This window comes from Protopterus annectens, chromosome 2.part1, assembly GCF_019279795.1.
Source record: "Protopterus annectens isolate FY-2018-M chromosome 2.part1, PAN1.0, whole genome shotgun sequence".
Classification (NCBI taxonomy): domain Eukaryota; kingdom Metazoa; phylum Chordata; order Ceratodontiformes; family Protopteridae; genus Protopterus; species Protopterus annectens.
This window is the reverse complement of record NC_056729.1, coordinates 1,859,884,345-1,859,956,433: the sequence shown is the minus strand read 5'-3', so window position 1 is coordinate 1,859,956,433 and position 72,089 is coordinate 1,859,884,345.

Here is a 72,089-nt window from a genome sequence, read left to right as displayed (position 1 = left end):
TGATTTTTTAGGCAAGGTTCAAATGCTAAATTCACCACTGTAGCAGGTACAAGCAAGCAAACTCTGAGGGTAATGCTACTCATTGCTAGAAGTCTAAACCTCAAAATGCACTTACTCGAGGCACTCCTTAAAATGGAGAACATCGACATCTGTGCAGCGACAGAGACCCGGTTCAAGGCTCCAGAGAGCACTCCTGCATTACCAGGCTATAATTCATAGCACACTTTTCAGCCAGCTAACCTGGACCGAAACACTAAAGGCGGAGGCATGTGCATATTCATTAAGGATGTCCACACCTCCGAGCTAGTTGTTCAACATAATGCATCAGAAATTATCCAAGTGCAGCTAACACTGGGCAAGACAGCAATCCAGGTTGTAGCTTGTTACAGATCTCCCACCATGCACCAGGAGTCCCACTCTTCATTTCTTAAGATACTGGAAAATATTAAGGTACAACCCAATACCTTAATTATGGGCAATTTCAACTACCCCACCATCAACTGGTAAAACTACTCATGTACCAACTCATTTGCTCAATGTTTTCTGGAATTCATAAATTCCAATGCCTTGAATCAGCTTGTCCACACCCCCACCAGGGGCAGCAATATCCTGGACCTGGTCATTACCAATATGGGTAACCGGTGTTCCACACCAGAGGTCAGATCCTTGCTGGTTACGTCCGACTACAAGCTAATCACCCTAGACATCCATATCCCATCCCCCATTAAGGAAACCACCGTCAAAAACTACTCCAAAGCCAACTTCATGCTTCTTAAGACAGAAGTGGCAAACTTCATGACACCCATGTAGATGGATAATAGTGGTACAACTGCTGAATCTTACACAAATGCAGTGCATAAACACATACACGAGTTCAAGGATCGTGCCATCCCCAACAGAACCACAATGCTATCCTCCAAAAAAGGAAGCCAATATGGTGGTCCCCTGCGATAAACAAACTCTACAACAGAAGGAAGAAGATGTTGCAAAAAAGAGTAAAATCCTAAGACTGGAGGAACTCCTTGGTCAGCCTCAGCAAGAAGCTGAACACCCTCATAAAATCCTCCAAAGCCAGTTATGAAAATAAAATCACCACTGATTCCAAAGACAACCACAAAGTATTCTACAGCTATGTCAAGAGTCCCAATGGCAACACTCAGATCTGCTCTGAGCTACAGCACAATGGCACTAAATATACAGAACTAACTGATATCGCAAACATCCTGGCAGATAGGTTCAGTGCTAACTTTACCCCCCTTCACGCTCCAAAGGGCCCATCTTAATACCGGAAGAATGCAAAACCCCTGTAATCATGGATGCACAAGTAAAGACTGCACACTCCAAAGCCAAAAACACAGCATCCATGGGACCAGACAACATCCCGGGCTGCATCCTGCATGAACCGGCACCACACCTAAGTACCATGTTCAGTTATAACCTCACCTTAGGCTATGTACCTACTGAATGACACACAGCGATGCTTATCCCACTCCACAAAGTGGGTGCCACCATGGACCCCGGAAACTACCACCCCATTAGCCTGATGAGCTAAGTCTGCAAGGCCATGCAACGTATCATCTTGGAGCTTATAAACAAAGACATAGGTAACCTCCAAACCCTGGACTCCACTCAGTTTGGGTTTGTAAAAGGTAGATCATGTCTACTAAACCTGATTGACTTCTTTGAAGCAATCACTAGAACTGTAGATGAGGGCAAAGTAGTGCACACAGCCTATCTTGACCTCGCCAAGGCTTTTGATACCATCTCCCACTCTGGAATTATAGAAAAACTTACTAAACTGGGCATAAATCCCTATGTCACAAGATGGGTGGTCAACTGGCTCAGTGACAGAACCCACACAGTAAAAGTAGCTGACTCCAAGTCTGACTTCAGACCAGTGACGAGTGGAGTGCCACAGGGTTCTTTCCTGGGTCCTCACCTGTTCGGCATCTACTTCTCTGAAGTGCAGGCCAACACAAAAGGTCTTTGGCTAACAAAGTTTGCAGATGACTGCAAACTGGGAGCCATCATACAATCACCTAATGATGTAGACATTCTACAAAAGGGCCTCACAGAGACAGATGCTTGGTGGAAAAGTCATGACCTCAAGCTCAGTGCCAAGAAGTGCATTGTCATCCCCTTTGGGAAAAAGTCGGTACACATGAACTACCACATAGGTGGTAGTTTACTAAACACACTGAAAGTGTGATGAGACCTTGGGACACAGGTGGACAGTAGTCTCTCTTTCTTTTGATAACCACATTGTTACAGTAGTCAGGAAATCCTTCTACGTGGCACACCTCATCAGAAAAGGGTTCTCCTCTAGAAAAAAAGGAGGTCATTGTTCCTCTCTACTCATCCCTCATCAGATCCATTATAGAGTGCAATGCCCCGTTTGGCATGTATCTCACAAGACACCTACAACAATTGGAAAGGCCACAGAAATACCTCACTAAGAGGATTATCGGCCTCAAACAGATGCCATACGCAGACTGTCTCAAAAAACTCCAGCTCTATTCCGTTGCATATCACCTACTCAGTGGTGATCTCTGCCTAACATACAAAACTATGTCAAACCCAGAGCTGTTGGACATGTTACACTTAAAGAAATCCCAATCTCTCCAAATCACACGCTCTAGGGACCTAAACCTTGTCACCACAATAAACAGAACATGCTGGAGGGATAGATTACTGTCCCAGAGACTTCCCATACTCTGGAACAGACTACCCATTCATGTCAAGCAGAGCTCCTCATTGGCCCTCTTTAAGAAGAATCGTGACGACTCGATGGGAAATAGAAAATTCAACCCGGGGATCACTTCTGTGGCACTGCTTGACAGGGGCACAGGAAAATAATTTTCTTGGGAAGCAAAAGCCAGGGAACCTTTTTGCCTAGGCTTATGTAGGCCCCCAGGGCCGATAGCCTAGTACCTACCTATGAACCTATGCCTGTAATGGACACAGACAGCCTGTAAATGGCTCATCTCCCAGGTCCCTGCTTGTAAATGTTCCATCTCCCAAGATCCAGCTTACCCTTATCAAGGGTACCAGAGCTTGTCAAAGATTTGGGGTGCATAACTAGGTTTAAAAGGCCATTGTTATCGTTGGCCTAGTAAACACCTATGAATCTATGAACCTGTGATCTTTTGGGGTGTAGATATGATGCCATGTATGAGGTAACTAGGGGAAATCATGTAGAAATATGAGCTTAAATTAAATTTATCAGCTAATATGTTGGCTATGTCCGTAGGTGCTGAGTGGATGTTTCAGCTTTGTACATTATAGGGTATTGGTCTTAAGGTTTCTGATAGCTGAAGGACTATAGCTGTCATTGCTAAAGGTTGCATTTTTTCAGTTTATACAAACTCAAAACCAATAAAACTCAAGTTCTTTGCTTAATTTCTTATTACAGATTTGGACTATGTGGGTTTCTATTTATTCCCAAGAGTGAAAGGTGTTTTTTGTTATACCGGTTGTTTATACCAGTGTTCAGCCACAGTGCTTTCTTCCTAAACTTGGCACTACTCTGAATGAGACAGATGTCTTAATGCAGACACTGAGGTGAGAGTAGAAACTATCTGCTGGTGCAGTTCTGTAAGGCTAGTGGCTATTCAAGAACAGGGGGATTACTGAGCCACTTCAGGTCATCAGTTCGCTGCAGTAACTTACGACTTAAAGACATCCTTAGAGATAGAAGTGTTTGATTATTTCCCAACAACAAATGGGCTTTATAACAAACAGGCAAACAAGTGACAACACCCTCCTCTTAGATACCCATTGTAAGATTGCTTAATAGTGATAAATGCCCCAGATATGCCCTTACACTAGATGCAACTAAAGCTTTTGATAGAGTAAACTTACACTTTCTCTTTAATATACTGCCAAAGATAAGGGGGGATTAGGGTCACCTGATTTTAAGCTTTACTATAGTATAATTACTGTATACAGACTAATACAAATAATAAACTATGACTCGTATATAAATACTTGGACACCCCAGTGGACCAAAATCTGGTATGAACAGTTGAAATCCCTTGGCTGTAATATCAAATCCTTACCATTCTTGAATTTAAACCAGGCTAGCATATACATGAAGAATTTACACCCACTGATTAAAAACATGATTCTTACAACACAGAAACTATTTAAATCATTGCAATTATCTGACGATTTTGCCCTTATACAACCATTGCACCTAAATCCTAATCTACTAATAAATAATAAACCAGTAAATCTAACAAACTACCCCCTGATAAAAGACTACACAATATAGGATATATACCAATGGAAAGACTCTAACACGGGGCAAATGAGACCTGAACTCAAACTTCCTATGAAATATAGTATTATCCTTAACCAACTTCATCATCTTATAAATGCTAAATTCTCACAAATACACACTGACTTACTGAACATAGATTTAGTTAAATTAATACTTGAAAATCTTGCTATTAAAGGGAAAACAATTTCTAGGACTTATAAAATTGTAATGAGTGCAAAACATGAGAATTCTTTATTATTTTCAAACTATTGGCAAACGAAAAATGAATCACTGACTGATGAATTCCTTTCAAGAAGCTGTTATATACACAAATTATGGTAAATAACAATCTATATTATATATTATCTAAATTAAATAAATTCAATCCTAACTTTTCGCCTATATGTCCCCATTGTCCGGGTCAAACAGCTGATATTTTACACGTCATGTGGAACTGTACTAAGATACACAATTTATGGTGTTCCTTGAGAGTAAGATTAGAGAAGATGGGATATGAAAAATCAACTCTTACATGGTAGACAGCTATATTGCACATTAATATCAATCAACTTCCAAAAATATTAAAACATGTCTTTATTACAATGTGTGCCCTTATTAAATTCTTTATTACAAAGAATTGGAATGCCATGTCACCAATTACACGGGAAATTTTAGCAATCTTGCTATCAAATGTATCTCATCTCACAAATTAATTTATTCAAAAACAAAAAACAAATGCTATTACCAAAAATATTGGGGTTACTTGCTAGATATAATTCTTGACAAATAAAATTTGCCTACAAATTGTCATGGAAAGCTAACCTTTAAATAAGAAATGAATGTAGTATAACCAGACTTTCTTGCATCTTTTCCCTTTTCTTAGTATATGTGTAACTAGATATTTTCCCTAAACATACAAATAAATGGTTACATTTCTATTTTTACTTTATATATAGACTATCCCCATTCTAACTATCCCTTATGAGACCAAATGAACATAAGAATTCTCATACTTTACATGACGGTGTAGTATGTATAATTTTCTCGGAACAAGATTGTTGTCTGTTTTCTTTAGATAGGTATTTGTATTGTTTATTTGTGTTTTTGAGTTACTGTATTGTTGTTATTATTTGAAAAAAGAAAATTGAAATAAAGAGATTTTGGAAAAAAAAAAAGAGATAGAAGTGCTTGTGGGTATTTTATTTTAGTCCGTACTGTGAATGTTACTGAATGGTGATCAGATTTGATCAGTGGTTATAGTTATAGAGCACAGTAGTGTTATATGTATTAAGGCCAATTCAATTAAATCTGAGGCCCTTTTAGTGGATTGCATGGTTTGGTTTAGAGAGTTAGCACTGATGACATGTAGGAAGCATTATCTGCATTTTTTGTTTGTGTATGTTTTCCCATTTATAAATGGGCAGTTGAAATCCCTACAAATAAGCATTTCCTTCAGTGGTGATAGACCTAAGCTTGTCTGAATATTCCTCATAGGGACTAGGTATTATAGAATATGTTTTGTAGTTTAGTAAAGTATGGTATGTGAATGTATTGATTGTTCACTGTTTCAGTAAGTTTTACAGTGAACTGATAACTTCGCTGTCAGCAAGGGACTATAAATAGAAGGACCACACAGAGGAAGCTGTTGGCATTCCTGCTGTGCAGCTAACCCTCCCACAAATGTAGTGAAACTCTCTTAGAAAAGCTCTTAGTTGAAAAGCTGATTGACTTTAAACAATAGGATCACATGACTTAAATGCCCACCAAAACAATTAAACAGTTGAAAATCTGTGGCACTCTCCCTGTAGCTGTTAACCTTTTTTGGTTATGCATCTTTGTGCATTATTTGTGAGGCTGTGAGAGATGTAGTTCATATGGTACAGAGTTTGATTCCCTGTGCCTTGATTTGTCTGCTGTGTGACTTTGAGCAAGTCATTTAACCAACCAATGTCTTGGACTAGTTGAGAATTTTGACTGATCTCTTCAATGGCCCCCCCAGACTCCAGAATGAAAAAGTACTTCTGTTATTTCTGTACATTAAGTTTTACACTCTCTAAATCATTGTAGAATGCTGTTTTTTTTACCACTGCATTTAAAACTGTGTTTTTATGCACTTATGCCTTCTTGCTGAGTCTGCTGTTTAAAATAATGTTGAATTTTATCTCCCACTGTTTAGACATCTTTATTGTTTAAGTTTGTTATTTCTTGTACTTCAGTTCCATTTTGTGATTTAAGAGCTTGGAATGGTTAGTGCTACTTTCTGGTGGCAGTGGAGAGCAGCCTGGTTCAATTCTGTGGTGAAAAAAATTGGTGCAATTTTGATTGGCCATGGGTCATTTTATTTGTTAACTAATTGTTTTGAGCCTCTTCAAAGGCATTTTATTTGTGCAAAGCATGGCTCTGTGCTGTGGGTTTTAGCAGTCCCCTGTACAGATGCAGGCACCTTGAACTGATATTTTCCCTATAAAACCACCCTTGGATCTTCTATTTTACTTGGTTGCACAAAGAGCAACTAGTTTGCACAGGAACAAGCTCTGTCCCAAATGTTTTGGAATAGCAACTCCCATTTACTACTCTGTTCTCCTGCAGCAACCTATTGGTTCCCTAAAGACGGCCATTAACCATAGACATGAACTTTCCTGCAATCTCTGCAGCCAGCTTGGTGGATATGGCCGTTATGAGGCACTGCAGTATTTGATTTAAATTTACTGATAGCTAACTTAATCTTAAGCTGATAAGGTATGTTAGAGATGCACAATGTCACTGGAAGCAAAGCTGTCACATACAAACATGCATATTACCAAACAAAATGCAGACACTACATCCATCACACACAATATGGGCCAGACACCTAGGCCTGCATATATTGAAGCACTTAAAAGTAGTCATCCTAAACCCCAAATTCCTTCCCCAGGTATTGGACCTACAGCATATATCTTCAGCAACCCCCCAAAGCATTCTACGAAAATAACACCCACAACAACATATACAGCCACACTTCACTGAGCTTCAACTTCAGAACCCATGAAGCAAGAAATCACACAATCCAGTATTTTAATCATAGAGGACTCCACTGTGAGAGAGACAGATATCTCACTCACCAGGTGAATAAGGAGAAAGTCAGTCAGTTGTCTTTCAGTTGCCAGGATCCACCAGATCAAGCATGTACTTGGGTCACTGGACCAAATGTACCAGTACGACTCGTAGTTCATGTGTGTGTAAATGACTCAAGATACTCCTTCCTGGACTATATGAAGAGAGACATCATATAGCTCTTGGACTTTGTCCCAGAATGATATGAGCCTAGAGTTGAGCAGCATTCTACCTTTGCCAAGGATGATACCACAATATGAACAGAAGATCGAATTTAGTAATTAGCTTAGATTCTGGTGTCATTCCAAGGGGATTCAATATTTTTCATCAAGGGAGGATATTGTTGACAGACTACATTGTTTTGCCAAGGATGGTTTGCACGTACCCTCTCTAGGCTTTTGAATATTTACTAAAATGTTGTCCTCCTCCATAGTGCTTTTTTTTTCACTGACAAACCTTCCAACGTAGCACCTCAAGATAATCCAATCTTGTTGCTGCTCAATGGCAGGAGCCTAAACAAGAAATTCCACTCCCCCCAGGCTCTTGTTACCCTGGAGAATGCAGACATCTGTGCAGTTAGAGACATAGCTTGAAGCTGTGGAGAGCATCCCGGCAGTGCAGGGCTGCAATGTCTTTCTCATCTTTTAACCAACTATTGCATAGGCAGTGTTGTTCGTCCAGTCAGGATGTAACAGATGAACATATGTGGGTTTTGTTCAAACAGCTTTATTATGTACAAACCTATCAGGATTAAGGCTTAGTAACTTTAACTTAGATAAACTTATAAACAAACTGACTCTCTCATACATGCTCACACTCTGGCTGCACTGTCAAAATGGCACTGAAGCTAGCATGTGCTTGCTATTTATGTGCACATGCTGTCCTTGGAAATGCTGCTTAAAGGTACAACACACACACTATTCTACATCCTTCCTCTTTGAGAAATGAGTCATGCATGACTGACGGCATTGATTGATATGCAATTGGTACAAAATAATTCTTTGACATGCAGTTATACAGTGCTAGATACATATATACAGTTATGTCCAGGCTGCTGCGTATTTCACACAAATCTGGAAATGCAACAAATTATGTAAAATAGAATTTAGAATCACGTCTAGCAACTGGGACTGTCTTTGCTTAATGTTCAACCTTAGAGACATCAGGAACATCTTCAGGAATGGAAGTGGGAGTTTAAGCCACTTTCTGCAATACAAATATTGTCTGGATTGCTCTGAGATTTAGAGTCTGTATCACAGGAACAATGCTGCGATATTGGTTCTGATACAGGAAGAAGATGTTTGCAATTTCTTCTGTACTCCACACCCTCAGATTCCACAAAGTAGGATCTTGGCTCTGTACATAAACCTGTTATTTGACCAATCTGGTCGAAACCTTTTGCCGTTACTATCCGCACTGTATTTCCTCCTTTCAATGGACAAAGAAATCTGCTTGATTTATCATAACTGGAATTCTGGAAAGAACATTTTCTGAATAGTTGGGCTTTGATTGCTGTATTTTGAACTTTAGGCTTCAACAAACTGGAACTGCTAGGCAGGTTGTTCTGGTTTGTCTAGATAGAAGTCTCTGAGCAGGCAAGCCAAGTATATCATCACGGGGTATGTTTCTGAGCGTGAGTAAATTCAAAAAGACATTGGTATTGTCCAGCTTTGACTTCTCTAGTAATTGCTTTGCACTTGGCACTGCACATTCAGCTAGTTCATTTGACTGTGGGTATTCAGAACTACTAGTAACATGTACAAATTGACTGGTAAATTGGGTATCATTGTCAGAGATAAGCTTATGTGAACTACCAAGGACTGAGAAATAATGTTTCAAATTAGCAATAACAGTAGTGGACGTTAGGTGAGGTAGCAAGTTGATCTCAGACCAGTTTGGATAAGAGTCTGCCAACACTAAGTAATGCTGATTGTTCCACTTGAATATGTCAGTGGCTACTGTGACTAAGGTAGTTCAGGAACTTGACTTAGCTAAAGTGGTTCTTTTTGCAGATGCGGTTTAGTACTGTTGCATACTGAACAAGATGAAAGTACTTTGTCAGTGCCTTTTGCTAGAGAAGTCCAAAATACTAGTCCTCTAGCCCGTCTTTTGGTAGATTCGGAACCTGGGTGACCATGATGCAGAATCTGGATATATTTACATTGTAAGGAAGCAGGAACAACAATTTTTGGACCTTTGAAAATAATGTCATCTTCCATCAACATCTCATCTCTGTAAGTAAAACAAGATTGCACTTCAGGTGGTACACTAGATTGCTTTGACGGCCATCCTACATGGATGTAGTGGTTGAGCTTTTGCAAAACAGGATCAGCCTTTGTATGATCTCTCACCTCATCAAGTCTCTTGGTAGAAAAATTATGCACTTTTGTGACATCGAAGTCAAAATTCTCTGTGTCAAGCTGTTCCATTTTATTTCTGGGAGATCTGGATAAGGTATCAGCCAGATAAATATGTCTGTCTTTGTATAGACCATTTTGAAGTTGTACTTTTGTAATTTGAGCATCATTCTTTGTAAGCTTGCTGGAGGACAATACACAGGCTTCTTTAAAATCGTAACCAGAAGTTGATGAATCGTTTCAATCTGGATCTCTCGACCATAAATATAATCATGAAACTTTGAACATGCAAACACAGTTGCCAAAAGTTCTTTCTCAATTTGAGCATATTGCATTCCAGTTTGGGTAAGAGTTCTAGATGCATAGGCTACAGGTCTGCCCTCTTAAACAATACCTGCGCCAAGACCAAATTTTGATGCATCACAGGAAAGAGTAACTGGTCTATTGACATCATAGTATCTTAGTGAAGGTGGAGTAGCAGGTCTTCAAATGTTCTCTGGTGCTGTTCTAACCAAGACCCATGCAACATTTTTGTGCATCAGATCTCTTAAAGGTGTTGTCAGCTCACTGAAATCTGGTACGAACTTGCCCAAATAGTTGATTGTACCAAGAAAACGTTGTACAGCTTGAACATTTTCCAGTGCTGGTATTTCAAGAATGGCTGTTTGCTTAGATGGTTCTGGACGTAAACCAGTGCTAGTAACTAAATGACCTACATATGTAACTTCTGGTAGTCTGAATTTGCACTTCACAAGATTGAGCTTTAAGTTCACTTCACGTGGTCTGTTTGGAACTTTCTTGAGGTTTCTGTCCTGCTCTGCTTCTCCATTGCCTCCGACCAATAAATCATCTACTTTATGGCATGGGGATAAACTGAAAAAATCTGTTCCACTGCATGCTGAAAGACTTCATTTGCAAAACTTGTTCCAAATGGCATCCTGAGGAATCTGTATCTTCCGAATGGGGTACTGAATGTAGTCAGTAGTGAGGACTTGTGATCAAGCATCACTTGCCAAAATGAACTCTCTGCATCCAAGACTTTAGGAAAAAAACAGTGCAATTCCGTATTGGGACTGTGACTTCCTCTACTGCTCACATAGGATGATGAGGTTTCTCTAATGCTTTCTTCAAATCTCTTGGGTCGATGCATATTCTGATTTTGTCTGAGCTTTTTTGTGAGCTGCTACCATAGATGACACCCATTCAGCTGGTTCTATAGCTGGACAAATTTCACCTTGTTGCACCATTTTATCCAGCTGAGCTTTAACTTTGCTCTGCATAGCTATTGGAACTCTTCTTGCCAGTCTGACCACTGGACTAACCTCTGGGTCTAATTTAGAATACACAACTGGAAGCTTGCCTAGCTCGTCATCAAAAACATCAGCATATAGGTTTATTCCGAGAAAATAGCATCACTGAAGCTGGAACTGGGACATGTGCTTGTATGATGAGCTTTGGTAAAAGAAAGCAAATTCATTCTCATACTGTCTCCGAGAGCCAACAATGATTGCACTGGTCTTGGAACTGCATAGAATAACAACTTGTAACTGTTTCCATCCAAATAACATGAAAGCACTACTGAGCCTTCGGTTTGAATTTGTTCACCTCCGTACACAACAAGTTTCTCACAGCTAGCCACATTAAGTTGTTGGCCAGCTCTCACTTTAGCAAATGTTTCTGCTGACATAACATTACACATTGAACCAGTGTCTACTTCGAGTTAATTGGATTTACCATGGATCAGGACAGTACAAAACACTTCACCTTTTGCCAATAAATTCTGCATTAACCCTTTCACCAATAACTGATGCACCATCTACATAAAGTGGATTTGCAGCTTTATATATGATCAGCTTGCTTTTTTTAAGTGACCTTTCTTTGTAACTGAGTGGGGTTTACTTGATTTGCAACTTCTGAAAATGGTTTTATTTTTTACACTTGTGATATTGCTAGCGAAATGGTAAACACTTTTCTCTTTTAGACTCATGGTTGGCACCACAGTTGCGACAGTTAACAATAAAGCTTGACTTGGGTTTTGCTGACTCACCCTTGTACTGCATTGAGCATGCTCCTTTAACTGAACTAGTCTTAGAACTTGCTGGAAAACTACAGGGCTTCCCTGCTACACCCACAGGGGCTGCAGCTGCCATGTGCTGTTTCTGCTTGTCACATGCTGCATGCTGGTTACATTTGCTCTGGAGCCTGCTGAAGCCATGCTCTTGTCACTTGCAGGTATACTTGTGTGCGTTTCTGTAACTTCATGGATCTGACAAATCTCAATAGCTTTGCTGAGTGTTAAGTCAGTCATGAAGTAAAATCTTTCTCACAGCAACACTATTAATACCACACACGACTGTCCTTTATTAACTCATATTTTTAAATCACCAAACATGCAGGTTTTAGCTTTGTTTCTCAAGTCACTAATATAAGCTGCAAAAGTTTCTCATGGGGTTTTGGTCTCTTGTGTAAAACAAATGCCTCTCTAATAACATTGGTCTGGGTGCTGCACATTTCTCTGAGGCGAGACAACCTTTCCATGTGGGCCTCTCTGTTCATTGCAATGTCTCTGGTAGATGTAAAATAGAAAAGAGGAGACACAAAAGCATAGTGCATACCAGTCTTGGCTGTCAACTCCATTCCATATCATTGAAAGTTGATTGATCTGTACTACCTGTACAACTTACGGGGGTCAGAAGTTGTAAACTCATCCCACTGCTAGTTGAGTTGGCCATGCTTTCACCTTCTGAGGTTACTGTATTGATGACAGCTTTACTCCCCAGAGTGTAGGATGTCAGTCTCACTGAAGACAGCTGTCACTCGTCTGATCAGGACAAAACAGGCGAACAGTTGTGGGTTCAGTTCAAGCAGCTTTATTATATACAAACTCATCTGGATTGAGGCTTAGTAACTTAAACTTAAATAAACATAAACAGACTGCTGCCACATTCTTACATGTTCACACTCTTGGCTGTTCTCTCAAAATGGCACTGCTGCCTGCACGTGCTCACTATTTACATGCACGTGTCTACACTTGGAAATGCTTCTTAAAATCACAATGCACGCTCTGATGTTCTTCGTGTTTCACTGTTGCAGTCATTACATTTGGGTAATCTGCTGGCAGGTTGCCCTCAGTCGGCCTGATTAACAAAGTCTTGGGTCCTGCATCGGTTGATGTCCCTTCTTCCATGATGTCAAGTTGTCAGGGGTAGCCCGAAGCAGAAGCAGTTTGCAAGTGCTGGTCGGCCGACTCCTGAAATTTTCATTTTCGAGTTTCAGAACCAAAGTCTTCAACTTAAAGCTAAGTACCCCATTGGGGAAACTTTTTCTTGTTCCTTACCGATGTCAGTAAAAGTTAATAATTGCATTACTTGTGGAAAGCAAATACCTCATAAAGATTTTCATTCATACTGTATTTCTTGCCTAGGCCCTGACCACAAAGTACCTTGCTGTCGGTTTTGTGCTTTATTTAATCAGCGCACTATCCGTTGTCGGTATATTTTTGCCTCTAAATATTTTGGTTCTCGGTTTAATTATCCAGAAATGTCGTTGGTTAGCATTCCGACTACTGGGATTCCCAAAAAAATGCAAAGATAAAGACAGAGACAGGCCGCCGATGTCCAAAACTGCCGATGATGCTTCTCCTAAGCCAGTCGCCAGTTTGCCGGTACTCAGTGAGGCGCTTTCGCAGCCCCTGATACCTGCTACTTCTGATTTGCAGGCCTCTACTGAGACCCATTCAGAGTCTGGTATGCCGCAAGATACATCAGCTATGGAACCCGCGGATGTCTCTACCTTGGATGGGTCCAGAGCCGCTGTGCAGGCACCGGCTTCTGAGGGTGTATTCAAGCCTACAGACTTGCATATTAAATCAACACCGCCATCAGTACTAAGGCCTAAATCTCGATCCATGTCTAAAAAACCAACGCCCAGGCCAGATATTCAGGCCCCTATGCCTAAAAAAAATGATAAAAATGGCTGGAGATCTAATTACTCTAATCAGGGGTAGTCAACACCCCCCCCCCTAAGAGGCCTAGGGCTGAGCTTGATTATGAATCTTCTGTTCGGGATTCTGTTTCTTGTAACTCTTCTGATGACCTGGATTTGTCCATACCTGCCTATGAGGATTCTGATGCAGAAGATTCCATTCCCTTTGCTTCCCCTCCTGAGTTTTTTCTTTTGGGGAAACTTTACATTCTTTAAGGGAGCATTTCCACTGAGAAAGCCAGGAATTGTCTGATTCAGGGAAGAGGCTTAGGGATTTCCTTCTTCTACCTCAGCATAGGCCTTTGGCTATTCCTCCTGTACTAGACGTTGTTGATGTGTTCTCGGAATCCATTTGGCCCCTGATTCCCTGCCTCCGGCTCCTAGTAAACCTGACAGATACTACAGGTTTCCTGAATCCCAGAAGTTTTTTTCAAAAATCCTGTTGCAGATCCAGAAACTATTTCTCAGGGTCCCAAGGGCATTAAGGCTTCTACTGCTAAAAATCCTACCCCTTCTGATAGAGATTCCAGGGCGCTGGATAGATAGGGTAAAAATGTTTATACTTCTGCAACCTTGGCAATCAGAGCTTTAAACTGCCAATTTCATATGTTAGAATATCAACAGCATATTATTGGACTGCTTAAACAGAAAATTATGTTGATTCCTGACTGTGTGGAAAATAAAGATTTACAGAATTTAATGCATTCTGCTGAACAAGTTGGAAAACATACTTTGCAATGTGGTTTTGATTCTTTAGAGGCCTCTTGCAGGGCTGCTGTTACTGGGTCTGTGCTTAAAATGCATGCTTGGCTTAAGGAGCAATCTTTGCCTGATCATGTTAAAGCTAAACTGTTGGATGCTTCTTTAAATCAGGATCGCCTGTTTGGCAATAAGGCTGAAGAGGTTCTTAAAAACATGGAAGATAAAGCTAAATCTATGTAAACTGTTAAGGATTTTTTTACAAGTGCAACCTCCAAGATTTAGTAGGCACTGGCCTACTAAGAATTGGTCCTTTCCAGTCCCTTCCAGGTCCTCTCAAGCCAAACCCAGACATAGCAAAAACCCCAGGTTTCAGCCCCAGGGGACTCTCAGAAATAAGCAGTGGGGGGCCTCCACTTCCAAATCTGGAAATAACAAGACACCCCCCTATGGTAAACAGTCTCAATGACCTCCTTTTAAAATTCCCAGGCACTTATCTTTTGACCGCCCCTTTGGGGGGAAAGATTGCTCTTCATGCAAAGAACTGGGAACTCATAACCCAGGACAAATGGGTTTTAAATATAGTGTCCCAGGGATACAGATTTCATTTCCACACGTTGCCAACACCAAACGGTTGGCCAGACCTGCCTCCAACCAAACCAGTGGGCAGAGGCTCAAAAACAAGTTCTTTCCCTCTTAAACATGGGGGCTATTCAACAGGTACCAGAAGAGGAAAAGGGACAAGGTTTCTACTCCAGGCTCTTTCTGGTACCCAGAAAAGACAAATCATAGCATCCAATCCTGGACTTGCCTACTCTAAACACCTTTCTGGAGATTCCAAAATTCAAGATGCTGACTCTTCACCAATTACTTCCTATGCTAGGCAAAGATGCCTGGTTGGCATCTCTAGACTTAAAAGAAGCATACCTGCATATCTCAATCAGGGAATCTTGCAGAAGATACCTGCGCTTCAAAGCAGGCTACTTACATTATCAGTTCTCTGCACTGTCCTTTGGCTTGTGTACTGCACCCAGGGTATTCCCAAAGTGCCCGGCTCCAGTTATTGCATTTTGCAGGCAAAGAAATATTCAAATATATCCATACATGGACAATTGTCTAATTCAGGCAGAAAACCAGGGCATACTTTTAAATCATCTGGTGTTTGTAAAAAGGGTTCTAATTTGTCTAGGGTACACCATAAATGAAAATAAATCACAACTGGTACCCTGTCAACAGATTACATTCCTGGGTGCAAGCTACAACTGCCCAGATGGCCTTCCTCACGCCATAAAAACAAATCCATTTGGTAACTTACTTCAAACAAATGGCCACGTAAACCCAGCTATCTGCAAGACAAATACTGCAAGCCTTGGGGTTCATGGCCGCCTGCATTCTTCTAATTCCATATGCAAGACTGCATATGAGGAAACTACAGTGGTTTCTAAAAAGTCTATGGAGTCAACATTGTCACAGCCTGGAAACAATGATTCCTATCATACCTTGCCTATGTCTGGAGTTCCTATGGTGGGCAGAGGCCTGCCACCAAAACAAGGGACTACCATTCAGACTACCCCCTGCTGCCCAAACCCTAACTACAGATGCATCAGACTATGCATGGGGGGCTCACCTAGCAGGGAAGTGTATTCAGGGCAAATGGAACCTAAATCAAATGCACCCACATATCAATCAAAAAGAAATGTTAGCTTTACAGAATGCTCTGACAGCCTTCAAGGACTACATTCTTCCAGGACAACTAATGGTAAAGACAGACAACACCACGGTTATGTGGTACATAAACAAGCAGGGGGGTACACATTCCTACCCCCTCTGCAGACTAGCCATGGCATTGTGGAACACAGCCTTGAGCTACCAAGTCCATCTACAAGCTCAATTCCTGCCAGGAAAATTGAATAAACTGGCAGACAGACTAAGCAGAAATCTCATGGACCCACACGAGTGGAAACTGGAACCATGGATTTCCAACATGTTGACAAGTGAATGGGGAAGCCCAGACATAGATCTGTTTGCCTCCCCCCAGAACTACCAGTTGGATTTGCACAAGGACTCCCCACAAACAAGCCTGGAAAGTGGACGCTCTGTCCTTCGGCTGGAAAAATTATCAGTCTACGTCTTCCCCCTCTGCCTCTGCTCTCCAAAGTTCTACTAAAAGTCAAACAGGACAAACCAAGGATGATTTTGATTGCTCCAGACTTGCCGCACCAATATTAGTACCCCCTCCTGCGCAGTGTGTTGCAGTTATCTCCATGGCACCTGCCTCAGACCTGCTGTCTCAGCAGGAGAACCAAATTCTACACCCTCAGCTTCCAACATTGAACCTTGCAGCCTGGCTAATCACTTAATTTCACCTTTATCATCCCTCAGCAAACCTGTGATGGATGTCATCTTGGAGGCAAGGAGACCTAACACTAGAAAATCTTATGCTGACAAGTGGAAAAGATTCTGTGCCTGGAATCAGTCTTTAGGGATGAGCACAGCAGTGCCCAATTTATCTCAGATTTTGCAATACTTAACTGAGATGCTTCACAAGAGCCTGTCCTTTTCCTCCATTAAAATCCACGCCTCAGCTATTTCAGCTCATTATAACACAGAACCTCCCCTCTTCTCTGATCATCTGCTCAAGCAGTATCTCAGAGGGGCAAAAAACTTGAGACCACCCAGGAGAGCTCCAACCCCTTCCTAGTACCTTAACTTTGCTTTGGAGAAACTCATTCTACCTCCTTTCGAGCCAGCTGCTACTGCAGATTTAAAATTTATTTCTTGGAAAACAGCCTTCCTTTTAGCAATTATTTCAGCTAGAAGGATATCTGAATTACAGGCCCTTATGGCAGTGGAGCCTTTCATGATCTTTCATGCGGACAGGGTATCTTTGAGGACCAATCCATCCTTCATGCCCAAGGTGGTTTCCAGTGTGGCTCTTAATCTGTCCATTCATTTGCCAGCCTTCTTTCCCAATCCACAGAACAAAGGGGAATGGATTCTGCATTCCTTGGATGTGTACAGACAACTTAGATTCTATTTGGACAGGACTAAAACTCGAAGAAAATCTGAACAACTACTAGTAGCATTTGATGCAGGGGCAGAGGGGAAGGCTATTTCAATACAAACCATTTCTAAATGGATAAGCCATTGCATTTATTTCTGCTATAAGCACCATGGAAAACCTATCCCCCAGGGGATCAGATCTCACTCCACCAGGGCTGCATCTACTTCTGCAGCCTTTCTCAGAGGTGTTCCTACCTGGGATATTCTAGAAGCTGCTACCTGGAGTTCTGTACATACTTTCACCAAGCATTATCATTTACCAATTTTCTCTAAATCCAGAGCTGGCTTTGCCACTGCTGCCTTGCAGGGCCTTATAGCTGTCCCTAATGCTGTATAATCTCCTCCTGTCAACCATAGCTTTGGGAATCTACCCAAATGTAATGACTGCAACAGTGAAACACGAAGAACATAGTACAGTTGTGTACACTTACCATAAATGTAGATGTTTGAGTGTATTCACTGTTGCAATCCTGGTTACCCTCCCTCCAGCCCTGACTTCTGTTGTCTATACCTCTATTCTTGTTTACAATGCTTAAAGCTTTCTGGTGTATTTGCTTTTTGTTAGAGGTGTAACCTTGTATATAATTGCTTCCCATTATGTGGGCACCTGACATCTGGGGCAAGAAAAACTGATAAAATGGCGTCGGCTGCATGTTTTATACCCCTGACGACCTGACGTCATAGAAGAAGGGACAGCAACCGATGCAGGACCCAAGACTTTGTTATTCAGGCTGACTGAGGGCAGCCTGCCAGCAGATTACCCAAATGTAATGATTGCAACAGTTAATACACTCGAACATCTACATTTATGGTAAGTGTACACAACTGTACTTTCTATATCCTCCCTCTTTGAGAAATACTCATACGTTAATGACAGCACTGATCAACATGCAGTTGTACAGAAATAATCCTTTGACATGCAATTATACAAAACTAAATACACATAAACAATCATGTCCAGGTTGCTGTGTATTTCACACTAGGCCTAGAAATATGACCAAATCATGTGACATAAAAGTCAGAACTAGGTCTAGCAATGGGGACCTTCTTTACTGAATGTTCAGTTTTAGGGACATCTGGGATATCATCAGAAATGGGAATAGTTATTGAGGCATGTTCTGCTGCAGCAACATTGTCTAGGTTGCTCTGAGTTCTAGAGTCTGTATCACAGGTTCAGTGCTACGATGTTGATTCTGACAGAGGTAGAAGATGCCTGCAGTTTCTCCTGTATTCTATAGCCTCAGATTCCACCAAATAGGATCTTGGCTCGACACTTACCTGCCACTTGACCAATCCGATCAAAGCCTTTTGCCATTTGCATCCTGACTGTCTCTCCTTTTTCCAATGGATGAAGAAATCTGCTCATTTTGTCAAAACCGGACTTCTGAAAAGATCTCTTTCTGAACAGTTGCGCTTTGATTGCTCTGTTGTTTTTAGCATTAGGCACCAATAAGCTGAAATTTATAGGCCAGTTTGTTCTAGTTTGCCTAGATAGAAGTCTCTGAGCAAGCGAGCTAAGTAGGTTGTTATAGGGTATATTCCTGAGATTGAGTAAATTCAAAAAGATATCGGTATTGTCACGCTTTGATCTCTCAAGCAATTGCTTTGCACTCTGTACTACATGTTCAGTCAGGCCACTTGATTGTGGGTATTGTGGACTACTAGTAATACGGATAAAGTTCCACTCTTTTATAAATTTCTGAAATAATTAACTGGTAAACTGGGTACCGTTGTCAGAGATAACTATGCTGACTACCATGTACTGAGAAATTACGCTTCAACTTAATAATAACAGTGCTAGACATTAGGTTAGGTACAAATCAATTTCAAACCATTATGAGTAAGAGTCTAGCAGCACTAAGTAATGCTGATTGTTCCACTCAAAGATGTCAGTAGCTACTGTTGATCAGGAATTTAGCTTAGTTGAAGTGGCTCTTTTTGCAAATGCAGTTTAGTACTGTTTCATACTGAACAAGATCAAAGCACTTTGTCATTGTCTTGATAGAGACGGCCAAAATACTAGTCCTCTTGCCCTTCTTTTGGTAGATTCTTAATCTGGGTGACCACGATGCAAAATCTGAATATACTCATGTTGTAAGGAAGTGGGAGCAACAACTTTATGACCTTTGAAAATGATACCATCTTCCATTAACATCTCGTCTCAGTAAGGAAAACAAGGTTGCACTTCTGGCGGTAACAAAAATTTGCTTTGACAGCAATCCGACATTAATGATGTGGATGAACATTTGCAAAATGATACCATCTTCCATTAGCATCTCATCTCGGTAAGGAAAATAAGTCTGCACTTCTGACGGTATACAAGATTGCTTTGACGGCCATCCGACATTAATGATGTGGTTGAGCTTTTGCAAAACTGGATCAGTCATTGTATGATCTCTCAGCTCATCCAGTCTCATGGTAGAAAAATTGTGCACTTCCATGACATCAAAGTCAAAATTCTCTGCATCAAGCTGATGTTCTTCGTGTTTCACTGTTGCAGTCATCACATTTGTGTTATCCCTGCCAGGGTAGCCCTCAGCCGTCCTGAATACCAGAGACTTAGCATTTCTGCGTTGGTTGCTGTCACTTGAGGACTGACGTCAGGTCACCAGTGGTGTAAAGGAAGGCAGTCGGTGCCATTACATCAGTCTTTCTTGCCATGGATCCCAAAGCAGAAGCAGTTCGCATGAGTGCTGGTCGTCCGCTACCTGAGTTTTCATTTCCGAATTGAAGCTAAAATCTTCTAAAGCTAAGTACCTCATTGGGGATCCTTTTTTTCTTGCACTAACCAATGTCAGAAAAAGTTAATAATTGTCTCTCCTGTGGAAAGCAAATACTACGCCGAGACTTCCACTCTTACTGCATCACTTGTCTAGGCCCAGACCATGACATTCCTCATTGTCGCGTCTGTGCTTTTTTTAATGCCAGAACTATTCATCTTCAAGCCCTTATTGTAGCCGGATATTTCCATTTACAGTCATCGAATTCCGATATGGCTTCCCTAAGCCATCCAACAACAGATCTGCTGAAAAAATGTAAAGATAAAAACAGAGACAGACCTCACAGGACCAAACCTTCTGACAACGCTTCCATTAAGCTGGGCGTCAGTCCTCCAGAACTCAGTGAGGTGCTTTTGCAGCCCCTGATGCCCACTACAGTTATCTCACAGGCAGCTACCGAGACCCTTTCAGGGTCCGGTATGCCACAGAACTCTTCTTCATCTAAGGATCTTGTGGTTGTCTCTGCCTTGGATGGGTCCAGAGCCGCTGTGCAGGCACCAGCTTCCAAGGAAGGTCTTTGCAACACCGAATCCTGACACAGACCAACGCCCTCTTTTGCGACTATCGTTCTTTTGAAAACCTTCGAGTTTCTTAGGCCCAGGGGTTGAACCACACCCAAGAAACTGACTACCCATTCTCAGGTGCCTGCTTCCTTACCTCAGTCTCAAATGCTTAAAATGGCAGAAGACCTTATCATGCAAGAGGAAGCCAACCCACTCCTTCAAAAAAGAAAGAGATCTATCTCCTGTAGTTTTGTCTGAGCAAGAGTCAGATGAAGCCAATGCATCTGACTATGAAGACTTGCAGTGCCTCTCCACATATGAAGATTCTGATGCAGAGAAATCCATTCCTTCAGCCTCTCCCCCAGTGGATTTTTCATTTGGGGAAATCCTGCATACCTTAAGGGAGCATTTCCAGTGGGAGAGTCAAGACTACCCTCAGTCTAAAAAGAGACTCAGAGAGTTCCTGGATCTTCCACAACTCGCTATGCAGGCTGTCCATGACCCTTTGGCTCACAGCCTCTTCCGTGCAACTACACCTGTTAGCACAATATCTACCAGGCTCTCTCATCTCCCTGGCAGATCAATTAAGTAGAAAGCTTTTGGACGAACACGAGTGGCAGCTCAACAGAAACACCTTCCTCCTAATAACTCAGAAATGGGGAACCCCGGAGGTTGACCTCTTTGCCTCCCTCATCCACCATCAGTTCAGCAAATTCTGTACCAAGGAACATCACTGCATGGCTTGGAAAGTGGATGCCCTGTCCTTCCCCTGGGTAAACTTATTGGTCTATGCCTTTCCTTCCTTACCTCTCATCCCCAGAGTACTGCTCAAAATAAGGGAGGATAAACCAAGGACCATTCTCATTCCTAAGATGGGCCCAGACAGCACTAGTACCCCTTACTGCACAGCCTCTTCCTGCTGCCTCCATGGAATCTCCCTCAGATTCCAAGTCTCCTAACCCAGAGGGAAGGGGAATTCTTGCACCCCAATTGCAGGCACTCAGTCTGGCAGCTTGGCTTATTCCCTAACCCCTGACCAATCTGCCATCCTCAGTAAACAAGTTCTGGATGTCATCCAAGAGGCCAGATGCCCTAGCACCAGAAAGTCTTAAGCAGATAAATGGAAAAGGTTCTGCACCTGGATCCAGGCTAAGGGGGCAAATATGGCACAGCCCTCCATCCCTCTCATCCTCGACTACTTAGCTGACCTGCTACACAGGGGTCGGTCTTTCTTCTCAATAAAAATTCATGCCTCTGCTATTTCCACTCATTTTCCCACTGAGCAGCCTCTTTTCTCACACCCTTTGATTAAACAGTTCCTCAGAGGGGCTAGCAATTTGAGGCCCCTCCAGAAGGGCACCAACACCAGCTTAGGACCTTAACTTTGTCTTGGAAAAGCTCAGCCTACCTCCTTCCGAACCAGCTTCTTCTGCAGAGCTAAAATTTCTCTCCTGGAAGACAGCCTTCCTCCTGGCCATCACTTCAGACAGAAGAGTCTCTGGGCTGCATACACTCATGGCTGTGGAACCCTTCATCATCTTTCTTGCAGATAGCGTATCCCTCAGAACTAATCCATCCTTCATGCCCAAGTGGTGTCCAGTATGGCCCTCAACCAATCCATTAATTTGCCCAATTTCTTTCCTAACCCCCAAAACAAGGGGAAAGGATTCTGCACTCTCTAGATGTGCACAGACAGCTCATATACTATCTTGACAGGACTAAACCCTTCAGAAAGTCTGATCAATTGCTGTTTAGCTATGCTGCAGGGGCAGAGAGCAAAGCCATCTCGAAGCAAACCATTTCCAAATGGATAGCACACTGCATCCATTTGCTATAAACAGCATGGTGAGCCTCCCCCCAAGGGGGGTCAGGACACACTCCACCAGAGCAGCCTCCACCTTTGCAGCTTTCCTCAGAGGGGTCCCCATCAGGGACATCCTGGAGGCTGCCACCTGGAGATCTGTTCACACTTTTACCAAGCATTACCACCTGCCTCTCCTTTCCAAATCCAGGGCAGGGTTTGCCTCTGCAGTCTTGCAGGGCATCCTGGCCAGTCCCTAGTTTCCTTCACTGCCTCCACCCATTTCCTCAGCTTTGGGAATCTACCCAAATGTGATGACTGCAACAGTGAAGCACAAAGAACATAGTACAGTTGTGTACACTTACCGTAAATGTAGATGTTCGAGTGTCTTCACTGTTGCAGTCCTGGTTTCCCTCCCTCCATCCCCTTCTATTCTTTTTTCCTTTTGTTACCCTTCTTCCTTGTTGTTCTCCTCTACTTACAAGGGACATACTGGTATTTATTTTCCACTGGTGGGGGTTCTTCCACCAGAAGCTGGCCTCTTACCTTGGGGGCTCCTCACAGGTTAGGGCAAGAAAACCTGATGTAATGATGTCGGCTGCCTTCCTTTATACCACAGACGAACTGACGTCAGTCCTCAAGCGACAGCAACTGATGCAGAAATACTAAGTCTCTGGTATTCAGGCTGGCCAAGGGTTACCCTGGCAGGTATAACCCAAATGTGATGACTGCAACAGTGAAGACACTCGAACATCTACATTTATGGTAAGTGTACACAACTCTACTTTCTGTAGTATTTCTGGGCATTTTAAAGTACCAGCCAGATAAAGAAGTTTCTCTTTTGTGTAGACCATTTTGAAATTGTATTTTTGTAATCTGAGCATCATTCTTTGTAGTCTTGATAGATCTGTATGCAGAGACTTCTTTAAAATAGTAACTAAAGGTTGATGATCAGTCTCGATCTGGATAGCTTGACCATAAATATAATCATTAGAGCATGCAAACACATTAGCCAAAAGTTCCTTTTCAATCTGAGCATATTGCATTTTAGTTTGGGTAAGAGATCTAGATGCATAGGCAACAGGTCTGCCCTCCTGGAGGATAACTGCACCAAGACCAAACTTTGAAGCATCACAAGAAAGAATCACTGGTTTATTGACATCATAGTATCTCAGTGTAGGAGGGCTGGAAATTCTCTGTTTGAGGGTATCAAATGCTCTTTGGTGCTGTTCCAACCATAACCAGGCAATATTTTTGCATGTCAGCTCTCTCAAAGGTGCTGATAATTCACTGAAGTCAGGTAAACTTGCCCAATTAGTTAACCATGCCAAGTAAATGCTGTAGGGATTCGACATTTTCTGGAGCTGACATTTAAGAATGGCTGCTTCTTTGGATGGGTCAGGTCGTAAGCCACTGCTAGTGAATAAATGACCTACATATGTGACTTCTGGAAGACTGAATTTACACTTTAGAGGACTGAGCTTCAAGTCTACTTCATGCGCTCTGTCCAGAACTTTCCTAAGCTTTTTTAGCATGTTCTGCTTCTCCATCTCTTCCAATCAGTAAATCATCCATGATAATGGCACATGGATAAACCAACAAAAGTTGTTCCATTGCATGCTGAAAGACTTCACTTGCAGAATTTATACCAAAAGGCATCCTTAGGAATCTGTATCTGCCAAATGGAGAATGTAATAGGTTAATAGGTGTGTACCGGGCTAATGGCACTGGAGCCTTTACAAGCCTAGCCCATAGAATTACCCTGGCATCGTGCCATCTGACATTAGTTCCCAGTGCCTCTGTTGAGTAGAGGCACTGGAGTGGTCTCCTGGATGAATTTTATATTTCCCATCCACTCATCAAGATTTCTCTTGAAGAGGGCCAGTGAGGTGCTCTGGCTAACATTTATGGGAAGTCTATTCCATAGCATGGGCAGTCTCTGGGTTATGAACTTGTCCCTCTAGCATGATGTCCTTCAAGAATGCAACTGCATTCATAACATATGGGTTGTCCTGCCTCAGGCAGCCCTCGGTCGGCCGGATTCCAAAGTCTGGGTCCGGCGTCGGCTGATGTCGCATTTCTCTCCGACGTCACAGCGGCTGGAGTACTTAAGCATCAGCCGACACCATCTTCTTCAGTCTTTCTTGCCGCGCGGTGCCCGAAGCAGAAGCAGTTCGCAAGTGCCGGTCGGTCAGCTCCTGTATTCTTGAAACCAAGTCATCAAAAGCTAAGTACCCCGTTGGGGACCTTTTCTTGCCTCAGCCGATGTCAGAATTAACTGAAAAAGTAAATAATTGTTTGTCTTGTGGTAAACAAATACCTCATAAGGATTTCCATTCTTACTGCCAGGCATGGTTTTGTAAGATGAGCAGAGATTGCCTCTAAGTAGGCGATATGAGACAGAGAATAGTTGGAGTTTCTTGAGTCTGTCCATATAGGACAACTGTTTAAAGTCTAGGATCATCTTTGTGAAGTACTTTTGTGGCCTCTCCAGTTGTTGCAGGTGTCTAGTGAGGTACATGCCAAATGGGGCATTGTACTCGATGACTGGCCTAATGAGGGAAGAGTAGAGGGAGACAATGACCTCTTTCTTCCTGGATGCAAAACCCTTAGTAATGAGATGTGCCACATAGAAGGACTTTCTGACCACAGTGGCAATGTGGTGGTCGAAAGAGAGGTTGCTGTCAGCCTGTGTTCCCAGATCTCTTATAACGCCTTCTGTGTTCAGTGAACTACCATCAATGTGTTAATTCATGGGAATTGAGTTTTTCCCAAAGGGGATGACACATTTTTTGGCATTTAGCTTAAGGTCATGGTTCTGACACCAGTCATTGGTCTCAGTGAGGCCTTTCTGCAGGATGTCAACATCACTTGGGGAGTTAATAATAGCTCCCAATTTGCAATTGTCTGTGAACTTTGTCAGCCAGAGTCCCTTTGTGTTGGCCTGGACTTCAGAGAAGTAGATAGCAAACAGGAGAGGACCCAGGACCGAAACCTGTAGGACTCCCCCTTATGACTGGTCGCAGACTGACTTGGAGTCAGCTACTTTCACACTGTGGGTTCTATCTGTGAGCCAGTTTGCAACCCACCTAGTGATATAGGTGTTGATGCCTAGCTTATTGAGTTTTTCTATGATTCCTGAGTGGGGAATGGTTTCAAAGGCCTTGGCCAGATTACGGTAGGCTCTATGAACCACCTTGCCCTCATTCACAGCTCTGGTGAATGACTCAAAGAAGACCAGGTTGAGCAGGCATGATCTACCCTTCACAAAACCAAACTGTGTGGGATGCAGAATTTGGAGATTTCCTATATCTTTATTTATTAGGTCCATGATGATTCATTCAATAGCTTTACATATCAGACTTGTCAGGCTAATGGGGAGATAGTTCCCAGGGTCTTGTGAAGAGGGATGACTGTAGCAGTGTGGCATTCAGTAGGGAGAAAGCCTGAGGTGAGGCTGTGATTGAACAGGGCACACAGGTGTGATACCAGTTCACTCTGTAGTTCATGTAGAACACATCCAGGGGTGTTGTCAGGTCCCATAGAAGCTGAATTCTTGGCCTTGGAGAGTGCTGTTTTAACCTGTGCAGCAGTAATACTGGGTACCCAGCAAATCTACTGGTATTGTGATTGGTCCTTTGGGGGGAGGGGGTAACGTTGGCACTGAATCTGTCGGCCAGTATATTGGCAATATTTTGTGGCTCGGTATAGAAAGTACCATTATGCAGTAGCTCAGAGGAAATCTGGGTATTGCCGTGGAGATTCTTTACATAACTATAGAAGGCCTTGTGGTTGTCTTTACTATCTGCTGCAATTCTGTTTTCATAGCTAGCTTTAGAGGACTTGATGAGGGATCTCAACTTTTTGTTGAGGCTGATAAAGGAGTTTTTCCCAGTCTTGGGACTTCACCTTATTCCGCATCAATTTCTTCCTTATGTTGTAGAGTTTGTTCATGGCAGGAGACCACCAGATTGGCTTTCTTTTTTTGGAGGAGAGTGTCTTGGTTCTGTTGGGTATTGCGAGATCCATGCATTTCTGTACGTGTTCGTACAGTGCATTGGTGTATGATTCGGTGGTCATGCAACTATTCTCCATTTGCATGGGTGCCATGAAGTTAGCCATCTCTGTTTTTAGGAGCCCAAAGTTAGCTTTGGAGAAGTTTTTCATGGTGGTTACCTTTGCAGGGGGGGTGGGGCGTGAGAGGGATATGGATTTCCAAGGTGATTAGTTTGTGGTCGGATCTTACCAGGGAGGACTTGACTACTGGTGTAGAGCAACAGTTGCCCATGTTAGTAATGACCAGGCCAAGGATGTTGCTCCCTCTAGTGGGGTAAGAACGAGCTGGTCCAGGGCATTGAAATTAATGAATTATAGGAAACATTGGGCAAGTGCATTGGTACATGAGTAGGTTACCCAGTTAATGGAGGGGTAGTTGAAGTTGCTCAGTATGAGAGTGTTAGGTTTGACCCTAATATTCTCCAGGGTGCTTAGGAATGTGGAGTGTGAGTCTTGGGACATGGTTGGGGACCTGTTGCAGGCTACAAATAGGTGCCTTTCTAATGTAACATTTGTATGGGAGATGCACATTTCTCTAAATTTACATTTCAAGCACTCAGAGTCCTCTCTTGGTTCAGCCGGTACAACAATACGGTGGTTTCCCCTTCTCCTGTATATACTGCTGGTACATACACAAATGAACACTCTCATTCAATGGTCTCAGACCTTACTAAGTGAAGCAAAATGAATGCCTTTGTACATTCATCCTTGACTGTAAAAACTGCTTGTATAAAGTAAAGATGTCATATTCCTGCTCAGATACTCTCCAATCCTCTGCAATACTATAGGTTCATAGGTTGGTACTAGGCTATCAGCCCTAGGGCCTATACAAGCCTAGCCATAACAATTCCCTGGCTATTACTTCCCACATTATTTACTTTCCTGTGGTCAAACACAAGTGGACTGGGTCTGTGAAATGCTTCTGTCATATCAACACACACTACTGAAGGCCCTTGAAATTATGTACGAACATATACACACACACACACACACACACACACATATATATATATAAATGTGCCAGAACTTTATGCTAGAACTTGTAACTATGCTCAATAGCACAACAATTTTATTTTTATTTATTTTACATTTGTTGACCGGGCTAGTCTAGCTGGAGATATTTCCATTTTCAGTAGCGGCCCGGGGAGAAAAGCTCCACAGAAGTATGATACATACAGAAAAACCAGCATACAAAACAATAATAGAGTTAGTAATAGAGTTTGCAAAAAACAAAAACAAGCAAACCCTTCAATTTAAATTACTACTACATGAGTTAATTACTACAACACACAATTACAGTCCAAAGAACATTATACAAGTTGAAAGATACTTATCAGATAAAGTAACCAAGGATAGGAGGTAAGAAAAGTAGAGTGATAAGAATAAGGGAAAATAGTAAGGGATTAAATGTGGAAAAGAGAGCAAGTTAAGACAGTTAGCAGGTAGAGAAGCAGTGGGAGGAGAAAAGAAAGCCAAGAAGAAAAAAGAGTCAAAAAGGAGTAAGAGAGATAGTTTTAAATTTAGGTAGTACTAGTGGAAAGTTAATCAGGTTTACTACAGGAACAAAGCCAGTGATTTTGGAAATGCGGTTTGATATTTTGTTTGAAAAGAGGCAATGATGTAATCTTTGTTATATTAGTAGGTAACAAATTCCATTTTGTCCCTACAGCATTGGTAAATAGTGAGTCGCCAGCATTGTTATTTGATTTTATTGAATTTGTCAGGAGTTTACTGGAAGAGTGGAGAGAGTTGAGATTGTTATAGGGGATTATGAGTTGTGAGAGTATAGGGGTATTATTAGGTTGGTACAGTATTTTATGGGCAATAGAGAGTTGCTGGGTTGTAAGATAGTTCTGAAACTCTAGCCAGCCTAGAAGTTTTAAGTTAAGACAGTGATGGGTTTTGTAGGGGTTACCAGTAGCGCCGGCAATGTTATTATAGCAGGTTGCCAGTTTGTTAAGGTTGGTTTTTTTGAGGTTGGTAAAGATAGGTGAAGCATAAAGAAGAGTAGAAATAAGATGGGAGTGAGCAATCCTAGTTCTAGTAGGTGGTGTAAGAAATGGTCTAATACGATATAAGGATCCTATTTTTCTGTTAACTAGTTTTATGGAGTTGTTAATGTGTTGGTCGAATGAGAGATTATTGTCAATGGTAATACCTAACAATTTAGTTGGTGTCGGGTGAGATGACAGTGGCACTGTTGGAGGAGATGGAGAAATGTAAGGGGGAGGCCCTAGATGTGGGGGTAAAAAGAAGAAGTTTAGTTTTTTTAGCATTTAGTAAGAGGAAATGACTGGAGAACCATGTTTCTATGGTATTAAACACTTTTTGGATGAGAGAGATAAGTTCTGGGGTGGAAGATGCTGAGCGGATGAGCGTGGAATCATCGGCATATTGAATGCAGGTTGCTTGAGGGATTATTGTTTGAAGATCATTAATGAAGAGGGAAAAGAGAAGTGGGCCAAGGATAGAGCCTTGTGGAACGCCGATAGAAACGGGCAAAAGAGAAGAAGTGTGGTTATCCCAAAGAACTGCTTGTTTTCTATTTGTAAGGTAGGATTTAAACCATTTAATGGCTGGGATATCAAAAGAGAGGGATTCAAGAGTATTAAGTAATAAAGAGTGGTTGACCATATCGAATGCTTTGGAGAGGTCAATGAAGAGGGCAGAAGAAAGTAAGTTGTTGTTGCGGTTCTGATTAATAGTATCTACAAAGGAAAGCAAGGCAGTGGTAGTACTGTGATGTGGTCTAAAGCCATGTTGACAGTTTGCTATTATGTTGTGAAGAGAGAGATATTGTACAAGTTGATGGTGGATACATTTCTCCATAATCTTAGCCAAAGGTGAGAGGAGAGCAATAGGTCTATAGTTAGAGTAGTCTGAAGCCTTTGAAACTACTGCACTTTGTAAAATAAGTCTATGTTGCACAAGAACACTCTTTGCAAAACCACCCTTTGTTAGTGTAAGAAACAATTTGAAATGATTGCACTTGCAAATGAACTGGATACAACACATAATAAACTTTTCAAAATGGCTGTACTTTGCAATGCAACTCTGTACAGTGTAAGATACACTTTGAAATGGTGGCACTCTGCGAATAAATGTACACAGCACAAGAAAACTTTCAAATTGGCTGTATTCTGACTGCACTTTGAGAAATAATTGCACTTTCCACACAGTAAACACTTCAGAATAAATGCACTGTAATAAAGCACACACTGCAAACACTTTGCACACTGAGATAGTTCAGACAACTCTAGCTATGCTTTGAATAGCTTGGGTCAATGCAGAATAGTAGCTCATGCCAAAACATGTTAGTTTACCAAGAAACATGCAGTTACCTTGCTTTTCTATGCTTATTTTTTCCTTTTATTGTACTAATTATGCCCATTTGACCTCATTTTATGCTCATTATACTTTTCTTGTGCCCATTTTACTCTAAACGTACTAGATTTACTTTAAATATGCTCATTATACAAACCTGAGGCAACTCTGAACCCCTTATAAGCTTTTCTGATAATATTCTTGTCAAACATCGTGATTTGGAACATTTCATTTAATTATCAATTCATTGTGTGCTTTTCATTTGATTAATAATACATCTTTGTACTATTTGTTTGATTAATAATGCGTTTTGTGCCTTACAAATGCTTTGTATTGTTTTCTTTACAAAATAAGTCATTTGTGTGAGTTTTGGATACCTGGAGTTTGTTTCTGGCCTTTTTTAATCATTTGAGCACTGTATTCACCCAGCCTGCTCAGTATGCCTTCTCTAGCCACTCTGCACCTTGTGGCTTGAAATTACTTTCAAATCCCAGTTCTGATACCATGTCACTCATCTGGTCAGGACAAAAGAGATGAACAGTTGTGGGTTTAGTTCAAGTAGCTTTATTACATATAAACACATCTGGATTGAGGCTTATTAACGTAAACTTAAACTTATAAACAGACTGACTGCCACACTCATACATGCTCACACTCTAGCTGTTCTCTCAAAATGGCCACTGCTGCCTGCATATGTTCGCTATTTATATGCACGTGCTTACACTTGGAAATGCTTCTTAAAGTTACAATACAATCTCTGTTCTATAACAGCCTTGGCTAGGCTATTCCAAGTCTCAGCCTTATACTGAGACCCAGTATAGTCCTCCTTCAGCAACCTATGGGTGTAGCACTTCACAAGGAGTACCATGAAGATCCTACACTCTGCAACACTCCACTTCTGTGCTCTAAATTTAATAACCTCACCTACCTCACTAGCCATGTCTGCAGAATTCATCCAACAACTGTATGTAGGAATTGATGCCAAAATGTGATCTAGCTTTTAAGAGCTAATGCATAAAGATGCACAAACATGTCAACTGCATTTGCGTGATGGAAAACATAGAGAGCTGTTGTGAGACACAAAGGCAGGGATTTCATCAAAGAGTAATGCAGGTGTAAACATGGCAGTTAGATTTGTCACGTGCAATGCTCAGGCCAGTCACACTTTTTCCAATGGTCAACACTGAAATGATCAGTGGATTGGGCTTTAGGGCTTGGTGCTTCATATGATTGATAGGATGACTTGGGACAGATTTTGTTGGGTCTTACACTAAGTTATTAGTATAGGGTAGGAATCAAACATATGCAATAAAAAACGCATACATTTCTACCCACGTGTATATTACTCAGTTCCACAGGACAACTCTTTCTCAGCCATGGTCATTACAGATATAATGCCGTCAGTATGAATGAGGATATAATTCAAATAGGCCTGCATGTATGTGACTTTAAAAGGTGCTGGCAACTGCATTCTCAGTTGAGATACCGGATTAATGTCTGAAAATATCTTGCAAATGGATAAACCTACATGACTATAGTAATCCAGGTTGGGGTATGATACATACATATTTCACAACACGTACTGTCCTAAACTCAAGAGTTGGTCTAGTTGAGGGGTCTAGATGACTTTAAGTACAGTGTTGTGATCATCAGAGCTATGCAACTGCATATGTAATTCAATGTCATTATTGTCACGGTTAACCAGTTGCGCACATAATCAACCGGGGCTCATAAGTAAGTCATTAATGAGATATGATACCCACAAAAGTATGGGTCTGCAACCACTAAAGACACTTTTCTTGCAATCAACCTACTTAGGATATCAATTTGTAGGTAACGTTATCTTCATAATCAAGGCTTTGTGAGAAATGACAGACACCCTTAGGAAAATTGAGTGACTGCTGGATTGGAACCCTAGCTCACCTCCGCTCTGCATATAGGTTCATAGGTTCATACTAGGCTATCTGCCCTAGGGCATTTATAAGCCTAGCCCAGAGTTTTTGTGGCTTACGCCACCCCTTTAGATTGAAGGATATTATGCCCAGTATTTTGCTGTGCCTCTGTCAAGCAGTGACACTGATGTAATCCCTGGGGTATACCTGCGATCTCCCATCCATTGGTCAAGATTTCTCTTGAACAAGGCCAGCGAGGTGCTCTGCCTCACATGTACCGGGATTTTGTTCCAGAGCATAGGGAGTCTCTGGGTGATGAATCTGTCCCTCCAGCACGTCCTATTTATGACCGTGTCAAGGTTTAAGTCTCGTGCTCTTGTAGATCTGATGGATTTTGATTTTTTGAGGTGAAGCATGTTCATTAATTCCGGGTTGGACATGGCCTTGTATGTCAGGCACAGGTCACCTCTGAGCAGGCGGTAAGCGACTGAGTAGAGCTGGAGCTCCTTCAGTCGGGCAGCATAGGACATATTTTTATCCTTTTGGTGAGGAACTTTTGGGGCCTTTCCAATTGCTGCAGGTGTCGGGTCAGATACATTCCAAATGGGGCGTTGTACTCAATCATCGGTCTGATGAGAGATGAGTACAGGGGGATGATGACCTCCCTTGACCTAGATGTGAAACCCTTCATGATCAGGTGGGCAATGTAGAAGGTCTTCCTAACTACTTTGGCAACGTGGGTGTCAAATGAAAGGTTACTATCAACCTGGGTCCCCAGATCCCTGATAACCTCTTCTGTGCTTAGTGGATTGCCACCTATATGGTAGCTAGGGGTAACCTTGTTTTTCCCAAAGGGTATGACTATGCATTTTTTAGCGTTTAACTTTAGGCCATGGCTTTGGCACCAGTTATCCGTTTCTATGAGACCCTTCTGGAGGATATCTGTGTCTGATGTGTTTTCAACTATGGCGCCCAGTTTGCAGTCATCTGCAAACTTTGTCAGCCATAATCCTCCTGTGCTTGCCTGTACTTCTGAAAAGTAGATGCCGAACAAGAGTGGACCCAGGACTCGAGCCCTGTGGGACACCACTTGTGACAGGCTTGGAATCTGACATGGCGCCAGCAACTCTAACCCTGTGGGTTCTATCACTTAGACAGTTTGCAACCCATCTTGTGACGTATGGGTTTACATTTAAGCTGGTGAGTTTTTCTATGATGCCTGAGTGGGGTATCATGTCGAAAGCCTTTGCCAGGTCAAGGTAGGCTGTGTGGACTGCCTTGCCCTCATCAGTGGCCTTGGTGACTGTTTCGAAAAAGTCTACCAAGTTTAAAAGGCATGATCTGCCCTTGACAAAGCCAAACTGGGTTTGATCCAATGTGTGCAGGTCCCCTATGTCTTTATTTATAAGTTCCATAATGATCCTCTCCATAGCTTTGCAGACCAGGCTTGTCAAGCTGATGGGACGGTAGTTTCCAGGGTCGGTGGAGGCACCGCCTTTGTGTAATGGGACCACAGTAGCCGTACGCCATTCCTTGGGTACGTGTCCTGAGGTGAGGCTAAGATTAAACAGCTGCCCTAACTGCGGGTTTAATTCCTCAATGAGCTCGTGGAGCACACAACCGGGGACACCATCTGGTCCCATGGATGCTGTGTTTTTCGCCTTGGAGAGAGCTGTTCTTACTTGAGCATTTGAGATGTTTGGGAGGCTACAATCCTCTGGTATAGATATTTCTCCTTTTTGGGGGGGGGGGAAATTTGCACTGAACCTGTCAGCCAGTATGTTGGCAATGTCCGTAGGCTCAGTGATCTTTACATCATTTTGAACCAGTTCTGAACATATCTGGGAGTTTCCTCCCAGGTTTCTAACATAACTAAAAAAGGCCTTGTGATTGTCTTTTGAGTCCGTGGCAATTTTTCTTTCAAAATTTGCCTTGGAGGATTTTATGAGAGATCTTAGTTTTTTACTTACAATGATCAAGGGTGTCTTCCCTTTTAAGGATTTTGCTCTATCTTGTAGTAGCTTTCTCCTTTTGTTGTAGAGCTTGTTTATGGCTGGGGTCCACCAGACTGGACGCCTGCTTTTGGTACAAAGAGTCTTTGTTTTGTTTGGGATTGCCTGATCCATGCAGTCCTGGAGGTGCTGGTAGAAGGCATTTGTAAGTGATTCAGCGGCTTTAGTGATGGTTTCCGCTGGCTCTGGGGCCTTGAAGGAGACCACACCAGTCCTAAGAAGTGTGAAGTCGGCTTTAGAGAAGTTTTTCACTGTGGTCTTTTTTGACTGGGGTGGGGGCGGGATGTGGACTTCCAGTGAGATTAGTTTGTGATCTGATCTCACCAATGAAGGGTATACCTCCGGTGTTGAACATTGTGACCCCATGTTCGTGATGATGAGATCCAGTATGTTTTCACCTCTTGTGGGCATGGTGACTAGTTGTTAAATGGCATTAGAGTTTATGAACTCTAGGAACCTTTGGGCTAGAGTGTTGGGGCTTGAGTAGTGATCCCAGTCTATGTTCGGATAGTTGAAATCACCTAGTATGATGGTGTGTGGGGTTACATTTATCCCCTCCAGAGTTTTCAGGAATGCCGTGTGAGGTTCCTGAGTTTGAGAGGGTGGCCTGTAACATGCTACAAATTGCAGAGCAGTCTTGCCTATGGTTAATTGCACCTGGATGGTCTCCGATGCATCGTGTGTTGCCACCAACCTGGAAGTGAGGGTGTCTTTGATGAATATGGACACCCCTCCTCCTTTCTTGGTGTTGTCTGGATTTTGGGGCCGGAACGCATGATATGAGGTAAAACCTGATAGTGCCGGGGTGCTCTCAGGAGCCTTGAACCAGGTTTCAGTCATAGCACAGACATTGATGTTCTCCATACTGAGAAGGGCTTCAAGTGCGTGCATCTTGAGGTTGAGACTTCTGGCATTGAGCAGCATTACCCTTAGTTTTTTTCCTTTGTTTTGTTCTAGGGTGGTAGGTTTAGAATTTGAGCCTGGCCTAAAAAAGGCACTATGGGGGTGGCAAGAGCCTTTGCCAATATCCGGAAGCCCAGGGGTGACAGGTGCAAGCCGCCCTTGAAACAACGTGGCTTGTCTAGCATGTCATCCCAGGCAGACAGACATTGGATCCCCTTTGAATGACACCAGTGATTAAGCCAATTATTAAAGCTGATCATCTTGTCTCTGTACTGTGGCATCATTCTTGGTGAAGGTAGGATACTGCTCAAGGTCAGGGTCATACCTGCCTGGGCTACATAATCAGAGAGCTCCTCTATGTCCCTTTTCATGTAGTCCAGGGAGGTGCATCTTAGGTCGTTCACACCAGCATGGACAATGACTGAGTCATACTTGTACTTGCTGTCGAGTGACCTGAGTGCTTGCGTTATGTGGCGGATTCTAGCGCCCGACAGGCAGCTTACTGTGACCTTCTCCTTGCTCAATCTGGTGAGTGGGACGTCAGTGTGTCTGACTATGGAGTCACCTATGACAAGAGTGTCTGGCATTGTGTTTGACCTTAAGGGCTGTGACTGTTTGGCACACTGACTTTGTGGTCTATGTGTTGCATGTGTCTTGGTCTGTGGTGGTAGTTTGGGTGTCTGCTTTGGTGGCCTCTGCTGTTTTGGTAGATTTTTAGTCAGAGCCTCCGAGTATGTCTTTATGTGTTTGTGTGTGTGATATGAGGTTGTGCTAGTGCTATGTGAGACTGGGTTTGTGGTGTGTGTGGTTACCTTCTCCTCCTGTCTGGTCTTGCCAGTCCTATGATGAGAGAGCTCAGCCTCCAGTTTGGCTATATTTGCATCTCTCGCATGTGTTTGTGTTTTGTGGGAGAAGGAGAGGGTTGTCTGTGTACATGAGGCAATTGTAACATTGCCTCAATATTCCCAGATTCATCAGCTGGGCAGGATAGGACACAAGCAACTGACCCAGCGACATGCTAGAATGAAAAGTTAAAAACTTTGTGTAGGTGGGTTTGAAAGGACTTCGAGGGATGTGGATGATCGAAAAAGGGGTATTAGGCTGGTAGGGTGCTATGTATAATAAAAAGTGCTATATCAGAGTAAAGAGTACTTTGGGTGCAAGTGCTAGGCTATCCGGATAGAGAATAGTCACTTATGAATCAAGTAGATCAAGGCTTTTTAGGTATAGAATAGGGTAGTTAGAATATCAGTACAGCTTAGGAAGAGCTGTTCTAAGGGAAAATTTGAAGAGTGGACTTTAGGTAGCCCAAATAGTTTAACCTTGATTAACCGCCGCTGCTCTTGTGTGCTCTTGTGGCAACTCCGCGCTAAATCGCGCTTTATAGCAGGGGGCTGGAAAAGACAGGAAATGACCCAAAATGGCCAATAAACTACAAGTTACTGCCTTAAACCACTCCTCTGAGGACAAACAGGCAGCTCAGTACTCCCCACTCTCACTGGTGAGTAAAGAAACTTCCCCCTGACCAAACAAGGAAAATGGGGAAACACAGGAACCAAGACAAAGCCCCAGGGATCAGCAAAATCTGGTCTCTGGAACACTAGCTAGGAAAGTATGGAAAACAAAGATATTTTTTTTTGTTTTTTTTCAAGTTTTTTTTTACAGAAAGGCAGAAATCACAATAAATGCTATACTTTTCGATTAATTGCTATCAAAAGCTAGTACACTTGAGTGTATTAGCCTGTAGTTTAACTTTTAAGCAAAACTTAAACTAGCAAGTGCAGTAAACAGTTTGAGCTTATAAAAACAGTAAAATCAGGTCAAACTTCGATAAAATAAGCAAAAACAGTGGTTGAAAGTCACACAAGGTCGAAAAAGCCAAGAAAAATACTTAAAATCTGGAAAGGTAGTCTTTTCTGGTCTCTGCTGCTACAGGAACCCTGCTGGCCACCACGAGGAGCTGTGCTGAGTTCTCAATAGCTGGAAAAGCCCGCCAAAGCGTGCTTTATAGCAGGGGCTGGAAAAGACAGGAAATGACCCAAAATGGCCAATAAACTACAAGTTACTGCCTTAAACCACTCCTCTGAGGACAAACAGGCAGCTCAGTACTCCCCACTCTCACTGGTGAGTAAAGAAACTTCCCCCTGACCAAACAAGGAAAATGGAGAAACACAGGAACCAAGACAAAGCCCAGGGATCAGCAAAATCTGGTCTCTGGAACACTAGCTAGGAAAGTATGGAAAACAAAGATATTTTTTTTTTTTTCAAGTTTTTTTTTACAGAAAGGCAGAAATCACAATAAATGCTATACTTTTCGATTAATTGCTATCAAAAGCTAGTACACTTGAGTGTATTAGCCTGTAGTTTAACTTTTAAGCAAAACTTAAACTAGCAAGTGCAGTAAACAGTTTGAGCTTATAAAAACAGTAAAAACAGGTCAAACTTCGATAAAATAAGCAAAAACAGTGGTTGAAAGTCACACAAGGTCGAAAAAGCCAAGAAAAATACTTAAAATCTGGAAAGGTAGTCTTTTCTGGTCTCTGCTGCTACAGGAACCCTGCTGGCCACCACGAGGAGCTGTGCTGAGTTCTCAATAGCTGGAAAAGCCCGCCAAAGCGTGCTTTATAGCAGGGGGCTGGAAAAGACAGGAAATGACCCAAAATGGCCAATAAACTACAAGTTACTGCCTTAAACCACTCCTCTGAGGACAAACAGGCAGCTCAGTACTCCCACTCTCACTGATGAGTAAAGAAACTTCCCCCTGACCAAACAAGGAAAATGGAGAAACACAGGAACCAAGACAAAGCCCAGGGATCAGCAAAATCTGGTCTCTGGAACACTAGCTAGGAAAGTATGGAAAACAAAGATATTTTTTTTTGTTTTTTTCAAGTTTTTTTTTTACAGAAAGGCAGAAATCACAATAAATGCTATACTTTTCGATTAATTGCTATCAAAAGCTAGTACACTTGAGTGTATTAGCCTGTAGTTTAACTTTTAAGCAAAACTTAAACTAGCAAGTGCCGTAAACAGTTTGAGCTTATAAAAACAGTAAAAACAGGTCAAACTTCGATAAAATAAGCAAAAACGGTGGTCGAAAAAGCCAAGAAAAATACTTAAAATCTGGAAAGGTAGTCTTTTCTGGTCTCTGCTGCTACAGGAACCCTGCTGGCCACCACGAGGAGCTGTGCTGAGTTCTCAATAGCTGGAAAAGCCCACCAAAGCGTGCTTTATAGCAGGGGGCTGGAAAAGACAGGAAATGACCCAAAATGGCCAATAAACTACAAGTTACTGCCTTAAACCACTCCTCTGAGGACAAACAGGCAGCTCAGTACTCCCCACTCTCACTGGTGAGTAAAGAAACTTCCCCCTGACCAAACAAGGAAAATGGAGAAACACAGGAACCAAGACAAAGCCCAGGGATCAGCAAAATCTGGTCTCTGGAACACTAGCTAGGAAAGTATGGAAAACAAAGATATTTTTTTTTGTTTTTTTCAAGTTTTTTTTTACAGAAAGGCAGAAAACACAATAAATGCTATACTTTTCGATTAATTGCTATCAAAAGCTAGTACACTTGAGTGTATTAGCCTGTAGTTTAACTTTTAAGCAAAACTTAAACTAGCAAGTGCAGTAAACAGTTTGAGCTTATAAAAACAGTAAATACAGGTCAAACTTCGATAAAATAAGCAAAAACAGTGGTTGAAAGTCGAAAAAGCCAAGAAAAATACTTAAAATCTGGAAAGGTAGTCTTTTCTGGTCTCTGCTGCTACAGGAACCCTGCTGGCCACCACGAGGAGCTGTGCTGAGTTCTCAATAGCTGGAAAAGCCCACCAAAGCGTGCTTTATAGCAGGGGGCTGGAAAAGACAGGAAATGACCCAAAATGGCCAATAAACTACAAGTTACTGCCTTAAACCACTCCTCTGAGGACAAACAGGCAGCTCAGTACTCCCCACTCTCACTGGTGAGTAAAGAAACTTCCCCCTGACCAAACAAGGAAAATGGAGAAACACAGGAACTAAGACAAAGCCCAGGGATCAGCAAAATCTGGTCTCTGGAACACTAGCTAGGAAAGTATGGAAAACAAAGATTTTTTTTGTTTTTTTCAAGTTTTGTTTTACAGAAAGGCAGAAATCACAATAAATGCTATACTTTTTGATTAATTGCTATCAAAAGCTAGTACACTTGAGTGTATTAGCCTGTAGTTTAACTTTTAGGCAAAACTTAAACTAGCAAGTGCAGTAAACAGTTTGAGCTTATAAAAACAGTAAAATCAGGTCAAACTTCGATAAAATAAGCAAAAACAGTGGTTGAAAGTCAAAAAAGGTCGAAAAAGCCAAGAAAAATACTTAAAATCTGGAAAGGTAGTCTTTTCTGGTCTCTGCTGCTACAGGAACCCTGCTGGCCACCACGAGGAGCTGTGCTGAGTTCTCAATAGCTGGAAAAGCCCGCCAAAGCGTGCTTTATAGCAGGGGGCTGGAAAAGACAGGAAATGACCCAAAATGGCCAATAAACTACAAGTTACTGCCTTAAACCACTCCTCTGAGGACAAACAGGCAGCTCAGTACTCCCCACTCTCACTGGTGAGTAAAGAAACTTCCCCCTGACCAAACAAGGAAAATGGAGAAACACAGGAACCAAGACAAAGCCCAGGGATCAGCAAAATCTGGTCTCTGGAACACTAGCTAGGAAAGTATGGAAAACAAAGATTTTTTTTGTTTTTTTCAAGTTTTGTTTTACAGAAAGGCAGAAATCACAATAAATGCTATACTTTTTGATTAATTGCTATCAAAAGCTAGTACACTTGAGTGTATTAGCCTGTAGTTTAACTTTTAAGCAAAACTTAAACTAGCAAGTGCAGTAAACAGTTTGAGCTTATAAAAACAGTAAAAACAGGTCAAACTTCGATAAAATAAGCAAAAACAGTGGTCAAAAGTCACACAAGGTCGAAAAAGCCAAGAAAAATACTTAAAATCTAGAAAGGTAGTCTTTTCTGGTCTCTGCTGCTACAGGAACCCTGCTGACCACCACGAGGAGCTGTGCTGAGTTCTCAATAGCTGGAAAAGCCCGCCAAAGCGTGCTTTATAGCAGGGGGCTGGAAAAGACAGGAAATGACCCAAAATGGCCAATAAACTACAAGTTACTGCCTTAAACCACTCCTCTGAGGACAAACAGGCAGCTCAGTACTCCCCACTCTCACTGGTGAGTAAAGAAACTTCCCCCTGACCAAACAAGGAAAATGGAGAAACACAGGAACCAAGACAAAGCCCAGGGATCAGCAAAATCTGGTCTCTGGAACACTAGCTAGGAAAGTATGGAAAACAAAGATATTTTTTTTGTTTTTTTCAAGTTTTTTTTTTTTTTACAGAAAGGCAGAAATCACAATAAATGCTATACTTTTCGATTAATTGCTATCAAAAGCTAGTACACTTGAGTGTATTAGCCTGTAGTTTAACTTTTAAGCAAAACTTAAACTAGCAAGTGCAGTAAACAGTTTGAGCTTATAAAAACAGTAAAAACAGGTCAAACTTTGATAAAATAAGCAAAAACAGTGGTCGAAAGTCACACAAGGTCGAAAAAGCCAAGAAAAATACTTAAAATCTGGAAAGGTAGTCTTTTCTGGTCTCTGCTGCTACAGGAACCTGCTGGCCACCACGAGGAGCTGTGCTGAGTTCTCAGTCAACTCACTGTTCCCACACCTTGTGCCACAGAGAAGGTTAGGAAGGAAACAGGTGGATTTTTCCACTCACTACTGTCCAGAGTGCTGACGGCTGCATTTTGCAATTATGCGTCTACACACTAATGAAGGAGAACAAAATCACATATTCAACTTTTTTCCTTCAGCAGTGAATCCCATTTGCACTCCGCTAAGAAATGTTCAAATAGAAAAGGCAAGAACAAAGGAAATAATACATCAGTACATGTATTCATTCTTTAAAAAAGAATATAATAACAATATACAACACTGGGTTGTAGCAGTGAGAAGAGCAACTTGGCCACTGCAATGACATATCTATGCTTTTTACACCTCCTTCTTACACTTGTATATTGCTCAGCTATGACACAGTGTTAGGACAATCTGTCTAATTTCAACTACTGCCCAGGGGACAGACAGCAGGTGTGATGACATCATTTGGCACACAGCATGCACAACTGATAATGACAAGGTTCACAGTGAAATGACTGAATAAGGACTGTTAGTTGGGATGGCTTTAGAGTTATTACATCATATAAAGTACAATTGTAAAATAGCCATGTTCATGCTTCTCAGGTCACACAATAGTGAAGATATGAAACTTCTGCTTATACATATCACATGTTGTTCTTACTACTGGGAATTCCAACATTTACAACTGTGATGCATTAATTTAACAAAAGTTGTATCAGCACTCCTTAGGATCACCCTCAGTAAAAACAGCTATAGCAAGATTAGAAACCTGCATCGTCTCTGCCTTTTATCAACTCTGCCTTACACCTTGTACCACAAAGAAAGGTAGGAAGCAGGTAGGTTTTCTGCACTCCATTTCTTACACCTTTGTATTGTATAGCTGTGAGACATTGTCAGAGATATATAGCTAATCTCAGCAACTGAAAATGGGGACAGACAGCAGCTGACATGGACTCATCTAGCACACAGCAGTCAATGATTAAGGACATGATTCCCAATGATACAACTGTGTAAGAAGTGCTTCTTGGGAATTCTTTTGAGTTACTCCATCATATTTATTCCTGATTTCAGATGGTCAGGTTAATGCTCTTCTGTTGACACAATGGTGAATAAATGATATTTCTCCTCATGCAAAGAATCACATGCTGTCCTTACTATGGGGATTCCTAATTTCCCAACCAGTATTCAAAATAATTTTCCCACCTAAACCTTTGTTTTTTTTTACCACCACTGAATATGCCTTTTGCCAGATGCAGTAATGATTATACTCTTGTAAAGGGTATGAAACCTTTGCAACCACTGAACTGGAAGTAGCCGCTGTAATATTCTCACTTGGAGGAGGTTAAATTTTACCATCAGAATTGAAGAGGTCATCAGACAAGAAACTATGAGAACCAAGACAGCTAATGGAGGGTTGCTGAGTAACAGATAACTCCACTGCAAATTGTAAATCATGACTTTCCTCAGAGCAGCAGCAGCCCCTATCATTTTATCAGTTTAAGTTCTCAAGCGAGTACTCCAATGGTGCAGTTTATGTGGGAAAAATCAGATTGAAGGCTGTCTGCATACTTTATACCAGTGTGCTGCAGATGCAGCCTGTGTGATTGGCTGACTATGATACAGTCCACCTGCCAGCTACATTACTGAGGGGTTAGACTGGCCCACTGTGAGTGGCAGAGGGCTTATTAGTTATTTATAGTTGATTGCCTTTTGCCATCTATTTCCTTTTATTTGTTTATTTCTTTTTTCAATTTCCTCTATTTTTAAGCCCCACGGCACTCTGTGCAAACCCATGGGGCTAGTATAAACACTGTGGGGCTAGTGTAAACATTGCTGAGAAGAAAGGGCCCTCCCCTGTACCCGAACATACTCAGCATTTCTTTAACCAGCTAAGAACAGCTTAGCAGCCTCACACACACACACACACACACACACACCTGCTTAACTGTGCTTACCTGAGCACAAACAGGAGCTGCTGAGTTCCAGTGTGCTTACACAAACCATGACAGCCCGCATTTTCATGTCAGCTGCCTCTTCTACCTACACTACTATGTTGTAGCCCCTAGATGGTTAGGTAACTGCGGTCATGGTGGACCATTTTGCTATTCAGTAATCTTATTTATTTACATACACCTAATTGCGTATACCCTAGTTGCTGCATTATACCTGAGCCTATGTCCTTAGCAACCACTGGAATCTGCCATTGTATATATGACTCTGCCTACTAGCCAGTATAATGGGGAATTTGGGAACTTCAGTATAGCTTTATATCTCATATTTTCCTATTTAAATTTTTATTTTATGATCTGTAATGTTTGCTTGTTGCTGCACACTGCTTAATCATGTTATATGTGTTAAAAAAACATCAGTTTTACATGCCATTGGCATGCCCACTGTACCTAATACATGCTTTTGAGTTGTCACAGCCCCATTTTTATTCTTACATTCTAGTTACTAACTGCATACATTTCTGCTGCAGACACGGCTTCTACACAGAAGCCTGTTTGCTTCCTGGATCACAAATTCACCTCATTTGCATGGTTTTCACCAACAAATGAGAAGATTTGCATTATGCCGTCACCTCCATGTCTAGACAGTTCTGTGAGGCTCGTGCACATCCCCAGCCTTGTTTCCTGGATCGCACTGCCTCCTGACTCTGTGTTCGGGCTGCAACACTATTCCTTCACAGAAAATCACTCCTTGTAGGAGTTATTGAAATACCCCCACTGTTGGCTATGCTGAATTTTTAAAAGAGACCTTGCACAACAATGTTAGAGGCATAGATACAGCTCTGCTTACCAGGAATAAGCCCAGAATTAAATCAAAAGCCACCCTAGTGGTACCCCAGCAGCAACAGGTGGCATAACCAAAAGGAAGACAGTCGTGACAAAAATGGTGTAAAGCTGTCCACTGAAAATGTTAACTTGATAACACATTTACTGTGCCAGGTTAGCCGGCAGAACTTCACCACAGGAGAGTGAAGACAGGCTATAACAGAAAATGTCCAGTGGCAGTAGCAAAAGTAGAAGTGCAGACACCGGGGGGTAACTGTTATGTGCTCCACATTAGACTTTCATTACAGGACTTATACCTAATACCAACAAGGTATTTAACTACAACATATAAAGAATGCAATAAGGTCAAAGCTTCCAGTCAGCACCTCTGAATTCAACTGCTGTGTTTAAGCAGCTTAAAAAGTTGGCACTGTATAGACACTAAAGAATAGTTTTATAGTGACCTAAATTGGATTTTACTTGCACCATAATATAAACTAGGAAATCATATGCTAATCACCTTCTTTACCCCACCTTTAATGCAGAGGTCAGATAGTCCTGCCTCCTAGCACATGGCTAGAGACGCCTATAAATGATCCTGTAACCATTATTTGATCAATACACAAACAGAAAAGAAATGAAACTGCATTACAATCATGAATTCAGTTAACATCATTAACAATAGAAAAGCTACACAATGATTTATGGGTGAGGTTCTTGTTGGAAAGACACATGCAATGCACACTGCCCTAGTACTATTTTGACCTGGTCATGTAGGGTTTTATTCAGCTTTAGATTATAGTGTTTATGTCCTAAACAGCAAACTCAAACCAAAGTGAATATTGGCATATAAAACAGAAATTTAGAATATGCATGGTTATTAAAACTACAGTACTCTAAGAACCATATGAAACAGAGTGAAAAGCAGTGAAACTCTGTAAGTAATACCAGCAAACTATTAACTTTTTAAGTTTGTAAGACCAATACTTAATCTGTCACTATTTTTGGGCCTTTGCCCCTGCATCTTGTTTGGCTTTGTGCAGAGTTCATATACTTCAGAAAGTACATGCTAACACAGATCCACTTATTTCAGCAACTTTCTAAGTTTCTAACTGTAAAATTTAAAATCTGTCCCTATTATTAGGTCTTTATTCCCAAACAGATCCAGTTATTCCTGCAACTTTTTCAGTGTGTAATAGCAGTATTTAAAATCAGTTCTTATTTATGGTTCTGTGTTCGCATCCACAAAAATGGATTCTAACATAGATCCGGCTATTCCACCAGCCAATACAGAAAATGCATGCTAGCACAGAAGCAGTTATTTGTAATAGCAACATTTAAAATCTGCCCCATATTATTGGGTCTTTGTTTTCTCTCATACTCCCAGAACTGCATGTTAACAGAGATACAGCTATTCTAACATTTTTTTTTCAGTTTATAACAGCGGCATTTAAAATCAGCCCCACAGAAATGTATGTTAACAAAGATCCAGTTATTCAAGCAACTTCCTAAGTTTATTAGATATTTAAAACCTGTCACTATTTCAGCTTTTGTCCTTCCATCATATTTGGCTTTGCCCAGATTTCATATCCTTCAGAAAATGCATGATAACACAAAGGGGGTAAATCAGTAAGTTCTGCATGGAGTGAATCTCCATGTAGGAATAGTGGTGTGGCCCGAACACTGAGTCAGGAGGCCAAGCGATCCAGGAATCAAGGCTGGGGATGTGCATGAGCCTTCCAACACTGTCCCAACATGAAGGCGACGGCATAATGCAAATCACCTCATTTGCTTGTGAAAACCATGCAAATGAGGTGAATTTGCAATCCAGGAAGCAGACAGGCATCTGTGTAGGAGCCGAGTCTGCAGGAGAAATGTATGTGGTTAGTAACTATGTACTGGAATGTAAAAATAAAAAAGGGACAGTGACAACTCAAGTAAATGCATGTGGGCATCCCAGTGGCCACAACTGTGGCCATTGGCATGTAAAACCAGTGCAATGAATGAGAAATCAAAGTTTTTTTTTTAACACATATGACAGGTTTAAGCTGTGTGCAGCAATACACAAACATAATAGATCGTAAAATAAAAATTAAAATAGTAAAATATGAGATAAAAAGCTATATTGAAGTTCTCCATTACACTGGCTAATAGGCAGAGTCATACAATGGCAGGTTATACTGGTTGCTAAGGACATACACTCTGGTGTAGTGCAGTAACGAGGGTATACGCAATTAGGTGTATGTAAATGAGCTAAGTTTACTGAATAGCAAAATGGGCCACCGTGTCTGCAGGTACCGAAACGTGTAGGGGCTACAACATAGTTGTGTAGGCAGAAGAGGCAGCTGACATGAAAAGGGGATGTGTCAGGGTTTGTGTAAGCACATTGGAGCTCAGCAGTTCCTGCTTGCACTTAGCTAAGCGCAGCTAAGTGGGGGGGGGGGTGTCTGAGGCTGTTAAGCTGTGCTTAGCTGGTTAAAGAAATGCTGAGTGTGCTCGTGTACAGTGGAGGGCCCTTTCTGCTCAGCAATGTTTACACTAGTTCCACAGGTTTGCGTGGAGCATCGTGGGGCTTAGAATTGGAGGAAATTGAAAAAAAAAAACAAAAATAAAAGGAAATAGCAGACAAAAGGCAGTCAACTATAAGTGACTAATAAGCCCTTTGCCACTCACAGTGGGCCATTCAAACCCCTCAGTAATGTAGCTGGCAGATGAAATATATCATGGTCAGCCAATCACACAGGTTGCATGTGCAGCACACCAGTGTAAAGTATGCAGACACCCTTCAATCTGATTTTCCCACATACTCTGCACCATTGGAGTGCACTCTTGGGAATTTTAACTGACAAAATGATAGGGGCTACTGCTGCTTTGCTGCATCTCTATGTGCTACAGGCTGAGGGCAGTGATGAGGATGATGCTGACAACTGGCCCAGACTGAGGAGGAGAAGAGTGTTCAGGCCCAGGGTAACCTTTCATGGGCTACATGAGCTGGAGATAGAGCCCTAAAGGGTGGACAGGGACATACTATAGCAACTGACTGAGCTCTGCCTCCCTCACCTCAGACCCAGAGCCAACAGAGGGGAACCCATCCCAGTGGTCCAGAGAGCTATGACCAACCTGTAGCCTTACTGTCTGTGTATGGGGCACAATAATGGACAACTTGCTAAACAGGTACACACAGAGGTGTGAGGTCTGTAACCCTGTGTGTGATGTTATGACTTCACACCATAACTACAAATACATAACAGCAGCAGCTGTGGACAAAGGCTGTGACTGCACTACAAAAGGACAAAGAGACACATATAAGGGGAAGGGGAACCACTGGCCAGACAAAGAGAATGAGCACACTAGAACAACTTCTGCTGCAACATAGTCCCCTGCAGTGTATTGGGTCAGTAAACAAATGTTTGTCAGCGCTCCCTCACATTACTCTATACTTTTCTGCCACTCACATACCAGGAAATCACAGTGCTATGTAGAATATACCACACATATTATAGAAAACTCCGCTCAGTCCAATGCACTCTGTACTAACACCAGGCTATGACTCAGTTAATAAGGATAGCGCACAGCCAGGAGATTCCTCGCACAGTATGTGCTGCACTGTTTACACAGGTTCATCAGCCAATCAGCTTTAGCACACAAAATCCTGGACCGGACTACAGCTACCTCTGGAATGGAGTCAAACTCTTACTGTTGAAGATCTTACTGGGCATGCTCCTACACTTAAAGAACTACATCCCATGTATAAACCCACATCTGTCTATACAACTCTGTTGTCCAGATATGTCTTCACATACAGACAGCTATGTACACCTTAACTGTGTCTCCCCATCCCCATCAGACAGGATTACCAGCAGCTATCTAGAGGTGGTACGTATGTGATATATCTGCATCTTTTGAGTGTGAGAGGCATGTAAACATATAGGTAACATATACAAATATATCAAAAACAGACAGGCAGAGACAGAGGGAGGGAGAGACAGACAGAAACAGATAGAAAGCGTGAGGGAAAGAGACAGAGTGAGAGGGGCATAGAGAGAGAGAGAGACATCCTGAAAAGCATAGAGTGATGTCCTCATGCAAACATTTGCACACCAACTATCACCACCGGCACGTGCCGGTACAAAGATAATGTCCATTGTGTAATAGTAGAGAGGTAAGGGTTGTAATATCACCTCACCTGCCGTGTGTGTGTTTCTAGGTTAAAGCATTGCAAGACCTTTTCCACCCAGTAAACCTCCCATTGCTCTACTTTACAAGGCCTGCTGATGTTGTTTACCTTAGAAGTACCTTTGGACAGTTTTCAGTCCTATGAACTCCATGGTGCACATGATAAATGCGTAGCAGTATAGTGTATATAACTATATAGGTAAGGGTATTAATCTCAGCACTGGCAACTGTGTGTGTTTTTAGTTTAAAGTATTTTGAGGCCTTTTCCACCCAGTTAACTTCCCATTACCCTACTTTACAAGGCATGCTGATGTCATTAACTTTAGAAGTAGGAAATGGAGTAACGAAAAAAATAATAAACTTAAATTCAGCGTAATACTGCTTAGAAAACACTTTATCGCCAAACAAAATAAATATATAAAATCAAGCGGGTTTGTCTCCAGTATTAGAGACTTTATCAAGATGGAGCATGCCCATTTAAAACACTGCTTATATAATACAAAAGTTAAATGGCGGACCAATCAGACTCAAAGTTCATGAATAATTCATCAGTTATTACCATATTACCTCCTTGTGTTTAAAAATCGTGTGTCCATATACAACATACCATGTATATAAAACCATATGGATGTATAATGTATAAAGAATGTGTGAGTATATAATATAATAAAATGTAAATAAAATATGTATAGATATTGTATCACATTTGTGTACATTATTAATAAGTTAATTGATTATAATATATTATGGGGTGTATATAACAAAATATACTAAATGTTTATAAAAATATTAATAAATGTTTAAATATTATAAAACAGTATAGGCTATACAAAACTTTAACAATGTATCTGTGTGTGTGTAACAATATAAATAAATAATTTATAAAAAATTATCTAACTAAAGCCTTTAGTCTTAAAAAACAAGTGATGGAAACAGATTCATTTAAACCTGGCCATTGAGTTGCGTTTGTTCTCAATTGCCATAAGGTTTTGGTCTTTTCAAGATGATATGTCCATGGTCCTCCCCTTGGATCTAATTCAATAGCCTCAATGACAGTGAATTTAAAACTGTGTCCTGACCATTCCATACAATGTTGTGCTAAAGCATTGGTGTCTTTCTGTAATCTAATGTCACTCAAATGTTATACGTTTTTTCAACTTTCTTTCTGACTTTCCAATGTAAAAGCAAGAACATTTGCAACAGAAAGCACTGTAAACAACTTTTTCCATATAACAGCTACACTTTTTTCTTAAAAGCACCTTTATACCATTAATGTTGAATTTCGATTCTTCCTTTATATATTGGCAATAATTATATGACCCACACTTTTTCATATGGCCACTAGTTCGAATCTGGTTGCCACCTTCAGAAATATTCTTCAAGTATTGACCTTTTCTGTAGACCACAATAGGTTTCTCACTTATACATTATGTAACATCATTGCATGAAGCCAAAATTGCCCAATTTTTATCCAAAATCTTAAAAATGTCTTTACTTTCTAAATTGTAAGTGGTAATAAATGCTGAACGAAAAATTATATTCGTTGACACAGTTCTATCAGGTGCCATGACATCATCGTTACCACTGCAAGGCATATTTACATTAGTGACATGTAAGTCAAGGTGCACATTCAAATCATTACAACAATTGGCAGTCCCAGTGTATAGAATAGCTTGAAAGAAACTCTTTTCTCTTTTATTGATTACCTCTAACATTAAATTGTTAACAATATCCACCAGGTTCTCCCTCTTAAGGAACATGTCCTTTAAAAATTCACACTCACTAAGGAAAGCTTCAAAGCAAGATATCATCCGAGCAGCACGTACAAACTGCCCCTTGACAACTGCTCTTTTTTGCTTGTAAGGATGGGCACTATCAAAATGCAAGAAGCTATTCGAATAAGTTTCTTTTCGGTGGATCCGTGACATGAATTTCTTTAAATCCATGTCTTTTGACAATTTAACATCCAAATAAGAGATTTTGTTTGAATCAATAGTGTGGGTAAACCTCAAAATTGTTGCTGAACCATTAATGTAAGTTATAAATTCATTAATAAATTAACTTGGTCTATCCCAAAATATAAAGATATCATCCAAAAATCTTACATACATTTTGCAGTATTCATAAAATTGTGAATTAAAAACAAACTTTTTCTCCCATTGTAGCATAGCCAAATTGGCATACAAGCCGCCACAGGGAGAACCCATTGCAACACCTACTGCTTGGATGAAAAATTCATTGTTAAAAAATATACAATTGTTTTTCAACACTAGTTCGAATAATTGCTCATATACATTAATTTTGGGCTGTGCCACCCCCTTTTCAAGCAAAAAAAATCACATACCCATTCAATACCAGCGTCATGGGGTATTGAGGTGTAAAGGTCCTTTACAGCTATATTAATAAAAAGGTCAGTCTCACTAAAATCCAACTTATTGATCCTTTGTAAAAAGTCCCATGAGTCTTCACATATATTCATTTCTTCAGCCGCAAAACCTTTTAAATTAATATCTAGCTATAGGATAAGTGATAGAACCATGGTCATTCACTATAGGGCGCATAGGTGGATCGGACATATTTTTGTGTAATTTTGGCAAACCAAAAATACATGGAGTTTTTGGGTGGTGAACAGATAAAAAATTATATTAACTATAGATATGGAACCTTCAATAATCAGGTCCATCAGTTTGTTTTTAATCTTATTATAAGTGCCATTTAACTAATTTAAAGTGATTTTTCTATATGCATCACCTGATAAAATATTGTTCATCCTAACATTGTAATCACATATGTCCATGATGATAATTCCACCACTTTTATCAGGTTTTATAATCCTCACATCCTTGCTGGTTTTAAGTTTGTTTAATCCATCCATTTCACCCTTACTTAAATTAAATGAATATGCATTTGTATGCAAATTCCTAACATCCACCTCACAAATTTTATCAAACATTGCCAAAGAAGGATGCAGAGGTGGGTTAAAAGTACTTGAAATGTGTAAAGGGTTACGTAAATGTTCTATAGATTTAAAGAGAACATCTAAATTCAGTTTCCTAACGAAATGTCGGATATCCACCAATGTTTGTGCAATATTAAAATTCTTCACTGGGACAAATGATAAACCTTTAGAAAACAAGTCAGAGTCATTGACATCAAATTGAAAAGAAGAACAATTGTATACATTAAAGTCTCCTTTAGAATTATTTAAAATGACACAATTCTCCAGTATATGTTCATGTGAGTTTAATTCCATCCTCGATGTCCACCCCTCCCTCCCCCCCTCTGATAAAATGATTGACCCCCCCGACCCCTGTTCATGGAAAAACTTCCTTGACCGTGTAGGTTCTGATTGTTTCTGTCCCTCAGTCTCTCAGACCTCCTCAATGGAGGAAAATTCTCCTGGTCCAAAAAAGGCTCCTGATTATTTCCAGACACAACATCTTTGTGATTATCACTGTTCCAAACTTGTGACCGAGGCGGATGAGGGTAGGCTGTATTTGTACTGTACTGGGTCCTATTCCTCTCTATTTTCTTCATTTTTCTATTCTTAATTGAAATCATTTCTTGCTCAATGGTTTTAAAAATTCTATTGTAATCAAAAATGTTATTTTCATGCCCCACATCCTGTGCAATCCTCTTCGCTAACTCGGTTGCCTCCTTGATTAAATCAATCAAAGATAACTTATGTTTAATCACAAGCTCCATGTATTCGAAGCCATGAATATCAAACATAACAAGTAAATCCTTATGAAAGCATGAACCAGCCATTAGTCCTGTAGGGAAGCGCCACATGCGCAAACCCTTAGGCACAAGTCTGAGTTTTAAACACTCCTTAAAATGTGTCTGGTCTAATTGCATCTTTTTGATTTTTAATAGAATATGATCCAATTTGTGCAAATTATTGTTGTAAGAATCAGTACTTACAGGTTCAGTTGCAGAAAATGCCGTCTCTTCTCCCAGCCAGCCATTCATGTTGATAGGAGGGCTTAAATTTAACTGTACACCCTCACAACCATTTCTTCCCATTGAATTGGGGCCATTTGATGAACGTTGCTCACCGTTCACCAAATTTCTAGTGTTTACTCCAACTAATCCACCTGAACATACCTCATTATTTGTGTTAGTGCCATCCATGATTCTGTCACCTCCAGGTCTAATGTCAACGTTGTCGGAATCAAGAAAAAGAGAAACAGCACTCATTTCCATGCTACAGTTCCCACTAAGAGCTGTAACTTCCTGGTTTAGTCCTCCATTCAGAACTGACGGCACCCGGGCATGCTCAATTCGGTCTAATCTCTTAGTAATCCACTCCAATTACTGTAAAATAGTCTCAATTGAATCATTCAATGGTGATGAATACGACTGTGAAGCCTCCATCTCCTGCACTTCCGTTGCCTTAGAAAATGAACAAAATACTTTATAAAAGTCCAAAACAACAGACCACAATGACAAAAAGGCCTCGGTTGTAGGGAATGGGGTAACAAAAAAAAAAAAATTAAATTAAATTCAGCGTAATACTGCTTAGAAAACACTTTATTGCCAAACAAAATAAATATATATAAAATCATGCGCTTTCGTCTCCAATATTAGATACTTTATCAAGATAGAGCATGCCCATTTAAACACTGCTTATATAATACAAAAGTTAAATGGTGGACACTTCAGACTCAAAGCTCATAAATAATTCATCAGTTATTACCATATTACCTCCTCGTGTTTAAAAATCGTGTGTCCATATAAAACATACAATGTACATAAAACCATATGAATGTATAATGTATAACAAATGTGTGAGTATATAATATAATAAAATGTATATCAAATATGTATAAATATTGCATCACATTTGTGTACATTATTAATAAGTTAATTGGTTATAATAATATATTATGGGGTGTATATAACAAAATATGCTAAATGTTTATAAAAATATTTATGAAAATATTAATAAATGTTTAAATATTATAAAACAATATAGGCTATACAAAACTTTACACAATGTATCTGTGTGTGTGTGTGTGTAATAATATAAATAAATAACATACAAAAAATTATTTATCTAAAGCCTTTAGTCTTAAAAAACAAGTGATGGAAATAGATTCATTTCAACCTGGCCATTGATTTGCATTTGTTCTCAGTTGCCATAAGGTTTCGTTCTTTTCAAGATATAATGTCCATGGTCCTTCCCTTGGATCTAATTCAATAGCCTCAATGACAGTGAATTTAAAACTGTGTCCTGGCCATTCCATACAATGTTTTGCTAAAGCATTGATGTCTTTCTGTAATCTAATGTCTCTCAAATGTTCATAAGTACGTTTTTTCAACTTTTTTCTGTCTTCCCAATGTAAAAGCAAGAACATTTGCAACAGAAAGCACAGTAAACAACCTTTTCTGTATAACAGCTACACTTTTTTCTTAAAAGCACCTTTACACCATTAATGCTGAATTTCGATCCTTCCTTTATATATTGGCAATAATTACATGACCCTTACTTTTTTCATATGACTACTAGTTCAAATCTGGTTGCCACCTTCAAAAATATTCTTCAAAGATTGACCTTTTCTGTAGACCACAATAGGTTTCTCACTTATACATTGTCTAACATTGTTGCATGAAGCCAAAATTTCCCAATATTTATCCAAAATCTTAAAAATTTCATGAGGTTTACCCACACTATTGATTCAAACGAAAACTCGTATTTGGATGTTAAATTGTCAAAAGACATGGATTTATAGAAATTCATGACACGGAGCCACCAAAAAGAAACTTATTCAAATAACTTCTTGCACTTTGATAGTGCCCACCCTTACAAGCAAAAAAGAGCAGTTGTCAAGGGGAAATTTGTACGAGCTGCTCGGATGGTATCTTGCTTTGACTCTTTCCTTAGTGAGTGTGAATTTTTAAAGGACATGTTCCTTAAGAGGGAGTACCCGGTGGATCTTGATAACAATTTAATGTTAGAGGTAATCAATAAAAGAGTAAAGGGTTTCTTTCAAGCTATTCTAAACACTGGGACTACCCATTGTTGTAGTGATTTGAATGTGCACATTGACTTACATGTCACTCCTGTAAATATGCCTTGCAGTGGTAAGGTTGATGTCATGGCACCTGCTAGAATGGTGTCAAGAAATGTAAATTTTCGTTCAGCTTTTATTACCACTTACAATTTAGAAAGTAAAGAAAGAGATTCGAACTAGTGGCCATATGAAAAAATGTGGGTCATGTAATTATTGCCAATATATAAAGGAAGGATCGAAATTCAACATTAATGGTATAAAGGTGCTTTTAAGAAAAAAGTGTAGCTGTTACATGGAAAAGGTTGTTTACTGTGCTTTCTGTTGCAAATGTTCTTGCTTTTACATTGGAAAGACAGAAGGAAAGCTGAAAAAACATATTTATGAACATTTGAGAGACATTAGACAAAACATTGTATGGAATGGCCAGGACACATTTTTAAATTCACTGTCATTGAGGCTGTGGAATTAGATCCAAGGGGAGGACCATGGACATATCATCTTGAAAAGAATGAAGCCTTATGGCAATTGCGAACAAACACAACTCAATGGCCAGGTTTAAATGAATCTGTTTCCATCACTTGTTTTTTAAGAGTAAAGGCTTTAGATAGATATTTTTTATAAGTTATTTATTTATATTGTTACACACACATATACATTGTGTAAAGTTTTGTATAGCCTATATTGTTTTATAATATTTAAACATTTATTAATATTTTCATAAATATTTTTATAAACATTTAGTATATTTCGTTATATACACCCCGTAATATATTATTATATTCAATTAACTTATTAATAATGTACACAAATGTAATACAATATGTATACATATTTTATATACATTTTATTATATTATATACTCACACATTCTTTATACATTATACGTCCATATGGTTTTATATACATGGTATGTTGTATATGGATACACGATTTTTAAACACGAGGAGGTAATATGGTAATAATTAATGAATTATTCATGAGGTTTGAGTCTGATTGGTACACCATTTAACTTTTGTATTATATAAGCAGCGTTTTAAATGGACATGCTCTATCTTGATAAAGTCTCTAATACTGGAGACGAAAGCACTTGATTTTATATATATTTATTTTGCTTGGCAATAAAGTGTTTCCTAAGCAGTATTACACTGAATTTAAGTTCATTATTTTTTTCGTTACTCCATTTTCTACAACTGAGGCCGTTTTGGACTTTTATAAAAAACTTTAAAAGTACCTTTGGACACTTTTCAGCCCCATAAACTCTGTGGCGCATGCTATAAATATGTAGTACTATCATACCTCTTAATCTTTTAGTGCAAGAAATCTGGACAAAACCCAACAAAATGGGGGGACAAAGGGCCAAAAATAGAGACATATTTTAAATATTGATCTTATAAATGTAGAAAGTTGCTAGAGTAACAGAATTTGTTTTAACATACATTTCCTGAAGGATTTGAAATCTAAAACTCAAACGTATTTCATTATTTTCTGATTTCAGTCCTCAGATCAACTCCTTAATTTGCTAGAAAGAAACATAAATTTTATGAGAAACAGACCAAAAATATGAGCCAAAAATCTGGACATTCTTGGCAAATCTGGACAGTTGAGCAGTATGACTACTCTAGTACAGAAATCTACATAGGTAGGGGTTCTAATCTCAGTAGTGGCAACTGTGATACTCTGTGTGTGTTGATTATACCATTTTGAGGCCTGTTCCACTCTGGTGACCCCCCCCTCCATTGCATTACTTTACAGGGCCAGTTCATGTCATCTACCTGAGGTCCATTGTTGGAGACTATTTAGGCATATAAGCTCTGTGGAGCGTGTGATGAGTAGGCAGCTTTAACGATGGGGTATTATGACAAATCATTGGCAAATATGTGACAGTTGCCGTACTGACAGACATGTCAGCTTGAGATATCATACCCATCTGAAACATCATGCTGATGCAAGATCTGCTACCCTGTCACTTATCTAGGTTTGTAAGACAAATATGTGAGAACAGTCCCTGTTTTGTGTGGTTTATCCCACCATTCATGAAGGCATTCCCAAGATTAACTGGTGAAAGAAGTTGTGAGTTATGTCCCTGGCATATAATCTCCCTGGCACATGCAGTATGTACATAGCAATATGGTACATACAAGTAGGTAGGTGTTCTAATCTGACTATTACCAACTCTGAGAGTGTATGTCTGTCTATATGCATATCTCCTGTGGCTGTCTTGCCTGTGTGTATGCAGTGGTTATTCCATTTTGTGTGGCTGTTCCACCCTGTTAACTCCCCCATTGCCAACGTAGTCAGGGCCTCTACAGATGTCATCCATCTTAGAAGCACAGTTAAGACATTTTCTAACACAAAGGCACTGTGGCACACACAATAGTCATGTCAGTCTGTATTGTACATAACAAGATAGGTAGGTGTTCTAATCAGATAAGTGTCAACTCTGTGTGCTTGTGTGTTTCAATACATATATCCAGTCAGCTGTGTGTGTTTGTGATGGTTCTACCATGTTAAGGGCCTGTGAACCCCCATTGGCATTCCTAACAGACCATGCTATTGTCACCCACCTGAATTGTAGTGGTAGACACTATAAAACTATAGTAACGGTGTGGTGCTTGTGTTATATATATATATATATATATATATATATGGCAGTATCGTATGTAAAACTAGGCAGGTAGAGGTTCTACTATCAACAAGACTGGTCATGAGTGTGTGTGTTTATGCATGACTATCCCCTTGCAGCAGTCTAACTGTTTTATAACCACCAGCATACCTCTCAAACCTTCACTGACAGTCATCTGGTTAAAGCCATATGGAACAGTGGGGCAAAGGACAGACACTGAGCATTCACATATAGCATGCATGGAAAGTAGATACCAGAACAGGTTGTGCATTTGAATGCACTTTCCAAAGGCATGTGTTGTGACATGACAATATCCGTCATTAATCTGTAATGTTAGTCTGTCAGGCTTTTCCAACAATTTGCCAGAAACCACAGTGTTATGACAAATGGAAACAAAATATGCGGCAAACATCAGGACATTCTGCAGACATATGTAGACGTCAGAGGTATGACCACCCTGCAGGTTGCAGTCCATGTTTGGCAAGGTGTGACCTGTGATGACAACTGAAACAATACAGAGGTCCCGAGAGTGTAGGACAACAAATAGTTCTTAAAGTTGTCTACTAATTGCATAGAGCAGTTATTGCACATCAGAAGTATCTTAATGGTATGACAAATAGCGCAAGCTAAGGTAATGTCACACAAAGAAGCAATCTAAACGAAGTCCTGTGTGTTGCACTTGCTGTGGATATGGTATGTCCTGCCAACTGTCACATTACTACAAGACGTGCTCCACAGTCCACATTTGATAAGGTGGCAACCACAATTTGTGTTGCCTGTGTATGTGCAATATGTAGACATCTGAAGGCCTTGAGACTACCTGCTGCCCCCAATGACCCACATGTATATATGCATGAATGTTAACTGGCACTACCCACATATGTGCTGTAACAGAGACCCTGTTGAAGGCAGCATTTGTGCTGTAACAGAGACCTGGTTCAAGGCAGCAGAAAGCACCTCTACACTATCAGGCTATAACTCCTTCCACACCTTTCTGCCCCAGAACTTGGACCAAAGCTCCAAATGTGGTGGTGTTTCCATATTCATAAAGGATGCACACACCTCCAGACTGGTAGCCCAACATAATGCATTAGAGATACTTCAGATACAGCTAACCTTGGGTAAGACAGCACTTCAGGTCGTAGCCTGGTATAGGTCCCCAACCATGTCCCAAGACTCACACTCCACGTTCCTAAGCACGCTGGAGATTATTAGAGTCCAACCTAGCACTCTCATACTAGGTGACTTCAACTACCCCTCCATTAACTGGGAAAAAAAGATATGAAACACATCATCATGGACGTAATAAACAAGGATATAAGGAATCTCCAAACTCTGGATCCCACACAGTTTGGTTTTGTGAAGGGTAAATCATGCCTGCTCATCTTGTTTGACTTTTTTGAGTCAGTCAACAGAGTTGCGGATGAAGGCAAGGTGGTTCATACAGCCTACCTTGAACTAGCCAAGGTCTTTGATACCATTCCCCACTCAGGAATCATAGAAAAACTCACTAAGCTAGGCATCAACACCTATATCACTAGGTGGGTTGCAGCCTGTCTCACAGATAAAACCCACAGTGTGAAAGTAGCTGACTCCAAGTCAGACTGCTGATTAGTCATGAGTGGAGTCCCACAGGGTTCGTCCTGGGTCCTCTGCTGTTTGGTGTCTACTTCTCTGAAGTCCAGGCCAACACAAAGGGACTCTGGCTGACAAACTTCACTGACTATTGCAAGTTGGGAGCTATTAACTCCACAAGTGATGTTGGCATCCTACAGAATGGCCTTACTGATACCAATGACTGGTGTCAGAACCATGGCCTTAAGCTCAATGCCAAAAAATGTGTCATCATCCCTTTTGGGAAAAACCCAGTTCCCATGAATTACCACATCGATGGTAGTACACTGAACACACAGAAGGCGTTATAAGAGATCTGGGAACACAGGTTGACAGCGACCTCTCTTTTGGCCACCACATTGCTACTGTGGTCAGAAAGTCCTATGTGGCACATCTCATTACTAAGGGTTTTGCATCCAGGAAGAAAGAGGTCATTGTCTCCCTCTACTCTTCCCTCATTAGGCCAATCATTGAGTACAATGCCCCATTTGGCATGTACCTCAAAAGACACCTGCAACAACTGGAGACGCTGCAAAAGTACCTCACAAAGAGGATCCTAAGCCTTAAACTCCTGTCCTATATAGACAGACTAAAAAAAACTCCAACTATTCTGTCTCATATCGCCTACTTAGAGGCAGTCTATGTTTGACTTACAAAGCCATGTCTGACCCAGCTCTGTTAGAAATGCTACATCTAAAGAAATCCCAATCCCTCCGCACCACATGCTCCAGAGACCTCAACCTCATTACCAGAATCAACAGAACATGCTGGAAGGACAGATTCATAACCCAGAGACTACCCATGCTCTGGAATAGACTTCCCATACATGTCAAACAGAGCAACTCGCTGACCCTCTTCAAGAGAAATCTTGATGAGTGGATGGGTAACAGAAAGTTCATCCCGGGGATAACTCCAGTGGCTCTACTCGATAGAGGCACTGGGAACTAAGGTTGGGTGGCATGATGCCAGGGTAATCCTATGGCTAGGCTTGTAAAGGCCCCATGGCCATTATCATAGTACACACCTATGAACCTATGTAGGTACTGCCTAAGGTTGTGTCAGCGGTAAGTATTGTGCAGTCTGTCATTGAGCCACAAACTGCTGTTAACACACTGCAGTGGGCCATACAGTGGGTATAGAATGGTGCCAAGGTCCTGGCCTCATGATGAATGTGGACAACAGTGTCAGCATACCATGCAGCAAGGACATGGCCCCAGTATTCCCCACATCAGCAGCAACCCCATAAACACACAGACTGCGATGATAGACCTGGATAGTCAGGATGCCAACAATGTTGCAGTAAGGCAGCAAGTAGTGGCAGTGGTCAGAAAATGCTTGTATGTGGTTCACCACATAGGTAAAGGGACATCTTCCAGACAAATGGTGGCTAGTACCTCTGAATAGTTGTCAGTCACTACAACAGTACATTAGCAGCATGGCCGGTCTGCTGTGCACCTATGCAGATATCTGCAGAAACTGTAAAGGCTATGTTAACACTCACAAAGGGCAGTCATGGCTTTGAACACCTATTGCATGCAGTCAGCCTGTAATCAGTACTGTCCCACTGGTTACCAGTCATATTATCCACAGGTGTCTGTGGCATGTCTAGAAGGCAATGCTGTGCTCATCCCTTCAACAGCTGTCCCATATATGAGAGTATAACTCTGTGTGCATTACTGGCATGAGAGGGCTGCATCACATATGAGGTAGCAAAAACACATGCTGGAGAGTCAGGTCTGGCTACCAGAGGCTGCCCTGTGTCAGGACTACACTCCCCAAACATGTCAAACACACTACCATGCATACCCTCATCAACTGCATCAAGGTTGAGTGCATGGGAAAAACAACATCTATCCCTAGGGTTCAACCTGTGTCCATCAATGCCAGGAGCAACAGGTGCTGATCAATGATTCTGTTGGGGATAAAGTAATGGCTAGGCTTGTAAGGGACCCAGGGCCAGTATGGGGATAAAGTAATGGCTAGGCTTGTAAGGAACACAGGGCCAGTACTCTAGTAACCTTCTCTGTATCTATGAACCTGTGATCCTACAGAACACTTCGGTGACGTGTGAAGGCTAGCTGGCTGTGTCAAGGGTGTACATGCAAGGTTACCCTGTCTGCCCCCATTGTCCCTCACACACTGTTGCATGAATGCACACCTAGGTAAACATCCACATATATATAGCTGTACCTTGGCAATGAAAGGGTCTCTGTGTTTCCACTCCACCATACTTGGCTTCAGTAATGGCAGCATCTCCCCAGGATGTATAGACACAGACACCTGGAACTGAAACAGAATAAGGTCCTTGAGACAACAGTCAGCAGTACTAACAGCAATAAAGCATCATGATACAAAGTTACCTACACTTCGATGTGTACCCATGACAACTGGCAGCACAAAGCACCTTACATGGCATAACAGTAGTATACTACACACTGGCATTACCTGTACTACATTCACCCTGTGCATCAGACACATATTAGCATGTCCCTGCATTGATGATATGGATAACAGGAATGTTGTACAGATATCATCACATGCACAGGGTGTGGTGCAGAGTTGCCAAAGGCCTAGGCTGGGCCATATAGTTGACATCATGTGCATGTGTCTGGAGGGGTGGTGTTCAGCTGGGCCATGGAGAGAAGCTGTGTGTGTGTCTGGTGGTCACCTGCATGTGATAGTGATGTGTGAGTGTGTGTATGCACACAATCAAGCCATATGCTAGCCCTACACAAGGGTAGGTTGGACAGCCACAGACCATACATGGTAGGATGTACAGTTCACCATCTCCGGCCATGGACATGGGAACTGGTCCTGCTAGGAGTGTCACTGGCACCTTCTTGCCCAAGGTTGGATGCAATACTACTTCCTGATGGTGACCACCGTTGGCTGGGTCCGTGTCCCTCACGGCACTGGCCAGGACCATGTGCCTATGGCCTGCTGTGTTGTGGTGTAGACAGCACCCTCCCTTCGGTAGTGCTGGTGGTACTGCCACTATGGAAGTGTGAATGTGCAAGGCCACATGGGCTCTCAGCTGATGTTGTTGTTGACCTACCTCCACTTGTCCAATGCCCTACTCACACAACATGTTCAAGTGCAGACATTGCATGGTTAAGGACTTACAATGTCTCACCCAACCTTCTATCCACGACATCAGAGACATGACTTACGGTATCACCAATGCCATGGAGGGTGTCACGCATGCCAGGAAGTGTTGCGTCCATGAACCTGAGCGTCCATCTGGTGTACTGTTCACAGTGTGCCTGTGCCTCCATGACAGACCAAAACATGCATCAGGTGCTACGTGCTGTGACACCTCTGGCAGCGGCTGGATGAGCAACAGTCCTCCTTTGAGCACCCCTGTCAATCTGCTTGTGTGGGACCTTGCCAGCTGTCTGGCTATGTCTAGTGTCTTCAGTCACAGATGCCATAGTTGCCATGCCATAGTTGCCACACTACCCTGTTCGATGCCAACACCCTCCGACTGTCCGATATCTGTGGCTGCAGGGGACTGGGTATGCGTGAGCATACTGACCATGTGTGGGCACATTGGGTATGGAAGTGGGATGTCAACCAATGGCACAGATTCAGCCCTCAAAAACCACACCTGTGCCTCACAATGGCCACCATCATCATCAGAGCCCGATGAGACACTGACATCAAGATATGAGGAGAGAGACCCCAACCCCCATGTTCACCTGCGAGAGGAAGACAACATAGGCAAATTACTTCCTGCACTATAATGTTTGCTCATCCACACACACACAAGCACACACATATACAGGTACGGTGCCACAAAGGCATCATACAGCCTACACCTTCTGACTGATACCATGCACGACATACAATCACACCACAACAGACGACTCTAGACATACCCTTAACATGCAGTGCAGCTATGTCCAGTTAATATTTCTACTACTATACACCTGTGAGATACGTGAGATGTGGGAGTATGTGATGGACCTTCACCTAACACACAGTGCACTCGTGTACACACTACTAATGTACCCCTGTATAGCACAGTGGCTACACCTGCACAAAAGTTCATGCCAATATGTTACAGCTCCTGCAAATAGGCTCCTGTGATGAACAGTATGACGCACTGCAGTTAGCCCCACCACAAGTGAACATGCACGTATTGCAGTATGGCTAAGCTTAACAGTTGGGTGCATGAAAAAGTGGCTGCCCTTAATATGCCTAGGGTATAGGTGAGCCACAACATGACAGTTCCACATTCACTGGCTTCAAGTTGATGTTTCCCAGCCACACCAGAGGGGACGTATGGAGTTGTGGGGGAGAGTTACTGTCAGCACACACATACGTGGCAGCAGTACAGGATAATCTGTGCATTTATGAACATGTACACTATAAGCAGTGGTACTACTAATATTGCTGGCATTCACAGTATGTGTGCACATGTGTGCATTACAAATCCCCACCCACAAATGAAGATTGACCTGACATTTACATACAGGTATGTAAAGGCTGCCACTATGAATGCTACAGTATTAATGTGATGCCGACTGTTGCCTTACCTGGATGCTTCTTGGCTGTGAAATCTGTGCCACCCACCTCCACAGCATATGTAGTCATGGTTTCCTGGGAAGTGGTGGCTGAACCAAGGTTTGCAAGGCACTCCTCAGTGGCGGAGAGTGGTGCTTGAGTAGCAGACCCTCCACCTGTGCCAGCACAGTCCCCGGCCACAGCTGCAGCCCTTTGCCATGCATTGTGTATGAGGTCTATGGCATGGTGTTGGATCTGTTCATATCTCCAGTTCCACTGGCCCACATTGTTAACATTTTCTACTGCTTCTGCCCACAGGGCAGTGTTTTGCTGCTGGTTTGGTCGGCTCCTTCCCAATGGTACCCGGTGATGGAGTCTGAGGGCATCAATGATTGTAGCAGTCTCTGCTTCTGAGAATGTCAGGTTCCATCTTTGGTACATCCCACCTGAAAGACATGAACGTGGGAACATATCACAGGAACACATACATTGGCCGCAATTATGTACAGATCCTACACATCCACTTTTGCCAGCACTATCCACTGCTATCACCCACATCATACCCTTGCCATCTATCAGCACAGTCTGTGTGTGGGTATTGGCAACATACTGGCATTACAACATGTGTTGGCCCCCTGATCCTGATGTTTCACCTTCCACCCAATGAGGACCATTAATGTGCATAATTCACTGTTCTTCATTCACATCGTGCACCACATGCAGCAGCTGAGGACATCACAGAGGTTCCCAACCAGGGAATTGCAGGCCATCAAACATCTGCCGTGCACCTATAGGCTACCCCATTTCATACATATTCCTCTGGAGTGAACTCACTCTGGCATGCCAGGCAATCACAGACTCCACACTGCTGGGACTGCTGCATGAGTGCAATACATTTTCCAGTCTGTTAATGTACACACACACACACACACACACACAAAACCTTCACCTATTGAATGACCTGAACTGGCCTTGTTGGCAGCTCAGATGTGTGTCCCACACAATCATCCTGTGATGGAATGGGCACCGTGTCCACATCTGGTAGGGTAACTGCCTACACATTTGCAGGTGTAACCTGGTCAACTGGATGGTTAACAGCACATATACCCTTGGGATACCCTTGTGTCCCTGCTGGATGGAGACATCAGCTGCTGCCTTGCATACACACAGACTAACATGTGGCCTAGGCATATGGCCTGCTCAGGGCCCATAGCCTAGTAACCTCGTATGGTACCAGGACTATCAGAAATGGCTTGACTACTGTGATAGACTGTGTTGTTATGTATCTACACACATCACTGCCATCGACTGCTGGGTGTCCCCTATGGGCAGTGTTACAGTACCATGTCATCCAGACTACATCCCACAAATAGGTGAGTGCTAATACAGGTGCATGTGGACATTCCTGGAACATCTGAGGTACACAATAGCAGAGAGCAGTGCATATGTGTTGTAGGGTGAACTCCTCATAGGTGTCTGACATCTGCAGTACCCAGATGTTTGTGGAATGTGTACATATGCCTGATAGATGTAGACCCCCCGCCAGACAAATGTGTATTTCTGGACACCAGTTGGACAATACTTGATGGTTGCCCACAAAATTTGGGGAATGTATCTTGTGACATGCCAGACACCTGGGGAGACAGTAATGGCACATGAATATCTGGTACTGTATCCATTCCCTTACATTGGATTCTCAGTATGTACACACTGCTGCCGAGCCACAGCCAGCATCCCCTACTTCTAGTACCTATAACCTGCTGTCCTGCTGCAGGGGCTCACCAGGAATGCTAGCCATAGGTGTCAGGCAATCAGATACAGGTGTGGGGTACACATTGAGCTAGCCAGAGTACGTCAGGAATGGTCAGGGAGACCTGGACAGTCTGGGAAATAATTCTGTATGACATTGGTAGACTGAGAGGAACTCAATGACAGTACATGATGTGATGTGCCAGCAGTATCCACCAGTATGTGCTCTGTGTGATGCCCTTGCACTGGCCCAGTAATTAAGGAGCCACAATCCTCACCACTAGCACCAGTGAGGAACGTACACAATGGGAGGATGACAAGTACACACACAGTGCAATACAGGTACCCTTCATAGCACACAGAGATCACAGTCAGTCTGGGGCTGGTTTCTCCATCTCTCTCCAGATCCCCAGTAAGACTCCCCACTGATACAGCTGCATGGTTAACATCTCAGCAGAGCCGTCAAGCCAAAACCTCCATCACTCTCTGTCCGACCACTGCTTTGTGTCCCTGCCCAAGTAGCTGACACACACACTTTGAGATTTTTATTTATAAATCACACACAGTCCTGGGAAAGGCTGGCACAGGTTTACTAGCTATGGCCTCTTCTGACCAAAAGGTAGTTCTGGCTGCCACAATCTAACTCTGTATCAGCTACTCTAAGGCCCTTACCAAAGGGTGATGAATCCTACAGTGTGATGTGCCTATTATCCAAATGGTAAGTGTGACCAAGACCAAGAGTATTGAAGTGGGTATACAGAGTAATCAAATACATATAGTTGTATACACACCAGTCACAATTACATGGTTTAATGATATTTAATAAAGAAACAAGACAATATTCAATCAGTACAGTAACTACAGAGTTCAGACTCACAAGGAGTATTTTAAGTCAACATTGCAGGACAGTCTGAAATAAATACAGCAAACATCTAAAGTTAATGTTACAATATTCCCATCTATATGTAAATGATTTTACTTTTCCCTAATTCCTTACTATTAGCAAGGCAAATGCAGATGGGTGGATGTTGTCAGATACAGACAACATGCAAAGACCTTTCTCTGAAACAGGTCTGAAATTAATAATCAACATCAGTGCTGGGTTAGCTCAGATTACATCAGTCTTTGTCACCTGCCTTCACTTACCAGGCTAACAGCAACTAACATACCTTTTAACATCTCTGCATCAGATGTACATATCTGTGTGATGCCTGTGTAGAACTGGAAGTCATAATACAGTTAAACACTTATATCTTTTCAACCTAGTACTTATTTATGTTTCAAGACAAAGAAAAACATGTAGCAGTAGACATCTGTGTATGCTTGCTGCACTGAAACTGAGATAACACATTTGTAAAACAAGTTCAGCTTATTTTCCTGATGTGTTGCAACTTACCTCTGTATGTTAGAGGCTTTGTGCATCTACTATTAATAGATACATTTGCACAGGTAATACTTTATATAAATTTCTGTTATTTTTCACTGTGGTACCCTGTGGTTACACTCTTGAAGCTCATTCATACCTCACAATCTCTTAGAGGAAGACATCTGGGCAAAGGCAGAAATAAAGGGGGGAACCAAGGGACACAAATAGTGATACTTCTTAACTATTGCCCTTGCAAACTTAGTTGATAGAATAACAGATTTTGCATTCGCATGACTTTTCTGGAGGATATGATGTCTGACATTCAGATGTGTGCTATTACTTTATGACTTCAGTCTTTAATGATTTGCCAGTAAAAACACAACTGTATGAGAATATGAGTAAAAATACAAGGCAAACATGTGGCCATTCTGCAAAAATCTGGACAGTTGAGAGGTATGAGCTCAGTACATAACATACAGTCCAACACACATTTCTGCACCAGTTGTTTAATATCCACACAACATGTATAGTTGTCTTACATTTGTAAGACAAGCATATGAATCATATTAATATTCGTAAATCGCATATGATTATTTACAACATCCCAGTTAGCTTGTCTGGCAGTGTCACAGCCAGTATTGTACAACAGACAATCCAGTAGTGGTCATATGTGAGCTGACCCTTGCTGGGGTGACTCAGGGGTAGGAGCTGTGATCTATATCAATGCAGACAGAGCCATCAGGGATGGCCGTAGGTGCTGGACAGCAGACTAACAGCAACATGTCAGTCCATTAAGTGTTGTTCAGACCTACTGTTTAAATTCCTATTTCCTAAGACTGCATCCTCCCATCTGCATTCAATTACATGCTTAATTGTATGACATACCTGGTATAGTACTGTATTTCTTTGTCAGAAGAAATCCACTTGTAGTATTGAAAAGAATCGCAGTCTGTCTTCATGAAGAAAGTGTCAGACCTGTTTACCATAAGCAGCAGCTTGCTTTTTGTAGGTAATGTTCATGAACAGGTGATTGCCTGTGCACCAATCTGTGTCTTCCACTTCCTAATTTCATGCAGAACAGCTGGGTTGCCTTCCAATTGGCCAATGGCATGGTAACACAGTGCTATAATTAAGGCCTTCATGTAGGCCTTGCCCCTTTTCTTGGGCTGTGAAGAGGATATTATTGAGGTGTGGGTGCTACAGCATCACAGAGTGTAGGTGGAAATACTGTCCACTGTTTGGATTCATGTGTTATGTCCACAGTTTTGCATGCTATGTCTGGCCATTGTTAACAGACTTTCATATTCTGTAGCAGTGTATGTGTAAATGTGTGTTCGGGTGAGTAAGGAGTCAGGCAGATGTGAATGTCATACATGCTTTTCTGACTGCATGCTGCAACAGTTGATGCTGGTCTATCAACTGTGTATGTTTGTAGGGGAGACTGTGACACTTGTCCCTTAAAACCTCAACACCTCCCCAACCCTTTATGGTTGGCTGTTGTGTGGATGCCCTGCTCTAAGTGTTTAGGAGAAATGTCAGGCCTGTAGCAGGAAGCTGCACATACTGCTGCATGTGTAGTAGGCCACAGGTGCTGAATTCTGGCCGTGAGTCAGACTAGGGATTGTGAAGACATTGGAGGAGAGCAAGCTGTTACTGTCAGTGAGGGTGTGGTGTCAACTGTTGTCACAGCATGGCCTGGTTGAGGGTGCCCAAAATAGTCCAGGTGAGGCAGGTGCCTGTGGTACATATGCTACGTAATAATCCCATCCAGAGAGTGCCAGGCAACAGTTAGTACACATATTCATAATTGTGAAATGTGTCTCACCCTTCAGGCCTTTAATGTGCTACTGTGGGTGGAAGTGACTGTGGTAGGAGCAACCAGTTTTGATGGGCAGTGCAGGGCTCAATTATTCATATGTTGTATTGCCATGCATGTAGTTATCCTGCCCCAGACTGGGCTGTGGGCCAGGACTGTGGGTGTCTAGATGTGACAGATGCTAGAACTGTAACAGATGGAGCTACCAAGTAATTCTTATGGCAGGTGTATTTGTAAGGGATATGTGCATGCATGTAGTGTGTAACACAGGATTAATGTGAACATGTGTCTTCTGATGGGTATGTCGTGTGACACTGAGCTGTCTGTCATGCTTTTGTAACCCCAATTTGCACAACCTTGCTAGTATGTGGGCACACAAAGTGGGTTTTATGACGACTCTGCCATAACTGGAGGACACAACTGTGGATATTCAGTAAAAGTCTGTGCAATTGTCAGCTCTACCTGATATTGTAGAACTCCTGTACATCCAGCAGCATTTATTTGTCTGTATACTGGTTCTGTGTCTGTGTCAGAGGCCCAGGTACACTGTGATTTGGGCCACTATATATAGGAGTAGTGTGTGACTGGCAATCAGGATATGTTTGTAAAAACAGTTGCTATACTCCAGAGGTCAGTTGGCTTACTGGTATGTTTCTCTGAGAGTAGTTCAATTGGTTCTAAGTTCAAAATTTGGCAGTGATGTTTTTTTTTCCCTAAAGTTACATCCCTGTAGTGCATGATATATTTACAAATGCATCAGAAATTCACCAAAGCTGATTTGGTGTAGTTGTGTGTTGCTGTGAGTCTAGTTTAGAAGGTCCTGAGTTCAAGTCTTGGCAGATTTGCCTTTTTTCCCTAATGTTACATGACTGAACTGCATGATATATTTACAAAAGCAGTACTAATTCACCAGAGCTGGTTTGGTTTAGTGGTGCGTTGCTGTGACTCTAGTGCACAGTGTCCTGGGTTTGAGACCTGGCAGCGATATCTTTTTCCCTAATGTTAAATGGCTGTAATGCATGATATATTTACAAAAGCATTAGCAATTCTTACAGCTGATTTGGTGTAGTGGTACATTGCTCTGACTCTAGTGCACAGAGTTCTGGGTTTGAGACTGGGCAGGGATGTCTTTTTTTCCCCTAATGTTAAATGACTGTAATGCATGATATATTTACAAATGCATTACTAATTCTCCCAGTTAATTTGGTGTAGTGGTAAGTTGGGGTGACTATAGTGCACAGTGTCCTGGGTTTGAGACCAGGCAAGGCTTGTTAATTTGTTACTGGGCAGAGCAGTGGCTGAATGAGATAGAGTGATTAAAGTGGTTTTAACCAGTTTTGCGTGATGCCAAGCAGAACTTAGTCCTGCTTAGCTTTGCTTAGTGCCACTTATTCCAGCTTAAACCTACACTATTTTTGAAAAAGAGAAAAAACGTGTGATAGAAAAGTGGTGAAATGGGGGAAGCAGGGGGGAAAACATTATGAAAGGCAGCTAGGGATATGCAAAATGGGTGTAGGAAAGGACCATAACTCTCCCATTTCTTGGGCAGTAAGAGCTGTGAATGATGTGGACAATTTGGAGTTTAGAGTCTCACACCCCACAGGGAGGGGTGTGGGTGACATACATTTGTTATGTAATTCAAGGATAAATTGATTAACATCAGTGTACATGGGGGCAAAATATAGAGCTATGTATGGAAGGAGATTTTGTTTTGTGCGGATAGATGCCTTTTTTCTTTTCTTTTTTTTCTTTTTTTTTAAGGTGAGAGTGGGATGTTGGGGAAGGGTTGTAGGTATGTTTGGGGAAGTAAGTTGGGTAGGAGAGGTTGCTTTTGCAGACAGAGAAGACAGCAGACAGGGACGGTGTATGACACGTGGGTAAACATTTGGGATGGGGAGTGTGGTTGGGAATCAGAGGGTTACAAATCCCCCCAGATGGAAACAGTGGAAGTGAGGTCCCCAGCCATGGACAGACACCACTGCCCCTTCACGGCCCCAAAGGTGGCTGTGCTGGGGGCTGGACGATGGGGCCAGCCTGCCCCTCGAGGTGCACCAGTCTGCCCTCGATCTGGTGCAGGCGAACATCTAAGTCCCTCTAGATGACCCTGTGAACCATATCTCTGAACTGGTGTCGGGTGACAGGGTCCACTATGAGCCTGCACCCGAGTGGGACTGGCTGCATCCCCTGACATGGTTCCACCCAAGGGTGGTGCAGGACCAGCGGAGGAGGCAGTTCAAGGTTGGGTCTCAGACATGCTGGGACTTCGTGCCATGACTAGATGAGGTGGGATAGGTGGATCCACTGGGATCTGCCTACCCAAACATGCTATGGTGTTGAGGTTTTTCAAAGTGTATTGGTTAGTCATGAACAAAACATTTCAACATTAGTTATAACAGCATGCATGGGTGTTCCAATTAACCCAGAACAATAGAATTGGAAAAATTACATGGCAAACAGAACACATGCATAAATGGAATAACAGTCCTTATTGTAGCAGCATGCCAGTAACAGTTATGGCAACAGGCCACCAACAATGGAATTTGAACAAGGTATGTTAATATGCAACCATTTAAATATATGACCAGTAATACAGCAGAAGTCTCAGCATGAGGTTTTGAGAACAACTTACTCATAGTATATGCATAATAATTATTGATGCAGATAAGGAGTGGGGGGGTGGGAGAAAAACAGTCTATACCAACTGTATAGGCTTATATTTTTCATAACAGTACTGCTCAATACTCTACATGTCTGCTGTCACTTTACATCTACTACTGTTGCATGTACATACCTGTTAATCTGTCGACCTGGAATGCGATGGGACAAGCTGTGACAACTGTTGGTACATGAGTAGAGGGGACTTGTAAATGTCAAGGTTACATATATGACTAACAAGGTGTACCCTGCACTGATGTTGTATGAGGGTGCTACTGGCATACTTCTTCTGGATTTATATCTGTGTGCAAGTTATTGGTAACAGTGATCACTAGCTGTGACAGCATGACATTTGAGAGACATGTATCGGGAAGAGCGCATGGTGCATATAGCTATCCTACTGTCATTGGCTGGGCACTGGAACATTTGTACACAATTTATTACTATACCCTTCATACAACTAATACAAACATTCTTTACTTGTGATCCCTGTGGAGAAAATATCTGTTACACTACCTGACAGTTTCTACAAATACTCAGGATTACTTGTGTATCACCATGAACACATCTTTGCGCCAGTCCCTGGATTCAAACAGTGGTCTGTGTGTGCAAAACGTAACAACAGATATATCTTTTTCTTATCACACTGATCTACTGGGGCACTACTGTTTGCTGCTTAATTTGTGCCTAAAACTCACTTGGTTACAATTCTGACCTTGTAATATAAGTGGAGTGTCACAGTGTCATGCATGATAGATACTGAACTGCGTATTAATACTTTGAATGTAGATGTACACATTTCAACCCTAGTGGATTTGATTATGTGTGATATGTACAGACCATAGCAGCTGCTGGGTTGCATACCTGACCCATGTACATTTACACATCATATATTTGCAGTCTCTACCTATCACAGTCTCGTACTTGCCTGCATCAGCATACCTACATTCAGGAATACATGTAGCTGAAATGCAAAGGTTAACACAAGACAATACTGCAGGGAACACACTATAATACATTACACATTACTATTCAAGGTTCAGATCTTAGTGCAGAACATATATCACTTTTCATTGTATCTTGTTTTACAGCTCCACATCTACACTTCGAAATAACAGCTGCAGAGCAGACAATCCGCAGTGAATTCATGCTCTCATAGCCACATTTGCTGTGTAGCACCTGAGCACTTGTATTTCTTCAACAGCAGGCCAGATTAAACACAACAGTTTGTGGTAATAACTTTATTTAGGGTGAGATGGCACAGTGGTTTATTACATTCTAACTTCTAAATTCAGTTGTACTGCAGATCTTGTAGATGGTGAATGTAAGTCAGTTATTACTTTCACAGTAGCAAGCACAGTATACTTTATTCACAGATTCATTCCTACACAGTATTTCTACAGTATTGGCTTCCTTTCATCAATAGTAGCTTGTTTGCTGCATTCATATATATTACACAGTACCTGGCATTATTCACTTATATCAGTGTTGGTCTAACAACATATTTATTCAGTACACTCAGAACACACTATACCTAATGGCAGTAAACAATTACACTTTCTTATTTATTGGATTATATATATTGCAAGTTATATCTGTACTCACCACATAGTTGGCACAGCCTCGCCGGTTATCCAGAGTGGACCTCCACATTATGAGCCCTCTCCTCTGCAGTTGTGGGAGAAAACCATTATGCATACCTGTCTATCAGATTTTTATGCTATAATTTGATAAATCACCAGTTGATATACTTACAAATTTCTGGAGCATTTCAGGCCTAAGCATTTTGTATGCATTGGGCCAAGAGCACACCCTTCCTCCATCTTAGGTCATCATAATAATAACGGACCTGCTCACCAGTGTGGGGGATGCCAGTAGCATTGATGAGCTCATGTGCCAGACGGTCCCAGGCATCAGACTTGTATTCTGAGCCCTGTACTGGCCCTGCAGCAGTCTATCATTATGGTTCTTTATGAGGAGCCCAGCTATGACCCTGGACTCCATGCCCCAGCCCTGTGCCCGAAAGTGCACTCCCTCTCCTGCAGCTGCCATAGTTCCTACAGGGATCACACTCTTAACAGATTTTGCCTGTGTTCCTGCTTGTGCCATTTAAATAAGGCCATATTCCCACTCTTTGCCATCATTGGACCATTTTTAAAAATGCTGAGCACAGCTCAACTGTGCGCAAACCTGCTAAGCTGAGTTGAGCAGTGCTTAAGGTGGCAAAAGCTGAGCAGTACTTAGTGTGCAAATCCACATAGCTGAGTTGAATACTGCTTAGAATGGGGCTTCTTAGCAATGTGCAAACTAGCTAAGTGGAGCTAAGCACTGCTAAGAATTGGTTAGACAGATCCTGTATAAGCATTGCTTAGCTTGGCTTAGCAATGCTTAACAAAACTGAG